This window comes from Borostomias antarcticus (assembly GCF_949987555.1).
Source record: "Borostomias antarcticus genome assembly, chromosome: 35".
Classification (NCBI taxonomy): Eukaryota; Metazoa; Chordata; class Actinopteri; order Stomiiformes; family Stomiidae; genus Borostomias; species Borostomias antarcticus.
Window position 1 is genome coordinate 4,130,666 of NC_140268.1, and position 72,089 is coordinate 4,202,754.

General features: G+C 44.5%; 1 protein-coding gene across 1 annotated transcript; it reads left to right on the plus strand.

Moving 5' to 3' along the window:
* Window positions 1-12,126: 12,126 nt before the first annotated feature.
* On the plus strand, window positions 12,127-36,176 carry LOC311327966 (uncharacterized protein; the record flags this gene model as incomplete). The annotated part of the gene is made up of 4 exons (XM_084461077.1): window positions 12,127-12,247; window positions 12,583-12,794; window positions 12,876-13,008; window positions 36,160-36,176. Exons 1-4 carry the CDS (start codon window positions 12,223-12,225, stop codon window positions 36,174-36,176), a joined length of 387 nt encoding a protein of 128 aa, XP_084317203.1. The 5' UTR covers window positions 12,127-12,222.
* Window positions 36,177-72,089: the final 35,913 nt, after the last annotated feature.

The following is a 72,089-nucleotide window of genomic DNA, read 5'->3' on the forward strand; positions in this document are numbered from 1 at the left end:
ATGGGTTGGGCACCATGAATGCTGTAGGACACTTAAATAAACATCAATCAATTAATTAAATGTTGCTGCCCATCCATAAAACACTAATTATATAGCAGTTCAGTATTTAATGTTACTATATTACTATGTAGTTAAGCTACATAGCTTAGCCTAGCTTAGCCTAATCAATGTCAATGTAAGTCAAAGTGTTAGCCATTGAGCTCAGGAGTTTCTAAACCTACTTTTCTCAAGTTAACCTTTTCAGACTCACCTAGATCCCTCGCCACAGCGAGAGAACGCACAGACTTACACGCCATAGCAGGGAAAACTACCAGTACTATCAAACAGGTTGATGAAATTTGTCTAAATAAGTAGAAATGGTCTTGTTAAGTGTTCAAAACAGCTTGCTTGGTCTTTGAAATCATCCAGGAATGAGAAACTCTACAGAATGTTATGCTCTAAAAGTCCTGTAACTAGTGATGATGTCATAAGTGTTATTGTGACTTCATAATAATAGGCAAGAAAATTTGGAATGTTGGGTAGATGGAGAAAAAACGAGTAGGGCCTACAATTAATTTAATAAATGCAATTTTTAAATAGTAGTTAATCTTTTCTCAATAAATTAAACTACATCACCTGCTAGTCCCCCTAACTTTCCATAGGTTTTGAGTCATTTTATGAGTTTAGGTATACAAAGTTATTTTAGCTTTGAATCATTTGTTAAACTAAACTAAACATAAGTTACACACCTATATACAGAAATAAAGTCCAGTGTTCATTCCTCTGGGGGGTAAAAGGGGTAGAAGGGCACTAGCCCAGTGTCCATGCCTCTGTCCATCCCATCTGGACACTGTGCCAGGCCCTTTCTTCTTGGAACTGCGGAGACGGTCCAGAGCTCTTGTCTTCGTCCTTGTCCTCATCCACATCCTCCAGCATGTCCAGAACCTGGTTCTCCCTGACCAGGTCTGCATTTGCAATGGTTCCTGGGAAAACAACAAAACATGCAAATGAGAAAGGTCTTCCTTTTCAATCTGAATAATGCTTTCACAAAAAAAAAAAAACATACAAATGATTTAAATGATCGTACACCAACCTGGAATGAGCCTGTTCAGGTGGCGGTGAAAAAGAGTCCCGGGAAGTGGAGCCGCTGGCCATGCGGTCAGTGCCGTTTCTAGCTTATATGCCACCCTGGGCGAACCCCCTGCCAGGGCGCCCCCCCCGGGGGGGGTTACTTAGTGAACTGCTCTTCTTGCCGCCCCCCCCGAGATGAGAGGTGCCCATGAGATGAGATGCCCGTGTTGCCCATGCCTTAATACGCCACTGCCCGCGGTACCTGGTCAGGGCCACACCCCTCTGGCTCAGCGGTACCTGGTCAGGGCCACGCCCCTCTGGGTGTAGCTACCTGGTCAAGGCCACGCCCCTCTGGGTGGAGGTACCTGGTCAGGGCCACGCCCCTCTGGCCCAGCGGTACCTGGTCAGGGCCACGCCCCTCTGGGTGGAGCTACCTGGTCAGGGCCACGCCCTTCTGGGCGGAGATACCTGGTCAGGCCACGCCCCTCTGGGCGGTGCTACCTGGTCAGGGCCACGCCCCTCTGGGCGGTGGTGTCTGTTCCTGTGTACAGCTGCAAATCCTGGATGCACCCGACCTGGCGTTCCTGCACTCTCCAAACGTGATCAGTGGGGCAGTGGCGCCCCCATGAGGTCTCTCCCATTTGCCCCGCCCACCGCTCCTGCAGCAGCCAATCAATGAGCCGGACGGTGGCGTCCTCGCCGTGCCAGGCTGGTCTATCGCTTCCTCCAGGACTTCAGCCTCTCCATCCACTCCTTGTGGCTCTTAGTTTTGTGCTCATCTAAAAATAACATGGAAATAATAAGAATAACAATACAACTATGCAACACAGTGTACACATGGAGTACACAAGAAAGTACAAGCTTTTAGTTTGGATAAGGAGCATTTTGGCAGGGGCAGTCCAATTTCGTACCCCTGCCAAAATGCTCCCTGTTCAAACTACAAGCTTGTGTTCTCTAGGGTAGCATCCAGGCACCTGAAGATGTCACCTGAATAAGTTTGAGGTGTGTGAGACTTGGCAAAACCAGGCCAGGTCAAGCCTGGCTTATGTGCGTTGGCTGGCTTGTTTGTGTTCAGGACTGGTAGGACGGAAGCTAGTCACGCCACTGAAATAGCTGTGAATTGAAATGACATGAAATAATGTCTGATAAATTAAGATAGGTCTTGTCGCCTGGACACATCAGTTCCAATGCTTCCAATGCTAATCCAGCACAATAAGAGTGGGATAGCCAGTTAGCTCATGGGCTCACAACAACTAGCAGCAGCTTCCATAACATTAATGGTAGCGGTCACTGGCTAAAGCAGTTACACTGATGATTCCTGTAACGTTAGCTATTTGCTGCAATTGGTTCAACTTCTGTTTCTGGACAAAGGTAAGGGATAAACCCAGATAACACAAGGCTAGCGGACCTACAGCGGGTCTCTGATGGACGAGTTGGTCGACCACCGGCGGGGGGCGGAGCAGTTCCCCTCAAGGGGTCGTCCTGGGGGTTGGCCAGGGGCGGAGCAGTTCCCCTCAGGGGGTCGTCCTGGGGGTTGGCCAGGGGTGGAGCAGTTCGACTCAGGGGGTCGTCCTTGGACTGGCCAGGGGTGGAGCAGTTCGACTCAGGGGGTCGTCCTTGGACTGGCTTCTGAAATGGTTTGAAAGACTGTTGTCCAAAACTCAGATAACTAGGGACATGAAGGAGTGAGGCAGGTGCACTTTTATGATCATTTTTATTTGTATTTTATTCATCACATGTAGAGTTACTTTAATAAAACTTTAACTTAAATGGTCTATAACACACAACATCAAATGTTCACGTAGCAGGCTCCTCTCGCCCCCAAGCTCTCCTGGTTTGTGGGTAGTTGAGTCTTTCGGCAGGCCTGACTGGTGACTCGGTTCAGGTGTGCCTGATCAGCTCATCAGATCACTCAGCTCCCAATCCCCCAGCGTGAGGGGTAATGGGATCTGTAGTTCTAGTCAGGGCCGTTGCTAGGAATTCTGGGCCCCCTTAAAGAATATTGGTGTGGGCCCCCACCCCTCCAACTTTTCGTCACCACTTTTTTCAACCCCTTTTTTTTATTTTTTATTATGTATCATTTTGTATTTATTTTTCTGTTTCTCTATGTTCTTTTTCAAATTAACCTCTCCATAGATACTGGGTATAATTATATACATAAATTATGCATTGTGTATTATCTGTGCTTGGAATGTCCCTGTCATGCAGTTTCATGACTGGAACTCTGAGCCTCTTCACTCCCTTCACTCTCTGTTTCTGACTGGCTAGGACCTGGCTCTGTAGACAGTAAGAACAGAACAGTGTCTTCTTAAGACTTGGGAATAAATCTATGTAGCACTAGATAGTTTTCAGGAAGCTGGCTAGGCGGCTGTTGATTGGCTAATAAACGCCTCTCTTATTTCAAGAGCAAATACCCTCTCTAAAATAAAATAAAAAATAAACTGAACAAATCAGCATTTAAACTGAAATCAACTCTATATGAATTTCTATGAATTAACACCACTATTTATTTAGTTATTAACCATTCATTTCTTTATGTAATGTAACTGTTTCATATGTAGGCTATCTTAACCTGGATTACATCTACATGTTGCTATTCAGTACATTAGTTCAGTAATAAATTTAACTAGCCAACCAGTGTCTACCTCACTCACTCACCGTCTAAAGCATCTTCTGGGGGCTGGGGGTGGGTGTCTAGGTCAGACGAGGCCACAGCTGATTCTGTGAGTAGCAGGACATAAAGGTTTTACAAAGAAATCAACTCTATATGAATTTTTATTAATTAACTTAACACTATTTATTTATTTATTGGCCATGAATTTCTTTATGTAATGTAACTGCATATGTAGGCTATCTTAACCTGGATTAACTTACACCTACATTTTGCTATTCATAGCAGTACAGTAGTTTAGTAATAAGTTTAATAGCCAACCAGTGTCTACCAGTCACTAACTCACCATCTAAAGCATCTTCTGGGGGCTGGAGGTGGGTGTCTAGATCAGAGGGGGCCACAGCTGATTCTGTGCACATAAAGATTTTAAGAAGACATGTCAACAGGACCGGCTAGCTAGCATAGCACATTATAATGTAAGCATTCATAAGAATGGAAACATGTGTCCTGGCTGCTGCTACTGGATTTGTATTAGATGTAATATTAGAACTGTAGTAGCTGTCTAGTTAATGGTAGCTAACGTTATCTAGCAGCTACCCTACTAACACACGCAGGTTGCGCAAACGTTCTACATACGGCCGCTATAGGTGACGATTCATCTGCGCCACGTGCAGAATTACGCGGCCATTTACGGAAACGCGAGATCTGCCGATTAGTAGCCGCTACGTTAGAACGACACATCATTCAGAAGTTGCGGCCGCGTGCAAAAAACGCACGTGATCACGTGGGCAGGAACTTCCGTAATAAACTCACTTGGCTGACACTTGATCTACACGTGAGCAGCAAGTACCGTCTTAAACTGACTTGGCTGACACTAGATTTACAAGTATTTATATGACTTGGTCTGCACGTCTTTTTCGCACGGTCACTTACTTACTAAACCCTGACCACTGGCTATATTTAGCATTTGCAGTACCACTGGCTATATTTAGCATTTACCAGTACAAAAACGAATTAATGCTATATGGGGATATAGCAGCAAGCATTATGATACAAACCAATATAAGACTGAACACCATTAACAGTTTAGAACATTTTATTACACAAAGTACATTACTAATTAAAAGTATACATATTTACAAGGATGAGGTTTACGGTCTGTCACATTACGCATAGCCAGAAAAGCAAAAAAAAGCATGTACAAGCTCTGGCTAGCAACCCATTATCTGACAATTGCAAAAGTTCTAAAAACAAAAATGAAACAGTGCGCATTCTGTGGCAGGCAGACCGGGAACAGACCGTTGTATCCCACAAAAAAAAGGTTAAAATTTACAAAAACTATTTACAAAAAAGGCGTCCATCCTGGCAGGCTGGAAAGGCAGGTTTAGGGAGACGGGCTGGGGGTCACCCACATCTGAATCGAGGGTCTGGGCAGAAGAGGTCATCCTCATCTGAATACTCCACTGTGGTCAGGGCTGGAGCTGCGGTCAGGGGCTGGGCTGGGGAGGTCAGCTGGGCTGGAGCAGATGCCTAAGGACATAATGAAATGGCTGTAAAAGCAAGTCGCATACGTTCATTGGAAGCGTGCCATGTCACTGGATACGAGAAAATTAACTGCCTGACATCACATACCTTTTTGAATCGAGCAGGGGCATGTTTCAGCATCTCCTGCAGCTGGGCAGACACCTCCGTCACAGTGGTGCTTGGCTTACAGGCCATAACTGCACCTTTTAACCAAAAAGGGAATGGTTTCAATGCACATGGCATGAAGCTCAGATATCGTGTCTGCAAAACATAAAGACAATCATTTACTTTTACATTTCCTTAACACTTCCCTGCAAAAATAAGGAACAAAGTTCTGCCCTGAAGTTACTCACCATCTTCCTTTGATGATCCTTGTCCTTCAGCTGCTCCTCCAAGACCAGCAGCTCCTCCTCCGTTTTAGCAGGGTTGCAGGTCATCCAGTACTGCTCCCCGATAGCTGTCTGCAGACTCGCCGGACAGTCTCTGCTCCAGCCTCTGCTCCAGTCTCATCATTGTCTGTGCCATCTCCCTCAGACTCTGCATGACGCTGGAGAACTGCTGACACATCATCCTCTGGAAGTCTGGATATTAAACACAGATGTGGCTATAAGTAATTGTACGGTCCCATAATGGATATTCAGCTCAAAGTATATCCCTACATGCAGCATGAAGTAGTTCACAAAATTCAGCATACCAGCATCTGCAGAGCTTGATGGCAACACTGCTGGAGCTGTTGGTCTCACAGGCGATGGCATCAGAGAACTACCTGAAAACCAGAGGATAAAGGGATGAGCAGGAAACTATGGTGCTGGCGGCGTAGTGATTCTGGCATAAGGGGAAGAATCAACTCGACATGAGACATGTCAGACCCTGACCTGGTCTGGCCGGGGTGCTAATCGCTGATGCATGCTGCTCGTGCCTGGACATCTGAAGGGCCTGGGCTCACAGCGCCTTGGCTCAAAGGACCCGGGCGATGAACATCTACTGCCGAGTAGTGAGATGTGAGATGAGCGAATTAGTGAACTGAGTACATGAGTCTTCCGAAAGTCCTGAGTTAACTAAGTGTGCAAATATGCATAGACATTTCACCAACACAAACATGCATGGATACCTGCATTGATAACTGGCAGAGCAGGCCTTCCGGCTCTGGCACCTGGCATAGCTGGTCTGGTCTGAGTTCTGCCGACCGGCTGCCTGGGCACTGGAACATATAGTAGAGGTAAATTAGCTCAGATTAGTCAACTCAAGTAGTACTCTTTTGGGACTGTTGAATGCACTTTATTATATTACCTTCGTCACTGGAGTCATAGCGTGTGTTGCGCTGTCTCTTCCTTGTGTCTTGGGAGTTAATCCATTGATGACTGCTGCTCAAAAACCTTCGCCAAGGCACTGGCTACTTCATAATGCTCTGTGTGTTCCTCAGCAGACAGAGGTTGTCATGGCTCCTCTTGATGTGCTTGTGGAGGTAGATCTGGGAGGTATAGGAGAATGGGCACTCAGAGCAGGAGAACACCCAAGTCTTGCACAACTCTAACATCACAGCTAGGAGAGCGAATGAGAGAGACCATTAAAAAGGATTATCTCACCTGTAGTACAAGTTCAAATATAGAGTGATTATACGTCATTGTAAATGAGAGCTTACTCTCAATTGATTCACGAGGTTAAATAAAGATTGAATGAATATGTAGCTAGTGGGGGGTTACAACCACACAACTGTGGAGAGAGAATGAGACACTTGGTTCCCTCCTCTACTGGTGTTCATGGCCATGGCCACACACCTGGAATACTGCAACCCTGATTTAAAGGCATAAAAGTGGAGAACACATTCTTGAGACGGTTCCTAGAACTGGAGGGGAAAAAAACGGGAAAATGATCTTCCCTCTCCTCATCACTCACTTCTGCATGGGGCTGAGCTCTACCCTGTCAGCAGTGGCAATACATGGGATAGCGGCTCAGCACACAGGAGAACTGCACAGAGAGGAAGGAGGAGAGAGAAAACCAACAACAAAAAAGGCAAGAAGGGTTAATAACTGAGCGAATCTTGCAAGTTTGCACTACAGGGAAGCAATTGCTCAATTTCCCTGATATTGTGGCGTCACTGGCGTCAGTGATGCGTCTTATGAATCTCACGTGTCTACCGCTAACATTAACTCAATATCAATATTCCCTTTTGTTTATCCCGTCTATGGAAACGTATGTGCATTTGTACTTACGTGTGCCTGCCTATATTGATGATCAGGTGTTTCTCCACCTAAGGGCTGGCCAGACAGAACCATCAGAGACCATTGGGCTGAGCTGAGGAGAGAGCGACATGTTAGAGTGTATGTGTGCATATGTATATGGTGCTCTTCTGTTAATACTCATGAGGGCATTCAACTGAACAAGACTCACAGAGCCTGTGGTGCTGTCCCAGGACTGCCCCTGGCCACGCCTGTCCCCGTCTTAGCGCCTCTATTAGTAGTCCACATCATGAGTACCTATTATGCAAAATTTGGATTTGTATGTGAGTGAAAACGTAGTACACAATTCTTTACCCGTTTGACAGAATGAGCAACCATTTCAACAGTTAAGAGTAACATGAAATCCACCAGGATGGCTGCTGTAACCAAATGAGCCAAGATGGCTGCTATAACAAATCCTGCTAGCTAGCCTAGCTCCGTTGTTGGGGCTTCTAGTATTCTGTTAACGTTAACTTCGGAAAAATGAATGCCTAAAAACAAACACATACTAACGGTGTCGTGGGTTAATGCGAAATCAATGAGTAAGCTAATTATCGCATTTTATTCCAAGCGATGAAACAGTACGAACGTGCAGGAGCTCGCGCGAGCCTGCTAGACTCCAGAAGACTCCACCATGCCCGAAAAAGGCTAATCACGTTAGCTGGCTAGCTAGTTAGCTAACATTGGAAAGAGAGCATCTGCATATAGATAATCATTACAAAAGGGTAGCTTGCACATAACGTTGGTGTTTTATCTGGGACGATACCAAAATACATAGTATGTATGTATACATACTAATGTATACATTGAAATTGAGATACTTACAGGATCTGTGTTGTCGCGGGCGTGTTGGTCTTTCTCAATCGCTTCTGTTTCAAACGGGGCGGAAGTTTAACCCCTCCTCGTTCTTCTTCTCCTTCGCTGGGTTTAGTGGCGGATCGCAAACAACTTTAATGTGCATACAGCCACCTACTGTACCAGAGTGTGTAACTTGTTTGTCTAGTTCTTGAATTGTGTCACCTAAGAAAGTAGCCCAATGCCTTGCATTCTACGTTCACTGCTCAGCGTTCATTGCTCACATTTAGGTTGCAAAATTAGGAGTTTATTCATAGGCATATTTTTTATCATTATTTTTATTAGGCCTAGACTGCAAATCTCTAGTGTTAATATTAACTGTAAATGAGAAATTACACACAAAACAGACATGCAGGATTTCTCCTCACAATTCTGTAACTATGACTTCAAAATTTATTTTAAAACCTAAGTAATTTACAAATGTTCTGACCCACTGTGACACATTTCCAATAAAGTCAGATTGGGACTGTGATGTAACCACATTGTCACGTTATTTAATTACATCGTAGTTACGGATTTAAGCAGCAGTGGCGGCTACGTTCCCTTACAGTTTACTTGAGGACGGCTATTTTGGTTATTTTGCGACTGAAAAGGCAAGTGTCAGCTAGGTGTCAGCTAGGTCCGCTGCTGGTGACGTCGCAAAGTTACCACAATTACACCAATGTGTCCCGTCAGTTTTACGTACTGTGTTAGTAGGGATGGGTGGGGAGAGAGAGAAATAAAGTTTAATTCAAATGCAACTTCGTGATGTTGAATAAATGTAATAATTCTGTTATAAGTGCGCCCATCTGTGTTATGATGAATGATATGGTCAGACTAGGCTGCTCTTGCAGCTGTTGGCTGTCATGACTGAACAATGAATTCATACATTTTCAACGATCACATGAATGAGAAATGGGTAATTTTCAATAGTATACAGTAGGGTGCTCCTACATCCATAGCACTGGTCTCCAAACGGTCTTCATCAAAACTATGTTTTGGTTGGGTTCGCGGCTATTCAGGGACTGAGTTGGGCCTAATGTTAACGGAACGAGAAGCCAAACCGTATTGTCAGCACTTTGAGGTTGTGTCTCAAAGTAGGCTACTTTATGAACGGAATAACAGGACCCGGGGGCTTTAATCGGCCACACGACACCGCTCTCTCTCATGGGATCATGGGCTGTGCACTCGGGGGTCAGGAGCGCAGCGCGCCTCTGTCTTGGGCTCCTTTCAAATCCTACTGCTAGCCTACGAGTAGTCTTCAAAATAACAAAACACCCTTGAATATGAATGATTCATAGAGAGCGATTACTCTTTATTTAATTTCGCCAATAATGCCTATCCATCTCTATCGAAAACGTGGACAATTAACGACTGGATTTAACGGACTGATTCCGACCAGCCTTTTAAGCGCACCTATTTAATTCTGAATGTGGGGGTGTATTAAATAAGGGGTATCGTTGTGTCTCAAGCAAAAAGAAAATAGCTTAAATCTATTAAAATCTAGTATACATTTATTTCAATTAGCTGGCCGCCTGGACTAGCCGTCAACCCTACTAACACATTGGGTTGCAGCAACGTTGCACATAAATTGTACTTAGGTAAGTTGCAACGTTACCATCAGGCGATGTTGTGACAACGTCCATCTAAGGTCGAAAATAACTTTACCCTCCTAAGTCTAATTAGACTTTTCTGCAACGTTGCAGAAACATTGGCAATATGGGTCCCTGCAACGCATTAAATAACGTTGCAGTGACGTTGGATTAAAGTCCTTTTAGGCTAGCATTAGGATTGCAATCGGGCTATCCCGTGACGTCACTGCTTGCTGGTTCACAGTTGAAGTAGGCAGGATTCTTTGCCAAACTGCTCCTGTCTTTTTTATTTTTTTTAATTTTCGCTTATATCCTTCATATTGAACTGTATGTTGAGGTTAATAACGCATCTTAGAAATGTTATTGATTGTATATTTCCCTGTTTGTTATAAATTGAATGCTTTTTCATTAATTAAAAAAAATTCTACTAACTTTTCGGTGTCGACCAAGATATAATTTTTCAAAAGACGTGTCGAGAAATCCCATTCATTCTCTCGGCATTATGGAACGCTTCCACTAGGGGGCGATGAGATTACTTTCCCTCCCTATAGATGGGTTCGCCGCCTACGTCACAGCGGGGTGCGCACGCAGCCTCTAGGCAAATAGGCAAACGAACTCGCCACAGTAGCCAGGAGCTCCGTTTCATGTAGGTAATTATGCCTCAAAGCTGCTGTGAACTGTACAAACAGAAAAGGACAAGATGATGGCCTCAGATTCTTCAGCATCCCCTTGAGATGTCACCCTTTTCAGAGGAACCACCGAAAGCTGTGGTTTAAAACCATAAAGAGAGCAGATTGGGGACCAACAAACACAGTGTGGTGCGCACTTCATCTCTGGTAAGTTATACCAGTTACCTCGGGGTTTTTTCTCATCAAATTACATTGATTTGACTGTTGGTTTAGCTATTTATTTGTTTACTTACCGGTAATAATTTAAGTAAACAGAAGTAACTCATAACCTGCACGCTAAACTAAGTTCAGGAATTGGAAGCCTAATGATAGCTAGCTAACGTTAGCTAATGCTAGCTAGCACTCTACCACGCAATCTAAAATGGCCGCTGGACTGAGGGAAATGTGAATTGTTTGTTCGACTGCTGAATTTGAGTCTCACATTGGGAGCTCGCTCGTGTCAGGCTTTCTAAGGACATCACGAATCTTAGGCTAATTTTACATAGGCAAAGGTGAAGGCGAAGCCAAGATAATGCTTTATATATTTTCCATTTGTCTGGAAAGTGGGAGACTGAGAACAATGCCACCCACGAGGTAAGCGGGGTACAATAACGTTAGCTCGAAACAAAGATGGAGGCAGCTTTGTTTGCCACATCTGTAGTATCGGTGTGTATTGTTGGAGTACACGAATCAAAAACAGGCGTTCCTGTTAAAACTGCGAGTAGTAACGCATGATTCACGGGCCTTATACATTTAATCTGTGCACTGCAGTGGCTAATGCCTAAACTAGCTTCATGTTTCCCACACTGATGATTGACCGCCATTGACCGCATCTGTCCTGGGCCGGCAGAGAATCAAAAAAGAATAGTATAGAATAGTGGCGTGTCACTAATTACTTATCGGCTGTTATGACTTGTTGAATTGTTGTTTTAGTCGCTTCTTCCCCTCTGCCTACTTTCCCATAGGGTCCTATGTGTTTATAAACTTAATCTTTTTTTGTTTATTTGGCAGACTGTATTGCAGTGTGGAGTTTCTGGTGGAGGACACTGTGTCGGTTGTCCCAGTATCCTGGCTCTCCAAAAAGGATGGGGTAAGAACATGTTTGTGCACTAAAGTGCATTCAACAGTCCCAAAAGAGTAGTACTTTTGAAATCGAGTAATCTGAGCTAATTTACTGATATTCCACTAGATATTCCAAGCCCCGGGCAGCCATTGGTCCCCACTATGCAGGCCAAAGACCAGGTGCCAGGTGCCGGAGTTGAAAGGCCTCTGCCAGCGGTCCAGTACAATCCACGTGTGCTGTACAATCCAGGTATGCATGTTTGTGTTGAAATGAAATGTCTATGCCTACTGCACACTGATAGTTGGACTATTTTTTATTTATTTTGAATACCATTTTACTCATCTTGCAGATTTTCCAAGCTTGTCCCATGTGGGCGAGCGGGGCCCAGGCCCCATGTATAGCACCCCAGCCAGATCATACAGCACCCCAGCCAGACCAGGTAAGAGTGGCATGTACTGCTGTGGTGTCTACCTGTCTTGTCTTTATTTAGTTTCCCTCCAAATGCCAGAAGCCAAAGCCAACACCATAAAGTTTCCTGCTAATCCCTTTAGGTTTTCAGTTAGCTCTGTGATTGGCTTTTTTAGATTGAATACCATTTACTCATCTTGCAGATTTTCCGAGCTCATCCCCTGTGAGCGAAAACCATGCGAGCCCAGGCTTCATGTATAGCACCCCAGCCAGACCAGGTAAGAGTGGCATGTACTGCTGTGGTGTTGTGATGTCTACCTGTTAATGTCTTAATTTATTTTCCTTCAAATGCCAGAAGCCAAAGCATGCTGCCAACACCATACAGTTTCCTGCTAATCCCTTTCCTTTATCCCTTTTGTTTTTCAGTTAGGTCTGTGATGCCGTCGCCCAATAAAACGGCTCCAGCACCATTGACTCCATGTACCCCTCTACCTAATCGATGCTGCTCTGCAGATGCTGGTATGGGACTACTTCATGTTGCATGCAGGGATATATTTTGAGTTTCATTTAGTTTTATGTCAATGTACTTATAGCCACATCTGTGTTTATCTAGATTTCCAGAGGTCTGTACATCAGCAGTTCTCAGAGATGCGGGAGCAACTCCGTGAGCTTGCACGGACTGTGAGGGAACTGGCCCAGAGCACGCGGCCTGTGGAGTCTGGAGCCCAGGGAGAAGTGCTGGATGTACTGAACCCTGCCCAAACGGACGAGGAGCTGCAGGTCTGTGAGGCCAGGTTGAAGGACCGGGAACATCAGAGGAAGATGGTGAGTGTCTGCAGGGCGGAACTTTGTCTTATTTTTGCATTGCAGGGAAGGGTACAGTAAATGACTGTCTTTGTTTTGCAGACACAATACCTAGGTGCCATTGGTGGCAGAGACTTGGCGGACACAGTCCGGCGGGTGCTGTCAGCTGTAGCCACACATGCGGTGTGGAGCGCCTACAGTGTGCACGGGAAGAAGGGGAAGAAGCCACTGAAGAGTATGACACTCTTCAATGTTCTAACACGTAAGAAATGGTTCATATTTTGAATATTTTTTAATACATCGTCTTTGTTCCATGACCGATGTGAATTGAAACCATTACCTTTCTTGATAACTTAAAGGTGCAGTGATGGTCTCCATGCCAAAGGCTACGATGGCGGAGGTGGCCGCCCAGCTGCAGGAGACATTGAAACATGCCCCTGCTAAATGCAGAAGGGTAAGTGATGTCTTTTTTTTTGGTTTCTCCTACCCAGTGTGACTGCATGGTTCCAAAGATTGTGTACCACTTTTTTGTGCATGTATGTGCGTTGTGTATTTACGGCCATTTCATTGTGTCTTTAGGTATCTGCAGAAGTCCGCCTGAGCACAGCCCATCCAAGAACAGTCCATCTGAGCACTCCCCAGCATTCTGATGAGGAAGACTTCCCTTCCTAGCTGCCCCCAAGCCCATCTGACGCCCACCCGCAGCCCATCTGAGCACAGCCCCCCCCCCCCCAGCCTATCTGAGCACAGCCTGCCATTTTTTTGTAAATAACATTTTTTTTTAAATAACTGTTTTTGTATTTTTTTTTTAATCCTTTTTGTTTTTAAACTTGTTTATCATGTTGCAGGCCAGACATTGTGTACTTTTTTAATAAAATAAATTGTTCTTGACTGAATGGTGTTGTGTCATAACTTTTGTACCATAATTTTGCTTGCTGCATTGACTATGACATTAATAGGCTCTTTGCAAAAGCTCCACTACTTCCTGACACTCTACAGGCGTATTTCTTTCCTGGCCTATACTAGTGGATGGAAGTGATTGATCAGGTGTGCTGCACACTGGATTCATCGCTATTGCTATCCAATAGTATAGGACGGTAAAGAAATATGCCTGTAGAGTTTCAGGAAGTAGTGGAGCTTGTGCAAGGAGCTGATTTGTTTTGTAATGCAAATGATATATGTAGCCAACGGAAGTGTAGACCATGTTGCAGCAACGTAACAAAGTAATATATAAACGTGTATACAACGTTGCAGCAATATACATCGAAATCATCACGGAAATCACAACGTTGTGTACACATTGCAGGCATGTTGCAGACACGTTGGACCTGCACGTTGCAGCAACTTGTGTGCAGATACCGCGTTTGCGTTGCATGCACGTTTAACTTGACGTTGAGTGGACCATACAAAAGTCTAAATTGCACGTTTCTGCAACATTGCTGCAACCTGATTGTGTTAGTAGGGGAAGGACGACCGAGAGGCGAGATTAGCGTTCGTTCAAGTAATAATTTAAAAAAAGAGTCCCATAGCCATTGAATTGGTAGTAGCCTAGGCTATTTTGAGGTTGGTCATTTCTCCGAGTGAGAATTGTGAAGCGTGGCGAGTGAGCGTGAGAATAGGCTGCAATGCGTGTGTCTGAGACTTGGCAGCCCCGGGTTTCACTGATCTACCGGTCAGTAAATCCGACCAAATTTCAAGAAGTGGACATCACTGGATTCATCTCGGCATACAGATAATTCAAGATTGACTCATGTTTACGAAGCGCACCAACATAGTGCTCTGATCAGCTGCACTCTCCAGTGAAGTTCTCAAAACGCGACAGATGCCCGGATCAATAGCCTAGATCTCATTGTATTACAGTATTTTAGCAGACGCTTTTATCCAAAGCAACTAACAATAATTGCATTTAACTAGGAAAGGCCAATGTAGGCTACTAGCCTACTAGGCTACTTGCCAGAACTTACAAGTGCATCTCCTTTCTAAAACAAGTGACTAAGATCATAATCTAGTGCTGAAGGCAAAGTGCAAGAATTGCAATCTAAAATACAATAGAGGGAGGATCGTTGTAGTTCTCTCTGTAAAATAACTAAAACGGTAGGCCTAGCTGGATAACACTTTACCAAACAGAAACCAAAAGAATCAAGTATTATTATTATTATTATATTTATCTGCCCCAGTCTGACTGAAGTCCTATAAAGCAACTGGTTATTCACCAGATCACTGATGAAGAGGAGGTTCACCCAGGAACTCATATTACCCAGAGCCATCACTGCTAGTCCTCTAATCAACCAGTATCAACACATCATTTATATGACAACTTGGTTAAACAAAGCTCAGAGAGCAATATGTACTCTATTCTGTCTTCAATTGGGGGTGTTTTTGTCAAAGAATTAATACAGAATAATTGTAGAAAATTCTTACTGTAAAGTTTATCCCCATTATGGACTTACTTGTTTTCTCTAAGTCAGTGTGTCAGATCCAGAAGTCACTAGCTACTCTGAAGAGGTGGAATGGATCACTGACTGTTTAAGTGTCTGCGTCAGCAACGTCTACTATGACATCATAAAAGCAATGGGAGATGTAACGTGGCGAGGCGCCCTCTAGTGGTTTTGATAGGGGTGTGGAAGTGTTGGAGTCGGACTGATGAGTGCATTTTTGAAATAGGATATCTACATTAGGTAAACACGGGTGTAATTAATAAAAAGGCGAGGTTGCTGCGAGTGGTTGCTAAGCAAAGCGTTGACTAAGTGTAGTCACAAGCACCAACCCCCCTCTCCCCCCGCCGGGACGGCTCCCTCTCCCTCTCTCCTCCCCGATAGGTAGATTTGGGTAGCGTTCTTTGAGCGCGAAGGACGACCGAGAGGCGAGATTAGCGTTCGTTAAAGTAATAATTTTAAAAAAAGAGTCCCATAGCCATTGAATTGGTAGTAGCCTAGGCTATTTTGAGGTTGGTCATTTCTCCGAGTGAGAATTGTGAAGCGTGGCGAGTGAGCGTGAGAATAGGCTGCAATGCGTGTGTCTGAGACTTGGCAGCCCCGGGTTTCACTGATCTACCGGTCAGTAAATCCGACCAAATTTCAAGAGGTGGACATCACTGGATTAATCTCGGCATACAGATAATTCAAGATTGACTCATGTTTACGAAGCGCACCAGCATAGTGCTCTGATCAGCTGCACTCTCCAGTGAAGTTCTTAAAACGCGACAGATGCCCGGATCATTAGCCTAGATCTCATTGTATTACAGTATTTTAGCAGACGCTTTTATCCAAAGCAACTAACAATAATTGCATTTAACTAGGAAAGGCCAATGTAGGCTACTAGCCTACTAGGCTACTTTCCAGAACTTACAAGTGCATCTCCTTTCTAAAACAAGTGACTAAGATCATAATCTAGTGCTGAAGGCAAAGTGCAAGAATTGCAATCTAAAATACAATAGAGGGAGGATCGTTGTAGTTCTCTCTGTAAAATAACTAAAACGGTAGGCCTAGCTGGATAACACTTTACCAAACAGAAACCAAAAGAATCAAGTATTATTATTATTATTATATTTATCTGCCCCAGTCTGACTGAAGTCCTATAAAGCAACTGGTTATTCACCAGATCACTGATGAAGAGGAGGTTCACCCAGGAACTCATATTACCCAGAGCCATCACTGCTAGTCCTCTAATCAACCAGTATCAACACATCATTTATATGACAACTTGGTTAAACAAAGCTCAGAGAGCAATATGTACTCTATTCTGTCTTCAATTGGGGGTGTTTTTGTCAAAGAATTAATACAGAATAATTGTAGAAAATTCTTACTCTAAAGTTTATCCCCATTATGGACTTACTTGTTTTCTCTAAGTCAGTGTGTCAGATCCAGAAGTCACTAGCTACTCTGATGAGGTGGAATGGATCACTGACTGTTTAAGTGTCTGCGTCAGCAACGTCTACTATGACATCATAAAAGCAATGGGAGATGTAACGTGGCGAGGCACCCTCTAGTGGTTTTGATAGGGGTGTGGAAGTGTTGGAGTCGGACTGATGAGTGTGTCATGGAATTTAACACATAGTCTCAAGACTATTCAGATTCATATCTTTTCTTTCAATACCTATTCATCCAGTCCCCTGCCTAAACACCTCAACCTTTTGTTTCTCTCTCTCTTTTGTAATTGTAAACACCTCTCATACCTCGCTCTTCCTCCTCTCTTTGTTTAAGTCAGAAGGGCCACACCTTATGTCCTTCCTGCCCTGGCTCAGACCTTTTGTTTTCTTTGTCTATATTCAAAGTGATATTCAAAGTGAGTTTCATCCCCCGCCCACTGTGTGATATCCGTCACCTTACGATGACGTATAGACGACTCAGCCAATCAAATGACGCCTGTACTACCTCGTTGGTTTGAGCAAGATATAAGGAGAAGATTTGGCGAGCTGATTTACTTCTTCTGCTAGAACCACTCTGTGTTTTACTTTGAGGTCCGTTTGCAATCGTATTGTTTTCTTAATAAATCTGACTGAACATATTTTTGAGCGAACCTTGGCTTTGGCAAATACTTTCATTTTTATCAACTACAATTGGCGACTCGAGGACGGGATCGACTGCCGTGAGATTCGCCGGGTGTGGAAGCGAGGGACGCAGACGTGCGGAGCGGTAGCCGCTCTGGAAAGCTTCTCTCTTTGCGTCTATACGCATTGGTTTCGGAGAAACTCCGCCGTTGGTTCCACTCGGCTAAACTCACGGCACGTTGAAAAACGAATCCTTTTATGCTTGTTATTTGCCTTGGTTTTTGGTTCAGATTGTGTTGGTCTAGATTATTGAAAACAGAAACCCCTGCGTGGGTATTTTAGTACGTATTTAGTAAGTAACTATCTAAGGAAGTTGTGAACAGCAATATATATTTATATCGTATTGTCCTTTGACTTCGTCCTTGTTTCGTTACGAGGGTATAAGCAGTTCATAAGAAGTGTGAGTTTTGGTCTCGTGAATCTTGTTCCCCTGTAGTTGATGTACAATTTAGGTTGTTTATCGGTTGCAGCTTAGAACGGGTTTTTTGAGTTAAATACGCCAAAGAGTTGGCACAGAACAGGCTTCCCTTTGGCCGGTCGCGGGTGAAATTAAAACCGCAGAGCCGTTGTGAGAGTTTTGCTCAACGGAGGTAGCTACGGGAGTGATTGGTGGTCCCAATCCGCGTTTCTGGTAGAAGCGTTTGTCCCTTTGATCCCGGGTGGTTTGGTAAACCTAACGAGAGTTAGCTTTGACCAAGTGGCTGTACAGTGTTTGGTGGACCTAGACTAAGGTTTAGCTTTGACCAAATGGCTAGTGCAGTTCGAGCATGCTAGTCGTATGTTAATCGTCTTTTCGTCGTTCTTTGTTTTGCGTTCCCGTGTTAGTCTGTTGTGTTACTGTTGGAGTTTCGGCTCTCTCTAGTATGTGCATGGGGTTGTTAGTCTGCTGTTTTTACTGTTGGAGTTTCGGCTCTGTCTTGTATGTGTTGTTAAGCGCTATATATTTTTTTTTTTCCAGGTAAAAGTACTGTTTATTTTTTTTTCCAACACTGTTTTTAAGGGCCGTAAATCGTAACTGCTAGTGAGTAGTCTGAGAGACGTTCATCTCCGTGTTACGAAGGAGTGTGGGAGAGTGTCCTTTGGTTTGTTTTTTTCGTAAGCGATTTTGGTGCAAAATGGGTGCCGCTACTAGCTCGCCACTTGATATTCTCAAATTGTCTGGCCCGGCTAAAATTGTTGCGCTAAAATATTCTGCTAGTGCCTGTTGGCAGATTCAGTTATGGAATAAGAATAGCAGTTTTCCGTCTCCATCTGGTACTCTTAGCGTTAAAGCTTTGGCCAACATTAGGGCTCAACTAGAAGCGTTTGAAAAGACTAAGTTGGGTAAGAAAAGTGGTAATGCCATCGATTGGGCAGCGTTTAAAATTTGGGAGTCAGTAGCGCGGGAAGGTTTTTTGAAGTCAGAGAAAAGATACAATGAAGCTATACAGCCAACGGCGTCTCCGCCGCTTCCCCCATCGAATCACTCTGACCTAGATTTTTCTCCCTCGACTCGTTGCTCCGTGCTCACACCCAACCAGGCTGTTGCTGTTTCCCCTTTTCATGCTTCCGCATTTAGCCACGCCCCTTCTCTCTCCCCTCTACAATACGAGTTAAGCGCGCCCCTTTCTACGAGGTATTCGTCCGAACAAGAACAGGTCAGGAAGGAAGAATTGGCTAGAGCTATATCTGAGGCTAAGTTTAATTTGGAACAACTGCAAATGGCTAGAGATAGTCTGGAGGGACCGCAAATACAAGCGCCTCTGATACGCTGCCCAAACCCTGTTCCTCGCCCTTCACAAATAAATGGTGCAGCCAGATTACAAGCTGCTCAGTTACAACAGCTGGACAATCAAACTGCTGGTGCAAGGTGGAACCAACAACGACCACAGTGGCGACAGAGAAACAATAGGAAGCGTTCTGGTAGGGTTAGGCGAGGAAAAAGGTATAATCGAAGTGAAGACAGAGACGATTCATGTTACCATTGTGGTCAGTATGGTCACTGGATGGCACAGTGTCACAGTTACCGCAAGATAAAAGAAATGGAGAATTCTCAGACCTGGCGCTGGGGTCGAGCGCCACCTGCTGGAGTTCCCTTGAACAACCCACAAGGGAGATTTTAACTAGCCAAGATAGAGCCATTTTGTTTTAAGGTAAATAAACAGGAGAAGACAGATGTAGCTGAGGACGCCCAATACTCTGTCCTCAAATGCAGAAGAGGGAAGTTTTAGATATAAAAATTTTAGCTATACAAATGAAACTTTGATGGATTTTTTGATTAGTTAATTGTAAATGAAGCCAGTTCATTTTAGTGTCATTTTATTTGAGTGATGCATTTTTTTCCCCATCTCTATTTTTATCCTGACTTCAGGGAATTTGTTTTCACCCTTAGGGGGTGTTGTTTTGTTGAGACGAGAATGTGGTTATTTTATTTTATTTCATAAAATCGCGAGAGAAATTCTAGAGCCAAATCCAATTGCCTTGATCATAACTGGGGACTGGGCGTGTTAAAGTCATTCTAACACTGCCCCTGATGTCACTGTAGGCTACTGCAGACTGGCTCTAATGACACTTGAACAGACACCCTGTTTAAGTTTTCCTGACTGAATAACAACATTTTTCCCCAAAGCAGGAGCTTGCGCTTAACCATGTTTCTGAGTATCTCCAACAGACTGCAGATAACCGTTCCTGACCAAAGAGGGGAACAGGGAGACCAGAGACAGAGGACTCTCCTTTTGCTCTTCTGTTTTGTCTCTGTTGTCTCTCTCATCTGTGGATCCACAGACGGAGCACTTCATCAGCCTGTACTGGGGGAGCGGGAGCGCCGAGGTGGCCCTCCAGCAGCACGACCCGGGCCGGCCCTACGTGGAGCAGTACCGTGTGGACCGGGTTCAGTTCAAGAGCCTGTACGTGCTGCTGACGCCCTGGCTGTGTGGTGTCCACACGGACACCGTGTCCCACCGCACCTTCACCCTGCTGAACCAGGACAGGGACTCCCTCCTCACCCTCCGAGAGCTCGCTGGCTGACCGCTCTATGTAGACCTGCCCAATGGGGAGACAAGAGACTACCAGGAGCAGATGAGCAGCCTGAGAACAGGCCAGAAAACATGGAAGAGAAGTAGATGTTGCGGGAGGAACCTACCCGTCAAAAATGGAACTGTCAGCACATCCTCGGCCAAGTGGGCCATGGGAACATGTTATGATGGATTTTATTGAACTCTCTCCATGCCAGGGATGTCTTCAACAGAGTGAGGACCGCCATTCCTGAGGCTAAGGAAGGGTTCCTGCATCACATCTCTCCTGGGGATTGGGTCCTGGTCCGCGACCACAGACGAAGGAGCTGGAACTCGCCGAGGTGGCTCGGGCCGTACCAGGTTCTACTCACCACGCAGACAGCGGTCAAAGTAGCTGACCTTCGTGGATCCATGCAAGCCATTGCCGACGGGTCCAAGCAGCAGAGGACGGTCCACCAGGGGATCGCCAACACCAGGAGATCAAGGATGCAGCTGAACCAGAGGGCTCAGAGGCCAAAACCATGGGCCACCACACTGTCCTCTCCTCTGACGAGGAATCGGAGGAAAAATGACCTTGCTGGTCACCTCCTTCTCATGGTCGTTATGATGGCAACATGGAGAAACTCCACAGCCATGACCTCACAAGATGCACCACACACGCACACACACCTGCACACACTGCAACTAACATTGAACATAACTGATTCAAACAACGCGACATTGAAGTTGCGATCTAGAAGAGAAGACGCCTTGCATTCCCCAGTGACATTCTATTGCCCAAAAGAGAAGTGTCACCTAAATGACTGTTGGATATACACTGTGAACAAGAATGACTGGACTCTGTTACACTCTACAGATGTCAAAATCCAAGACGATGAGAAGTTCCTTGGATCTACCCTGGTGACTCTGACCAATGCTGATGAAAATAGTTGGAAAATGCCATATTGGTGTGTTTTAAGCAGAGATGTGATTAATGTAGCTCGAAGCAAAAACTATGGTGCTGATATTTGCAAACCTGTCCCAGATTTTCCCTCTACTATGGTAGTTAATTGTAACAAGTATTTAACCAGGTCATCCAACTCAGATCGGAAGACCCATCCTAACACTGCTATAAGTATGGTACGGGAATTTGCATCAAAAATGGATTATGATGATTGTTGGATTTGTCAACAGGTCCCCTCTAGTACATCATCACCTACCCTATATCCAATTCCCTTAACACAAGCTGAGTGGTTACAATATGACTGGCAAGGGTTAGCAACCCATACATTCTCCACTAGGGAACAAGTCTCATCTTGTCAATTTCATGCAGGAGTAGATAGATTAATTAATTCCTACGACGGTATAGAGAATAGCATTTTAACAGAGTTAACTATGCAGGTCAATCAACACCAGAAACCAAGAGAATTTACTCGACTAGAACTAGCTAGAGTTATACATTTTTCCAGAGTACCTGGACCCCAGTTAATTCATAATATTAAAGCTGTCTTCACACAGATATATACAGTTCCTTTAACTGCACAGTTAGCGTGTACTGGCTTATCCACAACTGTAGAATGGAGAAATTCAATTGTATTTTCCGGATTAAAATGTCAGATTATTGATTGTTTTGTCCAGTCTCAGAGAAAACTATTCAACCAAACTAATCTTAGAGTTCAAACAAACACTGATCAATTCAAAATCGTCCCTCTCCAGAAGGTAACAGGTTGTATTGATGTTTTTAGGAAGAACTTAGACTCAGCCATTACTGATTTAGGAACCAGCTCTTGTATAGACCCAGTTTATGAGTATCTGTATCGAGGCAAGGAAATAGAACTCCCTGAAGGCATTTTCCTAGTCTGTGGAAACACTGCATACTCTAAACTACCTGAAGATAGTATGGGACGTTGTTATTTAGCTCATTTAATTCCTATGATCAGGAAAGTTACTCAGGAAGAGATGAAAATACTCCATAAACAAACTACTATTAGACATCGTAGGAATCTCGCAATTTTCAATGCGGCACTAGGAATAATGATTCCTAGTTATGGCTTTCTTCAGAATAATGCTGAAATACAGATTTTATCGTATGTCCTACAAGAACACATAAATGCATCTGATAGAGTTATTTCTGCCCTTGGCCAAGAGGTAAATGAAATAAAGAAAGTCGTTCTCCAGAATAGGTTCGCATTAGATACAATCCTAGCCTCTCAAGGAGGTACATGTGCAATCGTAGGGAGTGAATGCTGTTCGTACATTTCTGATCCAAACGTCACACTAGCTGAATTTCATGAAGCAAACAAAAGAGGACTTGAGACCTTAAACAAATTACATACCTGGGATATTTGGGGACAGGTTGATAATGCATTTTCAGGTTTTGGTAATATTTTTAGGACTATTATTATTGTTCTTGTGTGTATTATTTTTGGGTTCATTATCATTTCAGTGATTATCAAATGTGCTACAAAGTGTTTAGTGGATATTCCAGCTCAAGCACTAATGGTCCAGACTTCAGTACCGAGCGGAGAAGTAGATGACCCCTTTGAAAATTATCTTGACGAAATGCATAATATCTATCTACAGGATTTATAATGTTTTGAAACATGAGCTGATAGATGATTTTGAAGTTTTACTTCTTTGGGTTTTTTCCTCTAAATTGACCAAGAGGTTTTTGCCCTTCTTACACTGGTAACCATTTATCTTTTTGCCTTGTTCAAAATTTAAATCAAGGGTTTTTGGTGAATGGTTGTCCACTCTTAGACTATAAATAGTATATAATCATGTCATCTTTTTTACCTTGTTTCCTGTCAAATTTCTGAAACAAGGAGTTTTGGTGGGTGATTCGCATGTGGAAAGAAAATAATCTATTTTTTCCTCTTGCTCCACCTAGTGGAGAGATTACTTCCTTTCCACATGTATAGCATAGAGTTTTTACAATTTTGTGTTTGAAATTGATTTTTTTATTTTTTTTAAATTATTTTTTTGATTATGATCTGATGTATATATTTTATGTGGCTGTTTCAGCCACAGATGTGGGAGTTGTCATGGAATTTAACACATAGTCTCAAGACTATTCAGATTCATATCTTTTCTTTCAATACCTATTCATCCAGTCCCCTGCCTAAACACCTCAACCTTTTGTTTCTCTCTTTTGTAATTGTAAACACCTCTCATACCTAGCTCTTCCTCTTCCTCCTCTCTTTGTTTAAGTCAGAAGGGCCACACCTTATGTCCTTCCTGCCCTGGCTCAGACCTTTTGTTTTCTTTGTCTATATTCAAAGTGATATTCAAAGTGAGTTTCATCCCCCGCCCACTGTGTGATATCCGTCACCTTACGATGACGTATAGACGACTCAGCCAATCAAATGACGCCTGTACTACCTCGTTGGTTTGAGCAAGATATAAGGAGAAGATTTGGCGAGCTGATTTACTTCTTCTGCTAGAACCACTCTGTGTTTTACTTTGAGGTCCGTTTGCAATCGTATTGTTTTCTTAATAAATCTGACTGAACATATTTTTGAGCGAACCTTGGCTTTGGCAAATACTTTCATTTTTATCAACTACAAGTGCATTTTTGAAATAGGATATCTACATTAGGTAAACACGGGTGTAATTAATAAAAAGGTTAGGTTGCTGCGAGTGGTTGCTAAGCAAAGCGTTGACTAAGTGTAGTCACAAGCACCGACCCCCCTCTCCCCCCGCCGGGACGGCTCCCTCTCCCTCTCTCCTCCCCGATAGGTAGATTTGGGTAGCGTTCTTTGAGCGCGAAGGACGACCGAAAGGCGAGATTAGCGTTCGTTCAAGTAATAATAAAAAAAAAGAGTCCCATAGCCATTGAATTGGTAGTAGCCTAGGCTATTTTGAGGTTGGTCATTTCTCCGAGTGAGAATTGTGAAGCGTGGCGAGTGAGCGTGAGAATAGGCTGCAATGCGTGTGTCTGAGACTTGGCAGCCCCGGGTTTCACTGATCTACCGGTCAGTAAATCCGACCAAATTTCAAGAGGTGGACATCACTGGATTCATCTCGGCATACAGATAATTCAAGATTGACTCATGTTTACGAAGCGCACCAACATGATCAGCTCTGATCAGCTGCACTCTCCAGTGAAGTTCTCAAAACGCGACAGATGCCCGGATCAGTAGCCTAGATCTCATTGTATTACAGTATTTTAGCAGACGCTTTTATCCAAAGCAACTAACAATAATTGCATTTAACTAGGAAAGGCCAATGTAGGCTACTAGCCTACTAGGCTACTTGCCAGAACTTACAAGTGCATCTCCTTTCTAAAACAAGTGACTAAGATCATAATCTAGTGCTGAAGGCAAAGTGCAAGAATTGCAATCTAAAATACAATAGAGGGAGGATTGTTGTAGTTCTCTCTGTAAAATAACTAAAACGGTAGGCCTAGCTGGATAACACTTTACCAAACAGAAACCAAAAGAATCAAGTATTATTATTATTATTATATTTATCTGCCCCAGTCTGACTGAAGTCCTATAAAGCAACTGGTTATTCACCAGATCACTGATGAAGAGGAGGTTCACCCAGGAACTCATATTACCCAGATCCATCACTGCTAGTCCTCTAATCAACCAGTATCAACACATCATTTATATGACAACTTGGTTAAACAAAGCTCAGAGAGCAATATGTACTCTATTCTGTCTTCAATTGGGGGTGTTTTTGTCAAAGAATTAATACAGAATAATTGTAGAAAATTCTTACTCTAAAGTTTATCCCCATTATGGACTTACTTGTTTTCTCTAAGTCAGTGTGTCAGATCCAGAAGTCACTAGCTACTCTGATGAGGTGGAATGGATCACTGACTGTTTAAGTGTCTGCGTCAGCAACGTCTACTATGACATCATAAAAGCAATGGGAGATGTAACGTGGCGAGGCGCCCTCTAGTGGTTTTGATAGGGGTGTGGAAGTGTTGGAGTCGGACTGATGAGTGCATTTTTGAAATAGGATATCTACATTAGGTAAACACGGGTGTAATTAATAAAAAGGCGAGGTTGCTGCGAGTGGTTGCTAAGCAAAGCGTTGACTAAGTGTAGTCACAAGCACCAACCCCCCTCTCCCTCTCTCCTCCCCGATAGGTAGATTTGGGTAGCGTTCTTTGAGCGCGAAGGACGACCGAGAGGCGAGATTAGCGTTCGTTCAAGTAATAATTAAAAAAAAAGAGTCCCATAGCCATTGAATTGGTAGTAGCCTAGGCTATTTTGAGGTTGGTCATTTCTCCGAGTGAGAATTGTGAAGCGTGGCGAGTGAGCGTGAGAATAGGCTGCAATGCGTGTGTCTGAGACTTGGCAGCCCCGGGTTTCACTGATCTACCGGTCAGTAAATCCGACCAAATTTCAAGAGGTGGACATCACTGGATTCATCTCAGCATACAGATAATTCAAGATTGACTCATGTTTACGAAGCGCACCAACATAGTGCTCTGATCAGCTGCACTCTCCAGTGAAGTTCTCAAAACGCGACAGATGCCCGGATCAGTAGCCTAGATCTCATTGTATTACAGTATTTTAGCAGACGCTTTTATCCAAAGCAACTAACAATAATTGCATTTAACTAGGAAAGGCCAATGTAGGCTACTAGCCTACTAGGCTACTTGCCAGAACTTACAAGTGCATCTCCTTTCTAAAACAAGTGACTAAGATCATAATCTAGTGCTGAAGGCAAAGTGCAAGAATTGCAATCTAAAATACAATAGAGGGAGGATCGTTGTAGTTCTCTCTGTAAAATAACTAAAACGAGGGACGGTAGGCCTAGCTGGATAACACTTTACCAAACAGAAACCAAAAGAATCAAGTATTATTATTATTATTATATTTTTCTGCCCCAGTCTGACTGAAGTCCTATAAAGCAACTGGTTATTCACCAGATCACTGATGAAGAGGAGGTTCACCCAGGAACTCATATTACCCAGAGCCATCACTGCTAGTCCTCTAATCAACCAGTATCAACACATCATTTATATGACAACTTGGTTAAACAAAGCTCAGAGAGCAATATGTACTCTATTCTGTCTTCAATTGGGGGTGTTTTTGTCAAAGAATTAATACAGAATAATTGTAGAAAATTCTTACTCTAAAGTTTATCCCCATTATGGACTGACTTGTTTTCTCTAAGTCAGTGTGTCAGATCCAGAAGTCACTAGCTACTCTGATGAGATGGAATGGATCACTGACTGTTTAAGTGTCTGCGTCAGCAACGTCTACTATGACATCATAAAAGCAATGGGAGATGTAACGTAGCGAGGCGCCCTCTAGTGGTTTTGATAGGGGTGTGGAAGTGTTGGAGTCGGACTGATGAGTGCATTTTTGAAATAGGATATCTACATTAGGTAAACACGGGTGTAATTAATAAAAAGGCGAGGTTGCTGCGAGTGGTTGCTAAGCAAAGCGTTCACTAAGTGTAGTCACAAGCACCAACCCCCCTCTCTCCTCCCCGATAGGTAGATTTGGGTAGCGTTCTTTGAGCGCGAAGGACGACCGAGAGGCGAGATTAGCGTTCGTTCAAGTAATAATTAAAAAAAAGAGTCCCATAGCCATTGAATTGGTAGTAGCCTAGGCTATTTTGAGGTTGGTCATTTCTCCGAGTGAGAATTGTGAAGCGTGGCGAGTGAGCGTGAGAATAGGCTGCAATGCGTGTTGTGATGGTATTTTAAACTGATCTAGTCAAAAGATTTACCAAGATACGTTCAAAAGGTTAAGTCTGGTTTATTGTGAAAAACAATACGAGCGCAAGGACTTCCTGAAAACGCAACAAGGGTGGTTTCGTCAGCGAAGTCCCGTTTATGGGTTTTGCTGTGGCTTATATGCAATCAAAACAAAGGTACGGTGCTTCCAGGATGTGATTGGCTACTCCATTGTACGTCATGTGAAATGGCAGGCGTGGCCAAGAGTACAGGCATGTGACATGAGAAAAAGGGCGGCAAATGAACAAAGGATGGCTATTCTATTGTAGACAGATGGCCTTCTGGAAGCCATTTTGAATGTTAGCACAGCTGTGTGAATATTTGGGGGGAGGGGATGAATTACAAGAGAAGTGAGAGGACAAAGGTTTAAGGTGTTTGGATGTAAATTCCTCAACAATCCCCCATTTGTGCCTGAACAGGTAAACAAAAATAAAATATAAAATCCAAACACAAAGTGTAAACAGTCAGCTATGCTATACATGTGGAAAGGAAATAATCTCTCCACCAGGTGGAGCAAAAAATTTTTTATTTTTTATTTTTATTATTTTCTTTCCACGTGCAAAATCACGCACCAAAACCCCTTGTTTCAGAAATTTGACAGGAAACAAGGTAAAAAAGATGACATGATTATATACTATTTATAGTCTAAGAGTGGACAACCATTCACCAAAAAACTTGATTTAACAAGGCAAAAAAGATAAATGGTTACCAGTGTAAGAAGGGCAAAAAACTTCTTGGTCAATTTAGAGGAAAAACCCAAACTTATTTATCAACTCATGTTTCAACCATTGTAACTCTTGTAAACAAATATGATATTTTTTCAAGAATGTCCTATGGATCATAGCTTCCATGTTTGCGTCTCTGAATGTTTAATGTAGGTTCCAGTGTGTGCGATTAGAGGTGCAGTCATTGCTGTTGAGATTGTCCACGTTGTCATACCACAACCACAAGAAGGAGGTGACCGGCAAGGTCAGTCTCCGATTGCTCATCAGAGGAGAGGAGAGTGTGGCGGTGACTGTCAAGGTCACTCTCCGATTGCTCATCGTCTTGGATTTTGACATCTGTAGAGTGTAACAGAGTCCAGTCATTCTTGTTCACAGTGTATATCCAACAGTCATTTAGGTGACACTTCTCTTTTGGGCAATAGAATGTCATTGGGGAATGCAAGGCGTCTTCTCTTCTAGATCGCAACTTCAATGTCGCGTTGTTTGAATCAGTTATGTTCAATGTTAGTTGCAGTGTGTGCAGGTGTGTGTGCGTGTGTGGTGCATCTTGTGAGGTCATGGCTGTGGAGTTTCTCCATGTTGCCATCATAACGACCATGAGAAGGAGGTGACCAGCAAGGTCATTTGTCCTCCGATTCCTCGTCAGAGGAGAGGACAGTTGTGGCAGCCCATGGCTTTGGCCTCTGAGCCCTCTGGTTCAGCTGCATCCTTGATCTCCTGGTGTTGGCGATCCCCTGGTGGACCGTCCTCTGCTGCTTGGACCCGTCGGCAATGGCTTGCATGGATCCACGAAGTCCTCTCAGCTACTTTGATCGCTGTCTGCGTGGTGAGTAGAACCTGGTACGGCCCGAGCCACCTCGGCGAGTTCCAGCTCCTTCGTCTGTGGTCGCGGACCAGGACCCAATCCCCAGGAGAGATGTGATGCAGGAACCCCTCCTTAGCCTCAGGAATGGCGGTCCTCACTCTGTTGAAGACATCCCTGGCATGGAGAGAGTTCAATAAAATCCATTATTACATGTTCCCATGGCCCACTTGGCCGAGGATGTGCTGACAGTTCCATTTTTGACGGGTAGGTTCCTCCCGCAACATCTACTTCTCTTCCATGTTTTCTGGCCTGTTCTCAGGCTGCTCATCTGCTCCTGGTAGTCTCTTGTCTCCTCATTGGGCAGGTCTACATAGAGCGGTCAGCCAGCGAGCTCTCGGAAGGTGAGGAGGGAGTCCCTGTCCTGGTTCAGCAGGGTGAAGGTGCGGTGGGACACGGTGTCCGTGTGGACGCCACACAGCCAGGGCGCCAGCAGCACGTACAGGCTCTTGAACTGAACCCGGTCCATCCCTGTACTGCTCCACGTAGGGCCGGCCCCGGTCGTGCTGCTGGAGGGCCACCTCGGCGCTCCCGCTCCCCCAGTACAGGCTGATGAAGTGCTCCGTCTGTGGATCCACAGATGAGAGAGACAACAGAGACAAAATAGAAGAGAAAAAAGGAGAGTCTTCTGGTCTGGTCTCCCGGTTCCCCTCTTTGGTCAGGAACGGTTATCCGCAGTCTGTTGGAGATTCTCAGAAACATGGTTAAGCGCAAGCTCCTGCTTTGGGGAAAAATGTTGTTATTCAGTCAGGAAAACTTAAACAGGGTGTCTGTTCAAGTGTCATTAGAGCCAGTCTGCAGTAGCCTACAGTGACATCAGGGGCAGTGTTTGAATGACTTTAACACGCCCAGTTCCCAGTCATGATCAAGGCAATTGGATGTGGCTCTAGAAATTCTCTCGCGATTTTATGAAAATAAAATAAAATAACCACATTCTCGTCTCAACAAAACAACACCCCCTAAGGGTGAAAACAAAATTTCCTGAAGTCAGGATAAAAAATAGAGATGGGGCAAAGAAAAATGACACTAAAATGAATTGGCTTCATTTACAATTAACTAATCAAAAAAAAAATCCATCAAAGCTTCATTTGTATAGCTAAAATTTGTATATCTAAAACGTCCCTCTTCTGCATTTGAGGACAGAGTATTGGGCACCGCTTCGGACAAAATGGTCTCTTCCCTGTTTCATACTTATCTGTCGCTCACAGTGAGTCGGTGACATGGCGTTGGCCTTGCATCTCACGAACCCCAGATCGCCCATCTGTAGGGAAACAGGCCGGTAACCTCCATCTGCACCTCCGGTCCTGTGCCCGCCTCCTGGTTCGGCATTCACCCATCACTCCCGGAACGACAGTTGTCTGTAAAAACACTCAGAAAAACACTCAGGCCCGATGAATGTGCCTCAAACTATAAACATGAGATATTTAACAAAAACATTAAACACATACAAATAACCAAATCATCACACAGCAGCAAAGCAAATCGGGGGCCAGAGAGATAGCCCTATCGGAAGAGAACAGCCCTCAGCGCTGTCTCATATCCTCTTTCCATGCTGGAGCAATCTTCAGACATCAAACCCCCCCGGTGTCGCAGTCCTCGCTGACACCCAGAGAGCAATGTCCGTAGCAAGATGGTAAGCTCACCCCGTCTGAAACAGGGAGAACACTCCAGAAATGTCCAAGAATGACCCTCAAGTCATTCGTGACTCCACACAGTTCATAGCTTCATGCTGGCGAGGGGCAACCACTCCTTGGTAGCCCACACAATGCACTCCAGGAAAATCTGAAAACATCAACACAGAACTTCACAGAAACAGAACATTCTATAGAAATAGACTTAACCTAAATTACTACAAAACAGAACAATCTAACCAAGGAGACGTGTACACACACCTGAATCAAAAACACAGGTGAAATGTAGGCGACATCCTCAAGCTATATCGAAACAGACCCCTTAACCAGAAATGACATATAATGCTAAACATCCAGTAACCTCATGTTCCTACATATATCAGAAAGAGATAGACAAGACAAACAGTTAACAGACAAACAACAGGTTCCAGGCAGTCCCCAGGAAGGCACGATCCAGGCTCCTCAAAGACCTGCCGCCCAGGGTCCATAGCATCTGAAAAATAACACTCAACAGACTGGGGTCAATATAGCAGAGGGGAAGGCCTAAAGCCAACTCCTCACAAACACATCATCATTATGTGAATGAAATTCATACAGTAGAATGCATAAACGAACAGCTTATGGCCATTCATTGACTATTGAAACATAAACTCCTGAATCAAAGCGAAAACCATAACCTAAAATCAAAACCTATTCAAAACCCTGTCAGACTTTTGAGTTCGCACCAATACCTAAAAGATCCGCTCAGAAAACATTCTTAATAACTTAAGACTCAAAGGCTCTACATCTATTTCATCCTCCCACCATCATGCACAAACCTTACGTCCTCAGCTACATCTGTCTTCTCCTGTTTATTTACCTTAAAAAAAATCTCTTTATCTTGTCTAGTTTAAATCTCCCTTATGGGTTGTTCAAGGGAACTCCAGCAGGTGGCGCTCGACCCCAAATCGGAGGCTCTTCCTTCCTGACCTGTTCGGACGAATACCTCGTAGAAAGGGGCGCGCTTAACTCGTAGAGAGAAGGGGCGTGGCTAATGGCGGGGGCATTGTTAGGGGGTGTGATCACGGCGCAACGAGTCGAGGGGGGAAAATATAATTTTAAATCAGAGTTATTCTGCTGGGGAAATGGCGGAGAGACAGTCTGCTGAACCTCCTTATCTTTCCTTCCTGATCTAAAAACCTCTCTCGTGCTACTCTCCCAAATCTTAAAAGTAGACCAGTCTATAGAATTTACAGGCTTTTCCCTTAACCTGTTTATTTACCTGTTACATCTAGGCATCATGTTAGTAGCCGGTGTTACAGGGACACCTAGTGGTGCTCCCAAAATGTTGCATGTAAGACCCGGATGTTGTCTTTGAGCGTGCGCGGGCAAATTCAGTTTAATAAAGCTATACTGAAACAAATCCCTAATAAACACGACGCAGCCTAAAACCCCAAAACAGCAATGAAAGGAAACCTTATAGTTAACTCACGGCGGGAAAGAATACAATTTCGAAAGAAACAGACACATTAAACCGCTTAGTACTCACCCAGTCAGGAAGTCCTTTGTTCTCTGGCTCAATGGCGGATCACCGGGACAGTTGTTTTCCTGCGTCTCCCAGACAACCAGCTAGCCTACTGGAAAAGTATACAAAATACTTACAATACAAAGCAAGAGCCGAAGCTCAAAAATGCACTCAAAAATCCCACTGAGCCGGCGAAAATAGCGCTAGACAAACAAAGACAACACAACCCCGTTCGGGGACAAAAACAGACACTCCGGAGATTAGCTGGTAATCGCACTCACTGCGAACTTCAACCCATTTGGAAATCGCACTCACTGCGAACTTCAACCCTGTGGGAATCGCACTATCTGCGAACTTCAACCCTGTGGGAATCGCACTATCTGCGAACTTCAACAATGCGCGCCCTACCCTCGGTAGGAAACATCTCTGCGGTTTTAATTTCACCCGCGACCGGCCAAAGGGAAACACGTTCTGTGCCAACTCTTTGGCGTATTAGACCAAAACTCACACTTCTTCTGAACTGTTTTACCCTCGTAACGAAACAAGGACGAAGTCAAAGGACAATACGATATAAATATCTATTGCTGTTCACAAAATCCTTAGATAGTTACTTACTAAATACGTACTAAATACCCACGCTGGGGTTTCTGTTTTCAACAATCCAGACCAACACAAACTGAACCAAATCAAGGCAAATACAACTCAGAACCATAAGAGGGTTCGTTTAAACGTACCTGTGAGCTTCAAGAATCCAGTGAAAGAACTGAGGAAATAATCTCGGCGTGCGCTCTGGCGCAAGAGAGAAGATTGATTTTCCAACGCCCACTATAATGGACCGACACGTCTGTCACCAGTTCATCCACTGGAATCCCGAAGCAACACGCAGGCAGTCCTCCCTTTCATCCCCGTTCGCCAACTGTGATGGTATTTTAAACTGATCTAGTCAAAAGATTTACCAAGATACGTTCAAAAGGTTAAGTCTGGTTTATTGTGAAAAACAATACGAGCGCAAGGACTTCCTGAAAACGCAACAAGGGTGGTTTCGTCAGCGAAGTCCCGTTTATGGGTTTTGCTGTGGCTTATATGCAATCAAAACAAAGGTACGGTGCTTCCAGGATGTGATTGGCTACTCCATTGTACGTCATGTGAAATGGCAGGCGTGGCCAAGAGTACAGGCATGTGACATGAGAAAAAGGGCGGCAAATGAACAAAGGATGGCTATTCTATTGTAGACAGATGGCCTTCTGGAAGCCATTTTGAATGTTAGCACAGCTGTGTGAATATTTGGGGGGAGGGGATGAATTACAAGAGAAGTGAGAGGACAAAGGTTTAAGGTGTTTGGATGTAAATTCCTCAACAGTGTGTCTGAGACTTGGCAGCCCCGGGTTTCACTGATCTACCGGTCAGTAAATCCGACCAAATTTCAAGAGGTGGACATCAATGGATTCATCTCGGCATACAGATAATTCAAGATTGACTCATGTTTACGAAGCGCACCAGCATAGTGCTCTGATCAGCTGCACTCTCCAGTGAAGTTCTCAAAACGCGACAGATGCCCGGATCAGTAGCCTAGATCTCATTGTATTACAGTATTTTAGCAGACGCTTTTATCCAAAGCAACTAACAATAATTGCATTTAACTAGGAAAGGCCAATGTAGGCTACTAGCCTACTAGGCTACTTGCCAGAACTTACAAGTGCATCTCCTTTCTAAAACAAGTGACTAAGATCATAATCTAGTGCTGAAGGCAAAGTGCAAGAATTGCAATCTAAAATACAATAGAGGGAGGATCGTTGTAGTTCTCTCTGTAAAATAACTAAAACGAGGGACGGTAGGCCTAGCTGGATAACACTTTACCAAACAGAAACCAAAAGAATCAAGTATTATTATTATTATTATATTTATCTGCCCCAGTCTGACTGAAGTCCTATAAGGCAACTGGTTATTCACCAGATCACTGATGAAGAGGAGGTTCACCCAGGAACTCATATTACCCAGAGCCATCACTGCTAGTCCTCTAATCAACCAGTATCAACACATCATTTATATGACAACTTGGTTAAACAAAGCTCAGAGAGCAATATGTACTCTATTCTGTCTTCAATTGGGGGTGTTTTTGTCAAAGAATTAATACAGAATAATTGTAGAAAATTCTTACTCTAAAGTTTATCCCCATTATGGACTTACTTGTTTTCTCTAAGTCAGTGTGTCAGATCCAGAAGTCACTAGCTACTCTGATGAGGTGGAATGGATCACTGACTGTTTAAGTGTCTGCGTCAGCAACGTCTACTATGACATCATAAAAGCAATGGGAGATGTAACGTGGCGAGGCGCCCTCTAGTGGTTTTGATAGGGGTGTGGAAGTGTTGGAGTCGGACTGATGAGTGCATTTTTGAAATAGGATATCTACATTAGGTAAACACGGGTGTAATTAATAAAAAAGGCGAGGTTGCTGCGAGTGGTTGCTAAGCAAAGCGTTCACTAAGTGTAGTCACAAGCACCAACCCCCCTCTCCCCCCGCCGGGACGGCTCCCTCTCCCTCTCTCCTCCCCGATAGGTAGATTTGGGTAGCGTTCTTTGAGCGCGAAGGACGACCGAGAGGCGAGATTAGCGTTCGTTCAAGTAATAATTAAAAAAAAAGAGTCCCATAGCCATTGAATTGGTAGTAGCCTAGGCTATTTTGAGGTTGGTCATTTCTCCGAGTGAGAATTGTGAAGCGTGGCGAGTGAGCGTGAGAATAGGCTGCAATGCGTGTGTCTGAGACTTGGCAGCCCCGGGTTTCACTGATCTACCGGTCAGTAAATCCGACCAAATTTCAAGAGGTGGACATCACTGGATTCATCTCAGCATACAGATAATTCAAGATTGACTCATGTTTACGAAGCGCACCAGCATAGTGCTCTGATCAGCTGCACTCTCCAGTGAAGTTCTCAAAACGCGACAGATGCCCGGATCAGTAGCCTAGATCTCATTGTATTACAGTATTTTAGCAGACGCTTTTATCCAAAGCAACTAACAATAATTGCATTTAACTAGGAAAGGCCAATGTAGGCTACTAGCCTACTAGGCTACTTGCCAGAACTTACAAGTGCATCTCCTTTCTAAAACAAGTGACTAAGATCATAATCTAGTGCTGAAGGCAAAGTGCAAGAATTGCAATCTAAAATACAATAGAGGGAGGATCGTTGTAGTTCTCTCTGTAAAATAACTAAAACGAGGGACGGTAGGCCTAGCTGGATAACACTTTACCAAACAGAAACCAAAAGAATCAAGTATTATTATTATTATTATATTTATCTGCCCCAGTCTGACTGAAGTCCTATAAAGCAACTGGTTATTCACCAGATCACTGATGAAGAGGAGGTTCACCCAGGAACTCATATTACCCAGAGCCATCACTGCTAGTCCTCTAATCAACCAGTATCAACACATCATTTATATGACAACTTGGTTAAACAAAGCTCAGAGAGCAATATGTACTCTATTCTGTTTTCAATTGGGGGTGTTTTTGTCAAAGAATTAATACAGAATAATTGTAGAAAATTCTTACTCTAAAGTTTATCCCCATTATGGACTTACTTGTTTTCTCTAAGTCAGTGTGTCAGATCCAGAAGTCACTAGCTACTCTGATGAGGTGGAATGGATCACTGACTGTTTAAGTGTCTGCGTCAGCAACGTCTACTATGACATCATAAAAGCAATGGGAGATGTAACGTGGCGAGGCGCCCTCTAGTGGTTTTGATAGGGGTGTGGAAGTGTTGGAGTCGGACTGATGAGTGCATTTTTGAAATAGGATATCTACATTAGGTAAACACGGGTGTAATTAATAAAAAGGCGAGGTTGCTGCGAGTGGTTGCTAAGCAAAGCGTTCACTAAGTGTAGTCACAAGCACCAACCCCCCTCTCCCCCCGCCGGGACGGCTCCCTCTCCCTCTCTCCTCCCCGATAGGTAGATTTGGGTAGCGTTCTTTGAGCCTACTAACACAGTGGGTTGCAGCAACGTTGCACATAAGAAACATTGGCAATATGGGTCCCTGCAACGTTAAATAACGTTGCAGTGACGTTGGATTAAAGTCCTATTAGGCTAGCAATAGGATATCAATCGGGCTATCCCGTGACGTCACTGCTTGCTTGGTTCACAGTTGAAGTAGGCAGGATTCTTTGCCAAACTGCTCCTGTCTTTTGTTCTTTTTTTAAATTTTCGCTTATATCCTTCATATTGTACTGTATGTTGAGGTGAATAACTCATCTTAGAAATGTTATTGATTGTATATTTCCCTGTTTGTTATAAATTTAATGCTTTTTCATTAATTAAAACTAACGTTTCGGTGTCGACCAAGATATCATTTTTCAAAAGACGTGTCGGGAAATCCCATTCATTCTCTCGGCATTATGGAACACTTCCACTAGAGGGCGATGAGATCACTTTCCCTCCCTATAGATGGGTTCACCGCCTAAGTCACAGCAGAGTGAGCACGCAGCCTCTAGGTAAAAAGGAACTCGCTAGCCACAGTAGCCAGGAGCTCCGTTTCATGTAGCTAATTATGCCTCAAAGCTGCTGTGAACTGTACAAACAGAAAAGAACAAGATGATGGCCTCAGATTCTTCAGCATCCCCTCGAGATGTCACCCTTTTCAGAGGAACCGCCGAAAGCTGTGGTTTAAAGCCATAAAGAGAGCAGATTGGAGACCAACAAACACAGTGTGGTGCACACTCAGCTCTGGTAAGTTATACCAGTTACCTCGGGGGTTTTTCTCATCAAATTACATTGATTTGACTGTTGGTTTAGCTATTTATTTGTTTACTTACCGGTAATAATTTAAGTAAACAGAAGTAACTCATAACCTGCACGCTAAACTAAGTTCAGGAATTGGAAGCCTAATGATAGCTAGCTAACGTTAGCTAATGCTAGCTAGCACGCTACCTAATGCTAGCTAGCTAAGTCAAGGCCCGAACTTGGCTAACGTTTAGACAATATTGAAAATACTCCGACAAACTATTGCAAACCTTTTTTCTGTTACTGCTGGCTTTGTGTTCGCCGCGAACATTTGCAGAAACATAAGCAAGCGAACGGTCTGAGCTGTTAAGTTTTGTGTTAGTTAACGTTACTCTAAAATGGCCGCTGGACTGAGGGAAATTGTTTGTTTGACCGACTGCTGAATTTGAGACTCACGTTGGGAGCTCGCTCGTGTCAGGCTTTCTAAGGACATCACGAATCTTAGGCTAATTTTACATAGGCAAAGGTGAAGGCGAAGCCAAGATAATGCTTTATATATTTTCCATTTGTCTGGAAAGTGGGAGACTGAGAACAATGCCACCCACGAGGTAAGCGGGGTACAATAACGTTAGCTCGAAACAAAGATGGAGGTAGCTTTGTTTACCACATCTGTAGTATCGGTGTGTATTGTTGGAGTACACGAATCAAAAACAGGCGTTCCTGTTAAAACTGCAAGTAGTAACGCATGATTCACGGGCCTTATACATTTAATCTGTGCACTGCAGTGGCTAATGCCTAAACTAGCTTCATGTTTCCCACACTGATGATTGACCGCCATTGACCGCATCTGTCCTGGGCCGGCAGAGAATCAAAAAAGAATAGTATAGAATAGTGGCGTGTCACTAATTACTTATCGGCTGTAATGACTTGTTGAATTGTTGTTTTAGTCGCTTCTTCCCCTCTGCCTACTTTCCCATAGGGTCCTATGTGTTTATAAACTTAATCTTTTTTTGTTTATTGGGCAGACTGTATTGCAGTGTGGAGTTTCTGGTGGAGGACACTGTGTCGGTTGTCCCAGTATCCTGGCTCTCCAAAAAGGATGGGGTAAGAACATGTTTGTGCACTAAAGTGCATTCAACAGTCCCAAAAGAGTAGTACTTTTGAAATCGAGTAATCTGAGCTAATTTACTGATATTCCACTAGATATTCCAAGCCCCGGGCAGCCATTGGTCCCCACTATGCAGGCCAAAGACCAGGTGCCAGGTGCCGGAGTTGAAAGGCCTCTGCCAGCGGTCCAGTACAATCCACGTGTGCTGTACAATCCAGGTATGCATGTTTGTGTTGAAATGAAATGTCTATGCCTTGTTGAGACTATTTTTGGTTAAATAGAAAATTTATGTATAATTTGTTTTTTGGCCTACAGAAAATGGTCTTGATTTATGTTGATGGAATTATTTATGTTTATAATTTGAAAGCAGTAGCCTACAGTGAGCCTACATTCTTGAGCCATTGTGGCTGCGTGTCACCATTGCTAATTGAATTATTGAATGATTGTTTTCACACCTGTGAGAGTCAACTGATTGTGGGTTGGAGTTGGGGTGTGCTATTTTAGTTCAGTTCATACTGCTGCCTGTCGTTGGGCAAGAGAGATGGTGATACTTCTTGTATGCCAAAAGGAAGAGAAAATAAAATCTTCAGTCGAAGCAAAGAAATCGGATTCCAGCACTTTATTCAGGATTTAAAAGTGGTGCCGAAACCAGGGAAAAGGGAATAGGATTGTTTGGAATATTGTGGACTGTATTGCAGTAGAACAAGTGCTGGAAAGATGGAAAAAGTGGATCCATCAAGACTGAGGAGGATCAGAGGCGCAGTCCGGACCTCTACAACCAAGCTGCTGACCAAGATGGACAGACTAATGCAGACAGACCCACCACCCCTGGAGGACCTGGAGGTCTGCATGGAACAGTTGATCCTGAAGGAAAGCTCATTGAGGGAACATGACCGGGACATTGAAGCTGTGACTGAGGAGGAGGATTTAGAGGACGAGGTGACTGCTGCCATGGAATATACGGACGGAATCATACAGAGGAAATTTCGGGCCAAACGAATGCTGGACAAAGTTGACGCAGCAAACAATTCCAGTCACTCTGCGAGTGGAACGGGGGGAGGGGGAAACGCCCACTCCGTTAAACTTCCCAAACTCGTCATTGAACGCTTCTCCGGAGATGTAAGTGCATGGCAAAGCTTTTGGAACCAGTATGAGTCAGCTATACATGATAACCCAAAACTGAGCATACCGGACAAACTTAATTATTTAAAATCATTGCTCAGTGGTACAGCAGCAAATGCAGTTGCGGGATTGTCTCTGTCGGCAGCGAACTATGACAATGCCATAACCATGTTGATGGCTAGATTTGGTCGCGAGGACTTGTTAATTAATGCGCATATGAATAAACTGCTTAATCTGAACCCCGTTAGAAAAGCAAATGATGTTTCCGCGTTAAGACAACTATACGATGAATGCGAGAAATTTAGATGCCATAGGGGTAGTTGCTGACTCATATGGAAGTTTACTTTGCCCAATACTCATGAAGATGATCCCCGAAGAAATAACCCTTGAGTTTACGCGTAAAATGGATGAAGGATCAGTGCTGAAAGTGAAGGAATTAATGGACTATGTGAAACGGGAGGTCGAGAGTAGGGAAAGAACAGTGGACCTGATCCAGAGAAAGGAGCCTACAACACCGGCCACGCCCACTCAGCACAGAGACAAAGCCTGGGAAAGACGCAGTAGCAGCAGACGCTCATCAAACCCAACCGCGTCCACAGCCGCGTTCCACACCGCAAACGCGGAAGAAAAGACATGCATATTCTGCAACAGAAACGATCACAAATCCAAAGACTGTGTCCAGTTCACTGTTGAGATAAGACGAGACAAACTCAGGAGAATGGGCCGATGTTATGTTTGTTTAGGGGAAAAACACCTCGCACGTAATTGTAGAGCGCATGGAATAACCTGCGATGAATGTGGCAACAAACACCACAAAACAGTGTGCAGTCAGATGTTATATAAAACCACCCAAAATAAAACCCCTGTAGTGGCATGTACAGCAGTACATGCCACTCTTAGAGGAAAAACCCAAACTTATTTATCAACTCATGTTTCAACCATTGTAACTCTTGTAAACAAATATGATATTTTTTCAAGATAATTTCAAAGTTCATTCACTCTTGTTGTGAATAATCGCATGTAATTTCCCCTGGATCATAGCTTCCATGTTTGCGTCTCTGAATGTTTAATGTAGGTTCCAGTGTGCGGTTAGAGGTGCAGTCATTGCTGTTGAGATTGTCCACGTTGTCATACCACAACCACGAGAAGGAGGTGACAGGCAAGGTCAGTCTCCGATTGTTCATCAGAGGAGAGGAGAGTGTGGCGGTGACCGTCAAGGTCACTCTCCGATTGCTCATCAGATCTCTGGTTCGGCTGCATGGACCGTCCTCTCAGCTACTTTTGACAGCTATTCCACACAGGCCAGAATGTCCTGGTGCTGATTGTTCCATCTTTGACGGGTAGGTTCATCCCGCAACATCTACTTCTCTTCCATGTTTTCTGGCCTGTTCTCAGGCTGCTCATCTGCTCCTGGTAGTCTGTCTTCCCATTGGGCAGGTCTGCATAGAGCGGTCAGCCAGCGAGCTCTCGGAAGGTGAGGAGGGAGTCCCTGTCCTGGTTCAGCAGGGTGAAGGTGCGGTGGGACACGGTGTCCGTGTGGATTCCACACAGCCAGGGCGCCAGCAGCACGTACAGGCTCTAGAACTGAGCCCGGTCCACACGGTACTGCTCCACGTAGGGCCGGCCCGGGTCGTGCTGCTGGAGGGCCACCTCGGCGCTCCCGCTCCCCCAGTACAGGCTGATGAAGTGCTCCATCTGTGTATCCACAGATGAGAGAGACAACAGAGACAAAACAGAAGAGCAAAAGGAGAGTCCTCTGGTCTGGTTTCCCTGTTCCCCTCTTTGGTCAGGAACGGTTATCAGCAGTCTGTTGGAGATACTCAGAAACATGGTTAAGTGCAAGCTCCTGCTTTGGGGAAAAATTGTGTTATTCAGTCAGGAAAACTTAAACAGGGTGTCTGTTCAAGTGTCATTAGAGCCAGTCGGTTCGTATCTAGGCTCTGCAGTAGCCTACAGTGACATCAGGGGCAGTGTTAGAATGACTTTAATACGCCCAGTCTCCAGTCATGATCAAGGCAATTGGATTTGGCTCTAGAATTTCTCTCGCGATTTTATGAAATAAAATAAACACATTCTCGTCTCAACAAAATAACACCCCCCTAAGGGTAGAAACAAATTTCCTGAAGTCAGGATAAAACAGAGATGGGGGAAAAAAATGCATCACTCAAATAAAATGACACTAAAATGAACTGGCTTCATTTACAATTAAGAAAACATCAATTATCAATTAATCAAAAAATCCATCAAAGCTTCATTTGTATTGCTAAAATTGTATATCTAAAACTTCCCTCTTCTGCATTTGAGGACAGAGTATTGGGCCCGCTTCGGACAAAAATGGTCTCTTCCCTATGTCATACTTATCTGTCGCTCCCAGTGAGTCGGTGACATGGCGTTGGCCCTGCATCCCACTAACCACAGATCGCCCATCTGTAGGGAAACAGGCCGGTAACCTCCATCTCCACCTCCGGTCCTGTGCCCGCCTCCTGGTTCGGCATTCACCCATCACTCCCGGAACGACAGTTGTCTGTAAAAACACTCAGAAAAAACACTCAGGCCCGATGAATGTGCCTCAAACTATAAACATGAGATATTTAACATAAACATTAAACACATACAAATAACCAAATCATCACACAGCAACAAAGCAAATCAGGGGCCAGAGGTTACTAGCACATAGCCCCATCGAAAGAGAACAGCCCTCAGCGCTGTCTCATATCCTCTTTCCATGCTGGAGCAATCTTCAGACATTGAACCCCCCGGTGTCGCGGTCCTCTCTGACACCCAGAGAGCAATGTCCGTAGCAAGATGGTAAGCTCACCCCGTCTGAAACAGGGAGAACACTCCAGAAATGTCCAAGAATGACCCTCAAGTCATTCGTGACTCCACACAGTTCATAGCTTCATGCTGGCGAGGGGCTACTCCTTGGTAGCCCACACAATGCACTCCAGGAAAATCAAAAAACATCAACACAGAACTTCACAGAAACAGAACATCCTATAGAAATAGACTAAACCTAAATTACTACAAAACAGAACAATCTAACCAAGGAGACGTGTACACACACCTGAATCAAAAACACAGGTGAAATGTAGGCGACATCCTCAAGCTTTATCGAACAAGAACGCTTAAACAGAAATTACATATAATGCTAAACATCCAGTAACCTCATGTTCCTACATATATCAGAAAGAGATAGACAAGACAAACAACAGTTAACAGACAAACAACAGGTTCCAGGCAGTCCCCAGGAAGGCACGATCCAGGCTCCTCAAAGACCTGCCGCCCAGGGTCCATAGCACCTGAAAGATAACACTCAACACAGACTGGGGTCAATATTGCAGAGGGGAAGGCCTAAAGCCAACTCCTCACAAACACATCATCATTATGTGAATGAAATTCATACAGTAGAATGCATAAACGAACAGCTTATGGCCATTCATTGACTATTGAAACATAAACTCCTGAATCAAAGCGAAAACCATAACATAAACTCAAACACCTATTCAAAACCCTGTCAGACTTTTGAGTTCGCACCAATACCTACAAGATCATCCTCAGAAACATTCTCAACAACTTAAGACTCAAAGGCTCTACATCTATTTCATCCTCCCACCATCATGCACAAACCTTACGTCCTCAGTCGTCAGAAATCTGTCTTATCCTGTTTATTTACCTTAAAAAAAATATGGCTCTATCTTGGCTAGTTAAAATCTCCCTTGTGGGTTGTTCAAGGGAACTCCAGCAGGTGGCGCTCGACCCCAAATCGGAGGCTCTTCCTTTTCATTCAGCTTGCGGTAACTGTGACACCGTTCAATCCAGTGGCCATACTGACCACAATGGAAGCATGAATCGTCTCTATCTTCACTTCGATTATACCTTTTTCCTCGCCTAACCCTACCAGAACGCTTCCTATTGTTTCTCTGTCGCCACTGTGGTCGTTGTTGGTTCCACCTCGCACCAGCAGTTTGATTGTCCAGCTGTCGTAACTGAGCAGCTTGCAATCTGGCTGCACCTAGCTTCATTTCTTTCAACTCCCTCTTTTCAATGTGATCACTTAGATGCTCCGCATAGCGGAAATGGTCAACAACTTCTTCGAGAGAAGTCGATTCCCAGGTGTGGCACATCAACCTAACTTGGTCGGACAAAGAGGAGAGAGAGTTATTCATCAATTGTTGTTTCAAAATCTTTTTATAATCGGCGTTCGCTTTGTCCATGCCACTGTGTGCGGCGAAAACTGATTGTAGCCGTTCCCAAAATTTCTCGAACTGTTGATCGGAATTTTGTTTGCAACATGTGATACGGTCCCAATCCATCTTTTTAGGGAATCGAGTTTTGATTCTGTTCAACAGCGCAGTGTTTTGGTCGGCAAAATCGGCATGAGAAAAAGGCAACGTAATGTCAAACGGATCTTTCACATCGACCCATTTTAACCCAAGGCATTGTCTCATGATCATGGCGATTTCCTCTGCGTGAGGCTCATACATTCGAACTAAACTGTTAAAAAGATTTTCAAACTCTTCAATGTCTTTGGTTGGATCGGGTAAGGTTCTAGCTACATCACGTAGTTCATCAGAGCGCCAGGGTCTATAAACCGTAATCTCTGGAGTCCAGGCCGCATAACCAGCTGCATCATTTATTTGTGAAGGGCGAGGAACAGGGTTTGGGCAGCGTATCAGTGGCGCTTGTATTTGCGGTCCCTCCAGACTATCTCTAGCCATTTGCAGTTGTTCCAAATTAAACTTAGCCTCAGATATAGCTCTAGCCAATTCTTCCTTCCTGACCTGTTCTTGTTCGGATGAATACCTCGTAGAAAGGGGCGCGCTTAACTCTTATTGTAGAGGGGAGAGAGAAGGGGCGTGGCTAATGGCGGGAGCATGAAAAGGGGGAGCAGCAACAGCCTGGTTGGGTGTGAGCACGGAGCAACGAGTCGAGGGGGACAGATCTAATTTTAAATCAGAGTTATTCTGCTGGGGAAATGGCGGAGAGACTGTCTGCTGAACCTCCTTATCTTTCCTTCCTGATCTAAAAAACCCCTCTCGTGCTACTCTCTCCCAAATCTTAAAAGCAGACCAGTCTATAGAATTAACAGGCTTTTCCCTTAACCTAGACATCTCAAACACCTCTAGCTGAGCCCGAATCTTAGCTAAAAATTTAACACTAAATGTCAGATGGGGATGTAAGAAATCGAAAATGCTTTAGCGCATAACGAAATCTCATCAGGGCTAGACAAATTGCAAGCTAGCAGTAGAATCCTGTTGCATATAGCATATGTTAATAGCCGGTGTTACAGGGACACCTAGTGGTGCTCCCAAAATGTTGCATGTAAGACCCAGATGTTGTATGTGGGCGTATGTGGGCGTGAGCGGGGAAAAGCTATACTGTAACAAATCCCTAATAAACACGACGCAGCCTAAAACCCCAAAACAGCAATGAAAGGAAACCTTATAGTTAACTCACGGCGGGAAAGAATACAATTTCGAAAGAAACAAAGACACATTAAACCGCTCAGTAACTCACCCAGTCAACTGGTCCTTTGTTCTCTGGCTCGATGGCGGATCACCGGGAGAGCGGAGTAGTAGTTGTTTTCCTGCGTCTCCCAGACAATCAGCTAGCCTACTGGAAATCTAGCAGTTACGATTTAACAGTGTACAAAATGTGAACAATACCTACCTGGATAATAGGCGCGCTTAACAAACAATACAAGGCAAGAGCCGAAGCTCAAAAATGCAATCAAAAATCCCACTGAGCCGGCGAAAATAGCGCTAGACAAACACAAAGACAACACAACAACACGACAAAAACAGACACTCCGGAGATTAGCTGGTAATCGCACTCACTGCGAACTTCAACCCATTTGGAAATCGCACTCACTGCGAACTTCAACCCTGTGGGAATCGCACTATCTGCGAACTTCAACCCTGTGGGAATCGCACTATCTGCGAACGTCAACCCTGTGGGAATCGCACTATCTGCGAACTTCAACAATTTGGAAATCGCACTCACTGCGAACTTCAACAGGTTCCCTTCTGTGCTAATTCTGGAACATCGAACTAAAGCAACCCAAAACGTTATCCTAGAAGTGCACTCTCACTTCTTAACTACAGCCGAGCCGACAAACAATCTAAACTGTAGTCTACATCAACTGTAAGGGAGCGAGTCCCAAACCCAAAATTACACCTCTTCTGAAGAGAACCCCGGTAGCCTAAACAAGGACGAAGTCAGAGAACAATGCAATATCACCAATCCTAAACTGCCACTGTTAAAAACAACGCCTTTCGCCACTACCTTCCCCAGGGAGTTTTGCTTTCAACAATACGCCAGACCCACACAATCCGAAACTAAAACAAGGCAAATACAACTCAGAACCATAAGAGGGTTCGTTTAAACGTACCTGTGAGTTTCAAGAAGCCAGTGGAAGAACTGAGGAAATAATCTCGGCGTGCGCTCTGGCGCAAGAGAGAAGATTGACTTTCCAACGCCCACTATAATGGGCCGACACGTCTGCCGACCAGTTCATCCACTGGAATCCCGAAGCAACACGCAGGCAGTCCTCCCATTTTCATCCTCGTCGCCAACTGTGATCGTAAAATAACTGATCTAGTCAAAAGGATTTACCAAGATTCGCTCAAAAGGTTAAGTCTGGTTTATTGTGAAAAACATACGAGCGCAAGGACTTCCTGAACAACGAGTGGTTTATTCAGCGAAGTCCCCGTTTGGTCTTCTGCTGTGCCTTATATGCAGCAAACCACAGGTAAGGTCCTTCCAGGATGTGATTGGCTACTGCATTGTACATCATATGAAATGGCAGGCGTGGCCAAGAGTACAGACATGTGACATGAGAAAAAGGGCGGCAATTGGGGACAAAGGATGGTTATTCTGTTGTAGACAGATGGCCTCTCTGGAAGCCATTTTGTATGTTAGCACAGCTATGTGAATATTTGGGGGAGGTGATGAATTACAAGAGAAGTGAGAGGACAAAGGTTTAAGGTGTTTGGATGTAAATTCCTGAACAGAGGCCAGGTTGAAGGACCGGGAACATCAGAGGAAGATGGTGAGTGTCTGCAGGGTGGAACTTTGTCTTATTTTTGCAGTGCAGAGAAGGGTACAGTAAATGACTCTTTGTTTTGCAGACACAATACCTAGGTGCCATTGGTGGCAGAGACTTGGCGGACACAGTCCGGCGGGTGCTGTCAGCTGTAGCCACACATGCGGTGTGGAGCGCCTACAGTGTGCACGGGAAGAAGGGGAAGAAGCCACTGAAGAGTATGACACTCTTCAATGTTCTAACACGTAAGAAATGGTTCATATTTTGAATATTTTTTAATACATCGTCTTTGTTCCATGACCGATGTGAATTGAAACCATTACCTTTCTTGATAACTTAAAGGTGCAGTGATGGTCTCCATGCCAAAGGCTACGATGGCGGAGGTGGCCGCCCAGCTGCAGGAGACATGTAAACATGAAACATGCCCCTGCTAAATGCAGAAGGGTAAGTGATGTCTTTTTTTGTGGTTTCTCCTACCCAGTGACACTGCATGGTTCCAAAGATTGTGTACCACTTTTTTCTGCATGTATGTGCGTTGTGTATTTACGGCCATTTCATTGTGTCTTTAGGTATCTGCAGACGTCCGCCTGAGCACAGCCCATCCAAGAACCGTCCATCTGAGCACTCCCCAGCATTCTGATGAGGAAGACTTCCCTTCCTAGCTGCCCCCCAACCCATCTGACACCCACCCGCAGCCCATCTGAGCACAGCCCCCCCCCCCCCCCCCAGACTATCTGAGCACAGCCTGCCATTTTTTTGTAAATAACTTTTTTTTGTAAATAACTGTTTTTTGTTGTTGTTGTTTTTTTAAATCCTTTTTGTTTTTAAACTTGTTTATCATGTTGCAGGCCAGACATTGTGTACTTTTTTAATAAAATAAATTGTTCTTGACTGAATGGTGTTGTGTCATAACTTTTGTACCATAATTTTGCTTGCTGCATTGACTATGACATTAATAGGCTCTTTGCACAACCTCCCCTACTTCCTGACACTCTACAGGCGTATTTCTTTCCTGGCCTATACTAGTGGATGGAAGTGATTGATCAGGTGTGCTGCACACCGGATTCATCGCTATTGCTATCCAATAGTATAGGACGGTAAAGAAATATGCCTGTAGAGTTTCAGGAAGTAGTGGAGCTTGTGCAAGGAGCTGATTTGTTTTGTAATGCAAATTATATATGTAGCCAACGGAAGTGTAGTAAAGTTAGTGTGGGACGCCCTCGTGACCGATGCCCGTGTGTTGACTATGTCCATGTATGTTAGCGTGGGACGCCCTCGTGACCGATGCCTGTGTTCAGCGGAAGTAATATATAAACGTGAATACAACGTTGCAGCAATATACATCGAGATCATCACGGAAATCACAACGTTGTGTACACATTGCAGGCATGTTGCAGACACGTTGGACCTGCACGTTGCAGCAACTTGTGTGCGGATACCGCGTTTGCGTTGCATGCACGTTTAACTTGACGTTGAGTGGACCATACAAAAGTCTAAATTGCACGTTTCTGCAACATTGCTGCAACCTGATTGTGTTAGTAGGGATAGGATATATAACGTTACATTGTTCTGTTCTTGTGTTTCTTTGACAGAAGAAACAACAACTGAACGTAATCAGACCAATCGAAAGTCCACTGTGAGCAGTGATGCTTTTACAGATGTCGTATAATAAATGATCATCTGAAAACAAAAAAACGGACTACCAGGCCGTCTGTACACCCCACTAATGTTTGGCGCATTGCATCCAATCCTTCCACTACCCTAATATATATAATAATATATATATATAATACCAGCTTTCATGTCTCAGAAGGAGAGGAGAGGCAATGCCTTAACTTTACCCAACAGTAGCTGTACTCGTGACCTGGTAATCACAAGTACGTTAGCTCAACTCAGCTGTATTTATACCACACATATAGCAACGCAATTAGGGTCACGGTTGGTAGTATAATTGTCATTTTTACTGTATTAACTTGATTATCAACTAGACTATGATGTTCTATTCCTCATTTTCTTATAGGGACACTGGCGCAGGTAGACAATCACTTCAGTACAGGAAACAAACACACAGAAGCAACCAAGACGGTATACGACAAGACAAGAGAAAAAAAAAGTAAGTGCAACTGATATAGCCTACTGTACAATAACATTTTAAATGTTTTCACAGTCAATTTTGATTCTGTTAAATGTATACCTTCTCACAGGTTTGTTGGTATGTAAAAGGTCAACGTGGGTTGGGGATGGGGGACACTTCCAAGTGCCACTGTACAGAATCTGGTTCTGAAGGTGTAACATACAGTAGACCTACAGGTCAATATTTCTTGTTTTCTAATAATACATCATTAAATCATGCAGTAATCAATAAATGATCATGCTACCAAGGTTGTCATAAACATATTTACGAAATAGTCCTCTAAAATGTCGTTGACACTTGTTTTGAGCCTTTATTCAAAAGATGGTCAACTTAATTTCCTGATTCCTGCAGCTCAAAGAGCTGTCTTTGAACAAACAGGAAATGGCTTATTCCCTACACTCTGACTCCCTCTTGTGTCTGAAAAAGAGAGGTGTTCATTTGTTGACAAGAAGATGCTCAGCCCTCTGCTTTAACAGAAACGAGATGGTGCTTGAGATACACAGACCTCCGCCAATTAATGCATTTTGTGGCTCTGTGCATGCGCACGTGCGAGTAGTAATGTTTGGTATTGCTGCATTCATTAGGTCGATAGCTTTATATCCAAACTCCTTGTCTCTGTGACATTCCTACGTCGAGATATGTCCATTTCACCCCCCTAGCATTGACAATGGATGGGGAGAATTTTTCACTCCTGAGCCACATCTGGCAAACTGCTGTGTGTGACAACCTACCAATATTAGAAACATAACGTCATACCTAACTGCAGTCTTAAAGAAACTTAACTTCAATTCAACATCAATTCAATAAAGAAACATAACTTCATACCCAACTGCAGTCGTAATTCATAAAGAAACTTCACTTCATACCTAACTGCAGTCTTAATTCATAAATAAACTTCACTTCATACCTAACTGCAGTCTTAATTCATAAAGAATAAAAACCTTAATCCAGCAGCACAATTGTATGAGAAAGAGCAATTTTAGCTATTCCCAGAGATATTGGTGATAAATGAATAGGATTGAATAATTTGTGACCAGCCATATAATTCTATATACAATATAGATGTAGTCTGATGGTCTGGTGTTCAAGAGCTCCCCCTAGAGGCAGATCCTCCACAAAGCATTTTTTATGTGGATTACTGTAATATACTATCATAAATACAGATACTGTAGATATGGAAACAGTCATAAACTGCATGTGTCAATGTTGTTGACACAGTGATTACTGTTTTTTTGCTTCCCTCTGGAATATGTAGAGAGTGGGTCGTATGCCCACCTCCCTTGTTCTCTGTAAAGCGCATTGTGTTGCCTCTGGGTATGAAATGCGCTATATAAATAAAGCTTTGATTGATTGATTGTTCTAATGTCATGTGTAATGTTATTCCAGCCAGGCTTTAGCCCTCACTAGTGATGTTCGACAAGTCTACCCAGAGGTTTGTCCGTGTAATCCAGGGATCCAACTCAAAGGGAGGTCTTATCCCCAACACCCGACTCAACGACTCCAGCAAACTGCTGGATTCCACCAGGCTGGTTATACAAACCAAACCCAGATGGCCGATATTTCAGAAGAACAGTTACCGGGTGTCTGACTGAAATTGGAAGACCTCAATGGGCTCGATACAGGTATTGGTGGCTTCAAAAACAAAAAAACCCAATTGAATTAAAAGTTTATATTGATTAGATTGGTCTCTGAGGCTGATTGATACCCAGAAAAATTTAGTTTTCCTTTTCTAGCCCTATCTATCATAATCCACAAACCATAGGAAATAATGGCGCGTTCCAGGCAACCCGTAACTTGTGTTTTTCCGACCTCCTACTCGTGAAAATGCTCTGGAATGGCAGTCAAACCCGTAACTTCCCACCCGTGAACTCGTACAGATCGATGTACTCCCAGTTGCTCTCTCTGACGTCACACAGCCCTCTAAGCAAGATGGCAGCCCCCATGGGTATGGCGACAAAGATAACTTTAGGGCAACGTAAAGTAAATTTGTACGTTGTAATCAAAATAATACAAACGATTATGCACTACAACCTGCTACTGTATGTGTATGTAATGATGCCCAAATATGTTGACAAGAGATAGCTAGTGCTAGCTAGCTAACATTAGGGTAAACCTGAACGTGACCATGCAAACGGCGAAAAGTCGATGATGTCAATAAATAAAATGTAACGTACAATTTCTTACCATAGCGAAATTAGGCATACAATGTTTAGCTTGCCAGCTCTGACAATGTGCCAAATCTCAAGCTTTTACCATATCGGCTTGTTTACATTTATCCAGAATGCCACGCATTCAAACAGTTTGCCTGGAACGCTATGAAGTCCTGAGTCGTGACTTGAAGTCGTAACTTACGAGCTCAAAATCCTATCTGGAAAGCGTCATAAGGGTCTTGGGCCGCATGCCGTCACGTGACTCGCAATACCGAGCTTGGCCTGAAAGCCCATGGTGGCTTCAATGCGCCAAGCTGATCCTGGGGGCTTGCTTGTCTTGCGTTGCGAGTTCTTCCATGTGTGTTATTGGTGATGTGTGACGTTATGGCTGGCACAGCGCCCTCTAGCTGATAGGCGGTGAATCGCACCACGGTCTGTCATCGTAGTCTCTCCGTCCATCTCTGTCATTTTAGTATATAAGATATCAGACACAGGGAGATAGGAATCTGATGGGGAGGTGTAGTGGATTACAGGCAGATCTGGGTAGAAATACTATGAAAGAGCATATTAAGTATCTTATCACTTATGAGAGAGTGAAATGGTAAAGAAATGTTACTCCTCATGCTTGCTTAATTGAAGATGACATATTGCTCTTGCTTGCTTTTAAATAAAGTCTATTATTTTTGCATATTAATTGTATTGCAGGAAGGAGTTGTATCCGTTCCCCAGCTAGTGTCTCTCCTGGCCTCGACAAGGGTACTGTGGCCTGTATGAAGGACTCCTTGTGTTCTGTGTTTTGTGTTCTGAAGGACCCTGCTCGTCTTCTGACTTGTTGATCCTTTTTGTAGCAATCATGAATCAGCACTTCTGTTTTATTGAATCGTATGTCTTCGACTGGGACTGCCTTGGTCAGAGAGAAACTTTGCTATCAGTGTACTCTCTAGGCATTAAGGCATATTGTATACTGTACATTTCTTCTACAAGAGAAAGGCACAGAGAGAGAGACAGACACAGAGAGAGAATTCAGCTGCACTAGGCGTCAGACATCACAAGAACACCAGGATACCGTTTGCTCAGCCAAACAGGTTATAGAAACACACGTCAAAGTGTTCCCAATTGTGAACAGTTGAGCTATTTGAAAAAAACAGCATTGAAAAGCAAAGCAAAGCAAACTACAAAATCTCCCAGTTATTTGGCGAACAACATTTTGTGAGACATAATGACCTTATAAAGGATGTGCTTTTGACCATGTGATGGTGATGATACGGCTTGGAGCAACGATACAAACCCTACTTGTTTGCAGTTGACTTCCAGGGTGTGTGCTCTATCTGAACTCTGTGTCTTTTTTTTTTTTACACATACACACACACACGTCTGTAGAATTTAGCTGTCCTCTATATGATCTACTGTATAGCATGTGTGCATGTGTGTGTGTGTGTGTGTGTGTGTGTGTGTGCCCATGTGTGTGTGTGCACATTGCATAATAAATAGCAGGAAAAGAGCTGCAGTGTGTGTTTTGTTTGTAGTGCAGTAGTCAGGTACAATAGTCAGGTAGTCAGGTATAATAGTCATTAAGCTGCAAAAGAGGACTTGCACACAAAAGGATAACCAGACTCAAAGTCTTATCAAAAGGTTAGTAGATTTAGTAGGGATCAATAACAAATGCAAACATTTCAGTCCACGCAGGGACTATCGTCAGTGCAATAGTGCCCCGTGCTGGCTGCTGTAGGTAGTGCAATCACTATCACTAATTGGCCATTTATTCAGGCCTAATTGCTTAATTAAAAACTCCAGCCGTCTGCATAGGAGCCCTGTATATGTGAACGCTGTCAGACCGACGGTGTCCGAGGAACATTGAAACAGACGGACAGACAGACAGTGGTTTGCTCATGTGTTAGATGTGTTAGACAGATGTTAGATGTATCAATATCCATAAGTGAAGAGACTGCTTCTAAACACAAGGACTGTTTATGAAACGTTGTAGAGGGTTTTCAGTTTCAGTTTAAAGGCTGCGTGTGTTGTAACATGAATGAGGATGTGCTTGAAGAGGCCATGAACATCCAGAGAATGTCAGCTAGCATTCCGCTGGTGCTCAGGTATGAACCAGCCACTCAGTATGATCACCTGGTTAAGACTCTCCGGAATCTCACACACACACACGCACACACACACACATACATCACACACACGCACATACATCACACACACGCACGCACGCACACACATCACACACACGCATGCACACACACACACACACACACACACACACACACACACACACACACACACACACACACACACACACACACATACATCACACGCACGCACACACACACACACACACACACACACACAGGAGAGTGATCACAGCAGTCTGGCCAAGTTCCCTGTCTGTCTGTCAGTCTACCTCCTATGACAGACGGTCAAACAATGTGACCACAGAACAGAGAGCTTCTACGTTTGACAGCCTGAAGGGATGAGAAAAATGCAGGAACTTCATCTCTGGGTTCCACATTCTCACACATGCAATCAGGCCAACTTGAATATTAATCAATGTTCATCAATATTCATCAGTGTTCATCAATATTCATCAATGTTCACCAATGTTATACTACCTCTGAGGTCAGTTAGCCTACCCTGGGTGAGCCAGAGAGGTTCTGGTACATAGGTTTTTCCACAGACCAACACAAAGAGAAAGACACATTGATTGACCTAAACTGAACTTGAACTTGAACTAAACCAGGGGTGGCAACCCGCATGCGGCTCTTTGCCCGTCAATGTGCGGCTCCTCCATTCATTGATTAAAAAAAAAGTTGGCTTGCGGCTCTTTCATCCTTTCATTAAAAAATAAATTAATTCATTCCATAAGAACGTTTCTCTCTCTCTCTCTAGTTTCGCTGTGCATTTCTTCCTGCCCATTTTAGTTTATTGCAGATTTGTCATAAAATCATATGATTCGTTTCGCTAGGAAGTCGCGTGAGAACCACTTCAAACCAATCATATAGGTAGCAAATCACCTTGGTAACAAAATAATTGTAAACAAAATAATTAGCTTTGCGTGGGTCATTCTCTTTTACGACAAAAGCTAACCCCTACTAACACAATCAGGTTGCAGCAATGTTGCAGAAACGTGCAATTTAGACTTTTGTATGGTCCACTCAACGTCAAGTTAAACGTGCATGCAACGCAAACGCGGTATCTGCACACAAGTTGCTGCAACGTGCAGGTCCAACGTGTCTGCAACGTGCCTGCAATGTCCACACAACATTGTGATTTCCGCGATGATTTCGATGTATATGGCTGCAACGTTGTATACACGTTTATATATTACTTTGTTACGTTGAATTCATAATTCGCATTACAAAACAAATCGGCTCCTTGCACAAGCTCCACTACTTCCTGAAACTCTACAGGCATATTTCTTTACCGTCCTATACTATTGGATAGCAATTGCGATGAATCCGGTGTGCAGCACACCTGATCAATCACTTCCATCCACTAGTATAGGACAGGAAAGAAATACGCCTGTAGAGTGTCAGGAAGTAGTGGAGCTTGTGAAAAGAGCCTATTAATGCTATAGTCAATGCAGCAAGCAAAATTATGGTACAAAAGTTATGACAACACCATTAACAGTTAAGAACAATTTATTTTATTAAAAAAGTACACACAATGTCTGGCCTGAAACATGATAAACAAGTTTTTAAAACAAAAAGGATTTAAAAAAACAACAAAAAAACAGTTATTTACAAAAAAAAGTTATTTACAAAAAAAATGACAGGCTGTGCTCAGATAGGCTGGGGGGGGGGCTGTCTGGGGGGGGGGGCTGTGCTCAGATGGGCTGCGGGTGGGCGTCAGATGGGCTGGGGGGCAGCTAGGAAGGGAAGTCTTCCTCATCAGAATGCTGGGGAGTGCTCAGATGGACTGTTCTTGGATGGGCTGTGCTCAGGCGGACTTCTGCAGATACCTAAAGACACAATGAAATGGCCGTAAATACACAACGCACATACATGCACAAAAAAGTGGTACACAATCTTTGGAACCATGCAGTCACACTGGGTAGGAGAAACCAAAAAAAAAGACATCACTTACCCTTCTGCATTTAGCAGGGGCATGTTTCATGTTTACATGTCTCCTGCAGCTGGGCGGCCACCTCCGCCATCGTAGCCTTTGGCATGGAGACCATCACTGCACCTTTAAGTTATCAAGAAAGGTAATGGTTTCAATTCACATCGGTCATGGAACAAAGACGATGTATTAAAAAATATTCAAAATATGAACCATTTCTTACGTGTTAGAACATTGAAGAGTGTCATACTCTTCAGTGGCTTCTTCCCCTTCTTCCTGTGCACACTGTAGGCGCTCCACACCGCATGTGTGGCTACAGCTGACAGCACCCGCCGGACTGTGTCCGCCAAGTCTCTGCCACCAATGGCACCTAGGTATTGTCTGCAAAACAAAGACAGTCATTTACTGTACCCTTCCCTGCACTGCAAAAATAAGACAAAGTTCCACCCTGCAGACACTCACCATCTTCCTCTGATGTTCCCGGTCCTTCAACCTGGCCTCTGTTCAGGAATTTACATCCAAACATGGCAGTTTAGGATTGGTGATATTGCATTGTTCTCTGACTTCGTCCTTGTTTAGGCTACCGGGGTTCTCTTCAGAAGAGGTGTAATTTTGGGTTTGGGACTCGCTCCCTTACAGTTGATGTAGACTACAGTTTAGATTGTTTGTCGGCTCGGCTGTAGTTAAGAAGTGAGAGTGCACTTCTAGGATAACGTTTTGGGTTGCTTTAGTTCGATGTTCCAGAATTAGCACAGAAGGGAACCTGTTGAAGTTCGCAGTGAGTGCGATTTCCAAATTGTTGAAGTTCGCAGATAGTGCGATTCCCACAGGGTTGAAGTTCGCAGATAGTGCGATTCCCACAGGGTTGAAGTTCGCAGTGAGTGCGATTTCCAAATGGGTTGAAGTTCGCAGTGAGTGCGATTACCAGCTAATCTCCGGAGTGTCTGTTTTTGTCGTGTTGTTGTGTTGTCTTTGTGTTTGTCTAGCGCTATTTTCGCCGGCTCAGTGGGATTTTGATTGCATTTTTGAGCTTCGGCTCTTGCCTTGTATTGTTTGTTAAACGCGCCTATTATCCAGGTAGGTATTGTTCACATTTTGTACACTGTTAAATCGTAACTGCTAGATTTCCAGTAGGCTAGCTGGTTGTCTGGGAGACGCAGGAAAACAACTACTACTCCGCTCTCCCGGTGATCCGCCATCGAGCCAGAGAACAAAGGACCAGTTGACTGGGTGAGTTAGCGGTTTAATGTGTCTTTGTTTCTTTCGAAATTGTATTCTTTCCCGCCGTGAGTTAACTATAAGGTTTCCTTTCATTGCTGTTTTGGGGTTTTAGGCTGCGTCGTGTTTATTAGGGATTAGGGAGGGGGAGTGGGCACCCCTGGACCTAGTCCCTAACAGACGGGGACGGGACCGCAAGGTCCCAAAAGGGCACGTTAAATCAACATATAGTGCTGGGGAGACGACTGAAGGCCCCCGTGTCTGAGGAAGTATGAATTAACATACTGCTCTGGTACCGTCTAGTCAGCACTGTGTCGCCGTTAAGGGGTTGGCACTGTGTGGTACGTGGACGACAGTCCACACCTAAGCAGAGGGGCGTAAGAGACGACCTCTGTGAATAGGCAAGGCTGGTGAAAACGGTCAAAGTTCTAATATCCATAGCACAAGTGGAATTAGGATCAGTACGTCGGTTCTGAGCTGGGTGAATAACAATCACTACGGTGTCCGGGATCGCTATCGACTGGGTCACCGGCCGGTCGGGTCGCATAGGGCAGTAAGACCACAAGATGGCCGCCACGCTCGGCTCAATGTACAGTCAGGCCACTACAAGCCAAAAGCGAATGCGTTATTAGGCGAGTAGTGCTTCTGTGATCGGTGGGCTTTGAAAAGAAGACACCGGGAAGCAGAAGGCTGAGCTCTCATTCCAGGGAAGCCTGGCTTGAGGCCTCGGACGGAACGGGGTCTAGCCCGGGACTGCGCCCTGGATGGGAGGTCCAAAAGACTTAAGCGTTGTTTCAGTATAGCTTTTATTAAACTTAAAATTCCCCGCGCACGCCCACATACAACATCCGGGTCTTACCTGCAACATTTTGGGAGCACCACTAGGTGTCCCTGTAACACCGACTACTAACATATGCCTATATGTAACAGGATTCTTCTGCTAACTTGCAATTTGTCTAGCCCCGATGAGATTGTTGCGCTGAAGCATTATTCTGCGAGCGTTTGTTGGCAGATTTCGTTATGCGCTAAAGCATTTTCGATTTCTTACATCCCCATCTGACATTTAGTGTTAAATTTTTAGCTAAGATTCGGGCTCAGCTAGAGGTGGTTGAGATGTCTAGGTTAAGGGAAAAGCCTGTTAATTCTATAGACTGGTCTGCTTTTAAGATTTGGGAGAGAGTAGCACGAGAGGTTTTTTTTTTTTTTTTTAGATCAGGAAGGAAAGATAAGGAGGTTCAGCAGACTGTCTCTCCGCCATTTCCCCAGCAGAATAACTGATTTAAAATTAGATTTTTCCCCCTCGACTCGTTGCTCCGTGCTCACACCCAACCAGGCTGTTCTAACCCCCTTTTCATGCTCCCGCCATTAGCCACGCCCCTTCTCTCTCCCCTCTACAATACGAGTTAAGCGCGCCCCTTTCTACGAGGTATTCGTCCGAACAAGAACAGGTTTTGAATAGGTGTTTGAGTTTAGGTTATGGTTTTCGCTTTGATTCAGGAGTTTATGTTTCAATAGTCAATGAATGGCCATAAGCTGTTCGGTTATGCATTCTACTGTATGAATTTCATTCACATAATGATGATGTGTTTGTGAGGAGTTGCTATTGACCCCAGTCTGTGTTGAGTGTTATCTTTCAGGTGCTATGGACCCTGGGCGGCAGGTCTTTGAGGAGCCTGGATCGTGCCTTCCTGGGGACTGCCTGGAACCTGTTGTTTGTCTGTTAACTGTTGTTTGTCTTGTCTATCTCTTTCTGATATATGTAGGAACATGAGGTTACTGGATGTTTAGCATTATATGTCATTTCTGTTTAAGCGGTCTTGTTCGATAAAGCTTGAGGATGTCGCCTACATTTCACCTGTGTTTCTGATTCAGGTGTGTGTACACGTCTCCTTGGTTAGATTGTTCTGTTTTGTAGTAATTTAGGTTTAGTCTATTTCTATAGGATGTTCTGTTTCTGTGAAGTTCTGTGTTTCTGATTCACATTTTCCTGGAGTGCATTGTGTGGGCTACCAAGGAGTGGTTGCCCCTCGCCAGCACGAAGCTATGAACTGTGTGGAGTCACGAATGACTTGAGGGTAATTCTTGGACATTTCTGGAGTGTTCTCCCTGTTTCAGACGGGGTGAGCTTACCATCTTGCTACGGACATTGCTCTCTGGGTGTCAGAGAGGACTGCGACACCGGGGGGTTTGATGTCTGAAGATTGCTCCAGCATGGAAAGAGGATATGAGACAGCGCTGAGGGCTGTTCTCTTTCGATGGGGCTATGTGCTAGTAACCTCTGGCCCCCGATTTGCTTTGTTGCTGTGTGATGATTTGGTTATTTGTATGTGTTTAATGTTTTTGTTAAATATCTCATGTTTATAGTTTGAGGCACATTCATCGGGGCTGAGTGTTTTACAGACAACTGTCGTTCCGGGAGTGATGGGTGAATGCCGAACCAGGAGACGACACAGGACCGGAGGTGGAGATGGAGGTTACCGGCCTGTTTCTCTACAGATGGGCGACCTGTGGTTCGTGGGATGCAGGACCAACGCCATGTCACCGACTCACCGTGAGCGACAGATAAGTATGACATAGGGAAGAGACCATTTTGTCCGAAGCGGTGCCCAATACTCTGTCCTCAAATACAGAAGAGGGAAGTTTTAGATATACAATATTTAGCTATACAAATGAAGCTTTGATGGATTTTTTGATTAATTGATAATTGATGTTTTCTTAATTGTAAATGAAGCCAGTTCATTTTAGTGTCATTTTATTTGAGTGATGCATTTTTTTTTTCCCCCATCTCTGTTTTATCCTGACTTCAGGAAATTTGTTTCTACCCTTAGGGGGAGTTATTTTGTTGAGACGAGAATGTGTTTATTTTATTTTATTTCATAAAATCGCGAGAGAAATTCTAGAGCCAAATCCAATTGCCTTGATCATGACTGGGGACTGGGCGTGTTAAAGTCATTCTAACACTGCCCCTGATGTCACTGTAGGCTACTGCAGAGCCTAGATCCAAGATTACAAAAGCTAGATTCCCCACTGACAAACTACATAGACTGACGAGCCGACTGGCTCTAATGACACTTGAACAGACACCCTGTTTAAGTTTTCCTGACTGAATAACACAATTTTTCCCCAAAGCAGGAGCTTACACTTAACCATGTTTCTGAGTATCTCCAACAGACTGCTGATAACCGTTCCTGACCAAAGAGGGGAACAGGGAGACCAGACCAGAGGACTCAGAGGGGAACAGGGAAACCAGACCAGAGGACTCTCCTTTTGCTCTTCTGTTTTGTCTCTGTTGTCTCTCTCATCTGTGGATCCACAGATGGAGCACTTCATCAGCCTGTACTGGGGGAGCGGGAGCGCCGAGGTGGCCCTCCAGCAGCACGACCCGGGCCGGCCCTACGTGGAGCAGTACCGTGTGGACCGGGCTCAGTTCAAGAGCCTGTACGTGCTGCTGGCGCCCTGACTGTGTGGGGTTCACACGGACACCGTGTCCCACCGCACCTTCACCCTGCTGAACCAGGACAGGGACTCCCTCCTCACCTTCCGAGAGCTCGCTGGCTGACCGCTCTATGTAGACCTGCCCAATGGGGAGACGAGAGACTACCAGGAGCAGATGAGCAGCCTGAGAACAGGCCAGAAAACATGGAAGAGAAGTAGATGTTGCGGGGTGAATCTACCCGTCAAAGATGGAACAATCAGCACCAGGGCATTCTGGCCTGTATGGAATAGCTGTCAAAAGTAGCTGAGAGGACGGTCCATGCAGCCGAACCAGAGATCTCAAGGGCAAAGCGGTCACTGCCACACTGTCCTCTCCTCTGATGAGCAATCGGAGAGTGACCTTGACAGTCACCGCCACACTGTCCTCTCCTCTGATCAATCAATCAATCAAAGCTTTATTTATATAGCGCATTTCATACCCAGAGGCAACACAATGCGCTTTACAGAGAACAAGGGAGGTGGGCAGACATCCCACCCCTACATATTCCAGAGGGAAGCAAAAAAACAGTAATCACCCGGGGGCCAGATAAGTGAGCTGTAAAAATTCTTCCCTGACCCCTCTCAACGAGGCGATCGAGCAAGCTCCTGGAGTATGTTTGTCTACCGGCTAAGAACATTTATAGAGCAATAAATAACATTAAATTAAATTTTCAGAGTAAGAGAGGCTAATAACTTCATAGGAGAGACATGGCAAACATTGGTGTATGTCTGTGTGTGCATAAATGTGCCTGGGCCCAGATAGAGGCAGGGTCAGGGGTAGGATCGGGGTAGGAAAAGGATACGGACCCGGGTTAGGGTGAGGGGAAGGGGATCTGAGCCCAGGACTGGTGTCTGTCAGTGTGTGTGTGAGTGTGCCTGGGTCCAGGCAGAGGCAGGGGTCAGGGGTAGGGTGGGGGTAGGAAGAGGATACGGACCCGGGGTAGGGTGAGGGGGAGGGGGTACTGGACCCAGGCCTAAGGCCGGAAGTGGACTGTTGTATGTCTGTGTGTGCGTGTGTGTGTGTTAACTAATTTGCTACGACATCTGCAGCAGACACAGGGGTATCTATCGGACTCAGGGTGGTCTACTGGTGACAGCGGGGCATCCACTGGACCTGGTTAGAAGATAGGAGGGAGAGAGAGAGGCACTAGGGAGAGGGGAGGCAGAACAGGGTTAGTTGCACACGGAGCCATATATAGAGCAATACATTACGTCAAACTACATTTTCAGAGCAAGAAAGGCTAAGAGCATCATGGGAGAGGTGTGGCAAACACTAATGTGTGTCTGTGTGTGTGTGCGTGCCTGGGCCCCGATGGAGGCAGGGGTTGGGGTAGGGTGGGGGGTAGGAAAAGGATACGGACCCGGGTTAGGGTGAGGGGAAGGGGATCTGAGCCCAGGACTGGTGTATGTCTGTGTGTGTGTGAGTGTGCCTGGGTCCAGGTAGAGGCAGGGGTCTGGGGTAGGGTTGGGGTAGGAAGAGGATACGGACCCGGGTTAGGGTGAGGGGAAGGGGGTACTGGGCCCAGGCCTAAAGCCGGAAGTGGACTGTTGTATGTCTGTGTGTGCGTGTGTGTGTGTTAACTAATTTGTTACGACATCTGCAGCAGACACAGGGGTATCTATCGGTCTCAGGGTGGTCTGCTGGTGACAGTGGGGCATCCACTGGACCTGGTTAGAAGATAGGAGGGAGAGAGAGGCGCACTAGGGAGAGGGGAGGCAGAGCAGGGTTAGTAGCACACAGAGCCATATATAGAGCAGTACATTACATCAAACTACATTTTTAGAGCAAGAAAGGATAAGAGCATCATGGGAGAGGTGTGGCAAACCCTGATGTGTGTCTGTGTGTGTGTGCGTGCCTGGGCCCAGATAGAGGCAGGGGTTGTGGTAGGGTGGGGGGTAGGAAAAGGATACGGACCCGGGTTAGGGTGAGGGGGAGGGGATCTGAGCCCAGGACTGGTGTATGTCTGTATGTGTGTGAGCGTGAGTGTAGGTGTGCCTGGGTCCAGTTAGAGGCAGGGGTCGGGGGTAGGGTTGGGGGTGGGAAAAGGATACGGACCCGGGGTAGGGTGAGGGGAAAGGGAACTGGGCCCAGGTCCAGGCCTAAGCTGGGTGTGGACTGGTGTGTGTCTGTGTGTACGTGTGTGTTAACTAAGTACTACAACATCCACAACTGACACGGGGGTATCTATTGTCTGCGGGCGGCAGTGGGGCATCTACTGGACCAATGTATATAGAGGATTCACAGGTAGGTTTGAGGCTGCCTTTCTGTGTCTCAAGTTCCTAGCTAGTGATTGTAGGCTAGGTCGAAAAGGTACGTCTTGAGGTCTCGCTTGAAGACCACCGTTGTTTCGGCCCTTCTTAGGCACTCCGGTAGGGTGTTCCAGAGGTTGGGGGCATAGAAACTAAAAGCTGCCTCTCCGTGTTTCTTGGTCCTGGCTTTTGGAACTGTTAAGAGTTCAGTACCTGAGGATCTGAGTGGTCTGTTGGGCATGTACTTAACAAGCATGTTAGAAATATATTCTGGTGAGTGATTGTGGAGAGATTTATAGACTAGTAGTAGTATTTTAAAGTCTATTCTAGAGTTGACTGGTAACCAGTGTAGTGATTTTAAGGCTGGTGTGATGTGTGCCCTTCGTCTAGTCTTAGTGAGGACTCGTGCTGCAGCATTCTGTATCATTTGTAGCTTAGAGATTGCTTTCTTTGGTAGGCCTGATAGTAGAGCATTGCAGTAGTCCAGCCTGCTTGTGATCAAAGCATGCATTAATCTTTCGGTGTCAGCCTGAGAGAGAAAGGGTTGCACCTTGGCAATGTTCCTTAGGTGGTAGAAAGATGTCTTTGTAATATTCTTTATGTGGTTTTCGAAATTAAGATCTGAGTCAAGTATGACACCTAGGTTTTTAGCCTGGCAATTGGTGTCAATTTTCAGAGTTTTTAAGTGTGCAGCTAGTTTCTCTCTTTCAGCTTTTTCTCCAATGATCAGTACTTCTGTTTTGTCCTGGTTTAGTTGGAGGAAATTATGTGACATCCATACATTTATATCTGTAGTACACTTGACAAGGCAGTCAACCAAGCTGTAGTTACTGGGTGTTACAGAAATATAGAGTTGGGTATCATCTGCGTAGCTATGGTAGCTAATGTTGTGCCTCCTGATGACACTGCCAAGGGGCAGCATGTACAGGCTGAAGAGTAGAGGTCCTAGGATCGATCCTTGGGGCACCCCACAGGTCATTGGGATCTTTCCTGAGCTATAATCACCGAGGGCAACGAAGAAATCCCGACCGGTTAGATAGGTCCTAAGCCAATTTAGGACTGGACCAGAGAGGCCAACCCACTTTTCCAGTCTTTCGATGAGGATTGCATGATCTATAGTATCAAAGGCTGCACTCAGGTCCAGGAGGACGAGAACAGAAAGCTCTTTGGAGTCAGCATTAATTCTGAGGTCATTTACAACTTTGACTAATGCCGTCTCTGTGCTATGGTGGGCGCGAAAGCCGGACTGGAAAAGGTCAAGGGTACAACTTGTAGCTAAGAAATCATTAATCTGTTTGAAAACTATTTTTTCCAGAATTTTACTCAAAAAGGGAAGGTTGGAGATTGGTCTAAAATTGCTAAAAACTGAAGTGTCTAAGTTGTTTTTCTTCAGTACGGGTCTCACCAGAGCAGTTTTAAGTATTGGTGGGAAGACACCTGTAGATAGGGAGTCATTAACAATGGATAAAATGTCATAGGATACAGAGTCAAAAATGGTTTTGAAAAAATCGGTGGGGATGGGATCCAGCAGGCATGTGGAGGTTTTGAGTTTGGATACTACTTTCCTCAACATTTCTGTGTCCATCAGTGTAAACAGGCTCATATTGCTCATGTTTTGCATCTTCCATCATCCGTGCTCTGGAGTCTCTACAGACAGCTTTTGATACCCTACAGTCCCAGATGTCTCAGCTCAGGCTGGTATTGAATGCAGGGAAGACTAAAGTCATGGTATTCACGAATAACAAGCGGGGGCCAGCTGCTCTTCCTGACATTATATCTCGTCAGGGTACCCCTATTGAGCTTGTGTCTAGCTACAAATACCTTGGCATTCATCTTGATGACAGCCTCTCCTTCAAGCTGCACCTAGACAATCTTTTAAAGAAACTAAAGCTAAAACTGAGTTTTTTCTTTAGAAACAAGTCATGTTTCTCAGCTGCAGCAAGGAAACGCCTGGTTGCTGCCACCTTTCTGCCTCTCCTGGACTACGGTGATGTCCTGTACATGAATGCCTCTGCTAGCTGTCTACAACATCTGGATGCAGCCTACCATAGCGCGCTACGTTTCATTACAGGCTGTAAAGCACTCACACACCATTGTGTGTTATACTCTCTGGTTAACTGGCCATCTCTCTCCATTCGCCGAACCCATCACTGGTACATTTTCATTTACAAATCCATTCTTGGTCTGCTTCCCACCTACTTATCTACTCTCCTTTCGCGCAAACACTCCACCTACGGCCTTCGTTCTCAGGACATCATAACGTACTCCATCCCCCTGGTCCGTACTGAGAGAGGAAAAAGAGCATTTTCATATGCAGCCCCTTCCTCTTGGAACTCCTTACAGCTGAGTCTTAAGTTGTCCAATTTGATCTCTCTCAAAAGGTTTAAGCGACTATTGCCTGATTTAGTGAGTGTGCCAATGTCATGTTCTTGCACTCTAAGATAACTCTCCCCTGTTCTCATCCCCCATGCACTTTGCACTTTTTAGACTTCCGACTTTTATTGTTGTTATTGTTACACATAGTCCTGTATGTTTTATTTGTAATTCTGTCCTGTTGTTTGTAATTTAGTGTAACGAGTGTTGAATGATTGTGAACAGGTCACACTTGTAAATGAGTCTTCTGAACTCAATGTGTTTTTTACCTGTATAAATAAAGGTTAAATAAAAAATAAAAAAATATGTCCATTACATGGAGGGAGAGGATCTGTGAACGGGATGCATGGCCTTTCCTGGGTGATATTTCTCCTAATATTCATAATCTTATCTCTGAAGTAAGCTGCAAATTCCTCACATTTGGAGGTAGAGAGCAGGTTATCAGGTGTTTTTACGGCAGGGTTTATTAGGCTATCAATTGTTGAGAAGAGCACTCTTGAATTATTTCGATTGATAGATATCAATTTTGAGAAGTGGTCTTTCCTTGCATTTCTCATTGCTTTATTAAAAGCTGAGAGATGTTCTTTGAGAATATCATGGTGGACCTGTAGCTTGGTTTTTCGCCATATACGCTCAGAGCTTCTGCAGGTTCTCTTTAGTTGATATGTTTCCTTGTTTCACCATGGAGCTTTATTATTGGTTGTGATCCTTTTCAGTTTAATAGGTGCTACAGAATCCAAGGCTGCCCTTACTCTGGTGTTAAAGGTGGTCGCCAAGTCTTCAATATGTCCTAAGGGCCCCACTTCTGGAGTTGATAAATTGTTTGTGGTCATTATTTCTCTAAAGCTATCGGCTACTGCGGAGGTAAGATAACGTTTTTTGATAAAGCGCTCAGTACTACTTTTGACTTTAGGAACCAATGCAGTGAAGAAGATACAGAAATGGTCGGAGAGAGCGAGGTCACTAATAGAGGAAACAGTGATAGTCAGGCCCTTAGTAATAACTAGATCAAGGGTGTGGCCGCGGTTGTGGGTTGGCTCAGAGATATGTTGGGTAAAATCCATGGAGTTTAGGAGGTTGATAAAGTCCCTAGCTTTCGAGTCCACCTCAGTGTCTACGTGTATGTTGAAATCTCCAGTGATGATAATCTTATCATAATTTGTATGGATGATGGACAGGAGTTCTGAAAATTCTGTAGAGAAGGCAGAGCATTGTTTGGGAGGCCTATACACGGTTACTGCCAGAACTGGGGGCTGGCATTTTAGGACAATAGCGTGGTATTCAAAAGAGGCGAAATCATCAAAGGAGATGGTCCTGCAACTGAGGGCATCTGTAGCTATGGTGGCTGTGCCTCCACCTTTTTTCCCACTTCTGATAGATTGAAAAAAGCTATAGTTAGGAGGAGAGGCTTCAATGAGGGCTGCTGGTCCATTTATATTTAGCCAGGTTTCAGTTAGGAACATACAGTCTAATTTACGTTCACATATAAGATCGTTAATGAGAAAGGTTTTGCTTGGTAGGGACCTGACATTTAGAATCGCCATTGAAATAGCTTCCGGAGAAAAGGGCTGGCTCGCCTGTCTAGTAGGCCTGGATGGTATATTCACTGGAACTGATATCAGGTTTTTTATATTAGATCCACCTGACTGTTTCATTATGGTAATAGGGGTGCGGTGGGAGATAATTCGCTGAATGGCATATTCAGGTGGGCAGAATTTGTTTATAGAAATATAAACGTCGCTATGCCAGGTCTCAGTGAGGGGCAGGGAATCCAGGTCTATGGTGGGGCGCTGGTGAGATGGAGCTGGTGTAGCCCGACCCGCGGGTACAGGAGGTTTATGTTTGGCAGTAGGGTGGTTGAGACGGGTCAGGCTAACCCCACATCAGACGCTGGAGGATCTCAGCGTCAGGTCCATATTCATACTGAGCAGACGGGCACCTGACCTACTGGGATGGAGGCCGTCCCTGGCGAAGAGGTCCGAGTGGTTCCAAAACGTGGTAAAATTATCTATGAAGGGAAGCTTCAACTGGCAGCAGTAGCCTTTTAGCCAGATGTGGAGCTGACGGATCCTACTATATTTGGCATCACCATACCGGGGGGAGGAGAAAGGGCCAGAGATGATGCAGGTCTTTCCTGGTGCCTGAGCAGTGGAGATCAGGTCCTTGAAATCCTCCTTCAGCCGCTCAGACTGCTGGAGCTTGATGTCATTTGTTCCGACATGGATGATAATGGATGAGGCCAGGGGATAATCTGCGAGGAGAGATGGCAGAACAGTCCTGATGTCCGAGACCTTAGCTCCTGGGAAGCAGCACGTCCGGGCTTTCGGGACCACTACATGGCGCACCATGGATGATCCGATGACGAGCACAGATGGGGGGGCGGGCTCAGTGGCGGGCCCACTGGGCTTAGGGGACTTCCTTTGCTGCCTCACACCTGAAGGCCAAGTGGTAGAGGGTGGGGGCCGGGGGTCCCCTTGGTGGACTGGGCTATGCTTAGGCCGGGGAGCAGGCTTATTAGCCTGGCTATAATGCCGCTCACTAACCGGAGAGGTGTGGGTGGGCTGCGGAGTATGGGTATGGTACTGAGGAGGGCTGGGTGTGAAGTGAGCCTCAGTTGCAGGGAGCCAGGACGAGGAGCTGATGCTTGTATCCTTGGACCTCTTGGATTCAGGCTCGGCCAGTAAAGTAAAGCTATTCCTCAGTTGGAGGGTGTCGTCGTCGGAGTGTTGGGAGGGGACCCTGGAGGTTTCCCTTCCTCGTTTCCTCCTAGCAGTGGTCCAAGGGGTGGAGCTTAAATGCATGGGTTCTGCTCCGAGTCTGGGCCAGGATTTCTCACTCAGGGGGAGATCAAAATCCACATTCCCACCTTCGGATGCCGCCGACGGTGGAGCAGTGGGAGGCTGGACGTCGACATCTGGGTCGGGTTGCAGTGAGTCCAGGAAATGTTCGGCTTGATGTATAGAGTGTAGAGTAGAGATCCTTCCTTCAAACTCTGAGATTTTTTGGCTACGCTGGAGGCAACCCGAGCAGTTAGGGGCGGGAGGGTGTGAAGCCATCGCGAGACTCGTTAAAATAGTTGCGGAATTAAGATAAAACCGCCAATCTATTTGCTAAAGGCGATGCTAGCGGGGAGAGGAAGTGCTATTTATGTAGTAATGCTAACGGGGAGGTAGGGCTACTTACTTAGCCATGCTAGCAGGGGGAGTGGGGGCTGCTAGCTAGCAGTGCTAGCCGGGAGAGTGGGGCTACTTACCTAGTAGTGCTGGTAATACTCACGCGATCTACTGGGAGCAAGGCACGCCTCCGGTGTGTTGGGTTGGTACTGGAGAGGCAGGGGACGGCTGTCCCCTGTGGGCTAATGGGCTAGCCCAGTCAGGAGCTGGTTAGGGCTGGCGAGCCGTGGCTAGCTGCGGCAGCGTAGCTGTTTTGATCTAGACTTGGGGCTCGATGTCCAGGCGTCGGATCCAAAAATCGAATTATTGTGTACCACCAATGTTAGTGCGCGGTTTTAAACACGGAGATATGGTATACAAGTTTAGAAAACTGGATAAAACAATACACTTTGGGAGAGCTGGCGAGCGCAGCAAACTTCAGTCCAGTGATGGCTCTGGGTAATATGAGTTCCTGGGTGAACCTCCTCTTCATCAGTGATCTGGTGAATAACCAGTTGCTTTATAGGACTTCAGTCAGACTGGGGCAGATAAATATAATAATAATAATAATAATACTTGATTATTTTGGTTTGTTTGGTAAAGTGTTATCCAGCTAGGCCTACCGTCCCTCGTTTTAGTTATTTTACAGAGAGAACTACAACGATCCTCCCTCTATTGTATTTTAGATTGCAATTCTTGCACTTTGCCTTCAGCCCTAGATTATGATCTTAGTCACTTGTTTTAGAAAGGAGATGCACTTGTAAGTTCTGGCAAGTAGTCTAGTAGGCTAGTAGCCTACATTGGCCTTTCCTAGTTAAATGCAATTATTGTTAGTTGCTTTGGATAAAAGCGTCTGCTAAAATACTGTAATACAATGAGATCTAGGCTACTGATCCGGGCATCTGTCGCGTTTTGAGAACTTCACTGGAGAGTGCAGCTGATCAGAGCACTATGTTGGTGCGCTTCGTAAACATGAGTCAATCTTGAATTATCTGTATGCTGAGATGAATCCAGTGATGTCCACCTCTTGAAATTTGGTCGGATTTACTGACCGGTAGATCAGTGAAACCCGGGGCTGCCAAGTCTCAGACACACGCATTGCAGCCTATTCTCACGCTCACTCGCCACGCTTCACAATTCTCACTCGGAGAAATGACCAACCTCAAAATAGCCTAGGCTACTACCAATTCAATGGCTATGGGACTCTTTTTTTTTAATTATTACTTGAACGAACGCTAATCTCGCCTCTCGGTCGTCCTTCGCGCTCAAAGAACGCTACCCAAATCTACCTATCGGGGAGGAGAGAGGGAGAGGGAGCCGTCCCGGCGGGGGGAGAGGGGGGTTGGTGCTTGTGACTACACTTAGTGAACGCTTTGCTTAGCAACCACTCGCAGCAACCTCGCCTTTTTATTAATTACACCCGTGTTTACCTAATGTAGATATCCTATTTCAAAAATGCACTCATCAGTCCGACTCCAACACTTCCACACCCCTATCAAAACCACTAGAGGGCGCCTCGCCACGTTACATCTCCCATTGCTTTTATGATGTCATAGTTGACGTTGCTGACGCAGACACTTAAACAGTCAGTGATCCATTCCACCTCATCAGAGAAGCTAGTGACTTCTGGATCTGACACACTGACTTAGAGAAAACAAGTAAGTCCATAATGGGGATAAACTTTAGAGTAAGAATTTTCTACAATTATTCTGTATTAATTCTTTGACAAAAACACCCCCAATTGAAGACAGAATAGAGTACATATTGCTCTCTGAGCTTTGTTTAACCAAGTTGTCATATAAATGATGTGTTGATACTGGTTGATTAGAGGACTAGCAGTGATGGCTCTGGGTAATATGAGTTCCTGGGTGAACCTCCTCTTCATCAGTGATCTGGTGAATAACCAGTTGCTTTATAGGACTTCAGTCAGACTGGGGCAGATAAATATAATAATAATAATAATACTTGATTCTTTTGGTTTCTGTTTGGTAAAGTGTTATCCAGCTAGGCCTACCGTCCCTCGTTTTAGTTATTTTACAGAGAGAACTACAACGATCCTCCCTCTATTGTATTTTAGATTGCAATTCTTGCACTTTGCCTTCAGCACTAGATTATGATCTTAGTCACTTGTTTTAGAAAGGAGATGCACTTGTAAGTTCTGGCAAGTAGCCTAGTAGGCTAGTAGCCTACATTGGCCTTTCCTAGTTAAATGCAATTATTGTTAGTTGCTTTGGATAAAAGCGTCTGCTAAAATACTGTAATACAATGAGATCTAGGCTACTGATCCGGGCATCTGTCGCGTTTTGAGAACTTCACTGGAGAGTGCAGCTGATCAGAGCACTATGTTGGTGCGCTTCGTAAACATGAGTCAATCTTGAATTATCTGTATGCTGAGATGAATCCAGTGATGTCCACCTCTTGAAATTTGGTCGGATTTACTGACCGGTATATCAGTGAAACCCGGGGCTGCCAAGTCTCAGACACACGCATTGCAGCCTATTCTCACGCTCACTCGCCACGCTTCACAATTCTCACTCGGAGAAATGACCAACCTCAAAATAGCCTAGGCTACTACCAATTCAATGGCTATGGGACTCTTTTTTTTAATTATTACTTGAACGAACGCTAATCTCGCCTCTCGGTCGTCCTTCGCGCTCAAGGAACGCTACCCAAATCTACCTATCGGGGAGGAGAGAGGGAGAGGGAGCCGTCCCGGCGGGGGGAGAGGGGGGTTGGTGCTTGTGACTACACTTAGTCAACGCTTTGCTTAGCAACCACTCGCAGCAACCTCGCCTTTTTATTAATTACACCCGTGTTTACCTAATGTAGATATCCTATTTCAAAAATGCACTCATCAGTCCGACTCCAACACTTCCACACCCCTATCAAAACCACTAGAGGGCGCCTCGCCACGTTACATCTCCCATTGCTTTTATGATGTCATAGTAGACGTTGCTGACGCAGACACTTAAACAGTCAGTGATCCATTCCACCTCATCAGAGTAGCTAGTGACTTCTGGATCTGACACACTGACTTAGAGAAAACAAGTAAGTCCATAATGGGGATAAACTTTAGAGTAAGAATTTTCTACAATTATTCTGTATTAATTCTTTGACAAAAACACCCCCAATTGAAGACAGAATAGAGTACATATTGCTCTCTGAGCTTTGTTTAACCAAGTTGTCATATAAATGATGTGTTGATACTGGTTGATTAGAGGACTAGCAGTGATGGCTCTGGGTAATATGAGTTCCTGGGTGAACCTCCTCTTCATCAGTGATCTGGTGAATAACCAGTTGCTTTATAGGACTTCAGTCAGACTGGGGCAGATAAATATAATAATAATAATAATAATTGATTCTTTTGGTTTCTGTTTGGTAAAGTGTTATCCAGCTAGGCCTACCGTCCCTCGTTTTAGTTATTTTACAGAGAGAACTACAACGATCCTCCCTCTATTGTATTTTAGATTGTGTCCAGGAATTTACATCCAAACACCTTAAGCCTTTGTCTTTGTAATTTCTTTACATCCAAACACCTTAAGCCTTTGTCTTTGTAATTTATCACCTCCCCCCAAGTCCCCTGCAAAACCCCAGTTTCAGTCTAATGTAAAACACCAACTCTCCCCCCTTTTGTAATTGTAAACACACTCTGCATAGCTCTGCCTCGCTCTTTTGTCCAAGTCAGAAAGGCCACACCTTGTCCTTCCTGCCCTGATTCAGACCTTTTGTTTTTCTTTGTTTTCTCATGTCACATGTCTTTACTCTTGGCCACGCCTGCCATTCATGTACAATGCAGTAGCCAATCACATCCTGGAAACACTGTACCTTTGTTTTGGACTGTACATAAGCCACAGCCAGAAGTGACTGACTTCACTTCTCTGACAAACCACCTTTGTTTGCGTTGTTCAGGAAGTCCTTGCGCAAGTATTTGATTTCATTCAATAAACCAGACTCAACCTTTTGAACGTATCTTGGTAAATCTTTGGACTAGACAAGTCTAAAATACTATCACAGTTTGGCGAACGGGAATGGGAGCACTGCCTGCGTTTGCTTCGGGATTCCAGTGGATAGGACTGGTCGGCAGACGTGTCGGTCCATAGTGGGCGTTGGAAAATCAATTTTCTCTCTTGCGCCAGAGCGCAAGGTGAGATTATTTCCTCAGTTCTTCCACTGGATTCTTGAAGCGCACAGGTACGTTTAAACGAACCCTCTTGTGGTTCTGAGTTGTATTTGCCTTGATTTGGTTCAGTTGTGTTGGTCTGGATTGGTTGAAAACAGAAAACCCCAGCGTGGGTATTTAGTAAGTAACTATCTAAGGAGATGTGAACAGCAATAGATTTTATATCGTATTGTCTTTTGACTTCGTCCTTGTTTCGTTACGAGGGTATCAGCTGTTCAAGTGAGAGTTTGGCACAGAACAGGTTTCCTTTTGGCCGGTCGCGGGAGTTTTAACAGCTGTTCAAGTGAGAGTTTGGCACAGAACAGGTTTCCTTTTGGCCGGTCGCGGGAGAGTTTTAACCGAGAGCACGTTGAGAGAGTTTTTGCTCAATGGAGATGTAGCTACAGGGCGGAATTGAGAGTTTTGCAATCCGCGTTTTCTGGTAGAGATTTTGACCAGAGGGGCTGTACATATTTGGTAGGATCTGAACGGAAGGTTTAGCCTGGACCAAATTGCTAGTGCAGCCGAGAATGATTTGTTGTAAACGTGGGCCTTTGTTTCATGTTTGTGTGTTAAGTCGTATATTAGTCGGTTTTGGTCGTCGTTTGGTCGTCCTTTGTTTGCGTTCCCGTGTGTCTGCTACGTTCTCTCTTGCATGTGCACGGGGGGTTGGTCGTCTTATGTGTTCACTGTTTGAGCCTCGGCTCTTGATTATTGTTTGTTATGCGCGCCATGGATCCAGGTAAAGTATTGTTTTTTTTAGACTGTTAAAATTCTGCTAGATTCCCAGTAGGCTAGCTAACTGGTTGCCTAGGAGACGCCGGAAAACAACTCCCGGTGATCCGCCTTGAGCCAGAGGGAGAACAAAGAGATTCCTGACTAAGTGAGTACTAAGCGAATTTAATGTCTTAATGTGTGTTTCTTTCGAAATTGTATTCTTTCCCGCCGTGAGTTAACCATAAGGTTTCCTTTCGTTGCTGTTTTGGGGTTTTTAGGCTGCGTCGTGATTATTTGGGATTTGTTTCTTTAAATTTCCCCGCGCTGCCAAAGACAACTTCCGGGTCATACATGCAACATTTTGGGATCACCACTAGGTGTCAATGTAACCCCGGCTAATAACATAGGGCTAGAGGAGGTCACAGGATTCTACTGCTAGCCTGAGGAGATTGTTGCGCTGAAGCATTACTCTGCGAGCGTTTGTTGGCAGAATTTCGTTATGTGCTAAAGCATTTTCGATTTCTTACATCCACATCTGACATTTAGTGTTACATTTTTAGCTAAGATTCGGGCTCAGCTAGAGGGTTAAGGGAAAAGCCTGTTGATTCTCTAGACTGGTCTGTTTTTAAGATTTGGGAGAGTAGAACGAGAGTTTTTTTTTAGGTCAGGAAGGAAAGATAAGGAGAT